Consider the following 72,089-nt stretch of genomic DNA (forward strand, 5'->3'; position numbering starts at 1 on the left):
TTCCCTTGCCAGCCTCTCAGGTAGACCCAAAAGTCTGGGATACCCAAAACCCTTCTATCGCTAAACATCATCAGCCTATTATTGTCCAGTTACAAAGTCCTACCAGATATACCACCCAAGCTCAGTACCCTCTCTCACTCCAGAGCCTGAGAGGACTTAAGCCTATCATTTCTGACCTTCTCGGGGAAAAAGCTGCTCTGCCTAACCTCTTCACCTTTCAACACCCCCATACTTGCAGTTAAAAAGTCTAATAGAACCTACCACCTGGTTCAAGACCTCCGGCTCATTAACTCTGCAGTGGTCCCCCTTCATCCTGTAGTGCCTAACCCTTAGACTCTCCTGTCCACTATCCCTTCCCTCTTATCTTAATAAAACTCTCGTTAGTGGATTCTGTCGTGTTTCGTGACATTTCCTCGCAGGGTAAGAGCGCCGCTAAATAACTAACACTCAACTGTAAGGACTTTTCATTGCAAAGCAGTCTCACAAGCCGAGGCTTCTGCCTTCTTGGAATCTTGGTGTTGATGCATGTGTTCGGCAGATTCCTGCAAGCACCAATACTTCCATCTCTTCCCTTTCTTAGCACAGATGAGACTGTAGAGCTGCTGACTCCGAGGTGGGTAGAAACGCTACATACTCAAGAGTAAAAAATTAAAATGTGGCCTTTGCTTCCCTGGGAGGTGTCCCAAGTGTTAACAGAAGAGATTGACTCAGGGTGGAGACAAAACCCTGAAAGCTGACGTAGGCCAGCTGGAGGGTAAACAGCTCTGCTCTGGTCAGAACCTGCTGTAGAGACATGCTGAAGGACAAGTTAGATCCCCACTGTTGGAAGATGAGCAAAATGCCAAATGTTGATATTGGCAGTGAGGTTCTCTAAAACACTTGCCGGCACACGCCTCCCTGTGCAGTCTGTTACAAAGGAGCCTCCATTTGACTTGCAAATAAAGACCTCCGGCGGCAGGTCTTTATTCGCCCAGGTGCAAGCTCTGCTCCAGTTGAAGGAAGCAGAGAAAACAAGAAGAGAGAAGGGGCAGGAAAGTAGAACTGGAATTGGCTGGGGAAATGAAAAGACGACGAGATGGTAAGAAGAGGGAAGGGAAGAGGATGAAGAGAAAGGATGAAGGAGAAAATGCAGGAAGTAGCAGTTATCCCTCATCTTACCAAAGTAAGACCCCAGAACACTGTGTGCTCACAGGACACAGAGCTCTGACATCCCACTGTGCCCCCCCCCCCCATTCAAGTTCATATATGCTGCCTTTAGAAACAGGAACATGCCAAGCAGCGCTTCCTCTCCCGCCCGGAAGCATGGGTTTCAGTTACTCTTCCTGCTGCTCTATCTTTATCATTGAAAAACATGATTGGCAGGTGATAACTGACCAAGTCACTGAATGAGTAAATACGTGACTAACCATCTTTTAAATAAGAGACTGAAGCATAAGTATAGATCTAGTTTGGACATAGGTTACCTAACAAGTTACTAAGTATTTCCATACACTGAAAAAAAAGAATCAGAGCATCGTTTGCACTCAATTTTGAACCTTGCTCTTGCTTGGCTTAAGCAGACACATACATACACAAACACACACACACACACACACACACACACACACACACACACACACACACAAATGTATGTTAAGATTTATTTTATTTTTTGTTTCTGTGTCTTATACATATGTACCATGTATCTGCAGATGCCTATGCAGTACAGAAGCATACATAAAATCCCCGGATGTGGAGTGATAGGCCACTATGAGGCACCCACTATGGGTTCTGGGAACTGAACTCAGGTCCTCACTAAGAGCAGGAAGCACTCTGAACCACTGCGCCGTCTCTCCAGCCACCGTTGTGTGTGTGTGTGTGTGTGTGTGTGTGTGTGTGTGTGTGTGTGTGTGTGCTTTCTTGTCCCTGTCTCTGAGTCATTATTCTTATGTTGTCTTATCCCCACCTGTCGACAGTGGCCTTAACCTGATGTTATCTGATTGCTATCCATGCTTGTATATAGATTGGAGATAGGAAGTTAATCCAATCAGCAGATAGAAATAATAATTAGTTTAATTGTATCATTAAAAAAATATGAATAGTGTGGAGGAGCCTGCTGTGGGATGTTCTGTAGGTCCTGTGGGAGCCCATTCTCAGGTTCTTTGTGGCGTTACCCAGCAGGTCCGTATAGAGGATGATCAGGACCATGGGCCTGAGTGCAGGTGTTTGAGATGGTCTGCACTTGGCTGTGCTGGGGGATGGTCTGTATGTCAAGTTGCTCTGATTGGTTAATAAATAAAACCTGATCGGCCGTGGCTAGGCAGGATAAAAGGACAGAAAGGCAGAAGGAGATGCTGCAGCCGCCGCAATGACCAGAGAGGCTGCAGCCGCCGCCATGACCAGAGACACTGCAGCCGCTGCCATGACCAGCAGCATGTGAAGACGCCAGTAAGCCACCAGCCACATGGCAAGGTATAGATGTATGGAAACGGATCAATTTAAGATAAAAGCACAGTTAGCAAGATAAGGACAGTTGGCAGGAAGCCTGCCACGGCCATGCAGTTTGCAAGCAATATAAGTGTCTGTGTTTATTTGGTTGGGTCTGAGTGGCTGTGGGACTGGCGGGTGACAGAGATTCGTCCTGACTGTGGGCGAGGCGGAAAAATTCAAGCTACATTTGGCGCCCGAACTTGGGGCTAAAGAAAAAAAGGGTTAAAGAAAAAAAGGGAAGAAGAAAAAAAAAGGGACTAAAGAAAAAGGACAAATGAACAGGGATAAAGGCCGGTGTTATGAAAAAAAAATACTAAAGACAAAGTCCCTTAACCAAGAGGCGCTCCAATAAAGTGTGATCTGAGAAGAATCCTCGCGTGGTGGTAAAGAGGATTCAGAACTCAACACACGGAGCGGTGACGTCCGGTAAGTTCTCCAGGAACGGTGACGTCGGTAAACGCCCCACAGTTCCTAATTCTCTCTCTCAAATGAGCGGCAGCCGCCGGTTTGAGTTACTGGCGGGTTCCTGGGGCTTGGAAGAGAGAGGAAAAGGAACATAGACAGTTATATAAAGAAATAGAAAGTTTAAAAAAATGTCGTTAAAGAGAAAGTAAAATAAAAAATAAGCCATGTAAAGATGGATATCACACAGAGAGTTTGGATTATATTGTCTTTGGGATTTTTAACTGCAGAAAAACATTTGATCGTAAAAGATGTTGAGTTAAACCAATATGTATATATTAAAGATATCTTGACTTTAAAATTTGGATATAAGGATGTGTTACTTTGGAAAGGAGACTCTGCTTTTATCTCTACAGAAAGCCAGAGGCTATGGATTTTTTCCAGATTAAGATACATCAGGTTTGACCAGCCAAGACCACCTGAAAGGTCTCCGATGACACCATGGCCCAGATGATCCAACATCCAGAATCGTTTCAAGGCAACTGGCTCAGATGATACGGTCTCACGGACTACTCCATGATCCTAAAATTTTCTTTGCATCCCCATAAGATACAGCGCCCCCCTCCAGCAGGAAGTAGTTAAGAGAAGCTACGCCCAAATTCCCAAATATACCAAGCTGACTTTGGAGATGTGTAAAAGTTAAAACCTTCCTTTTTTAAAAAAAAAAAAAAGAAAGGGGAAGTGCTGTGGGATGTTCTGTAGGTCCTGTGGGAGCCCATTCTCAGGTTCTTTGTGGCGTTACCCAGCAGGTCCGTATAGAGGATGATCAGGACCATGGGCCTGAGTGCAGGTGTTTGAGATGGTCTGCACTTGGCTGTGCTGGGGGATGGTCTGTATGTCAAGTTGCTCTGATTGGTTAATAAATAAAACCTGATCGGCCGTGGCTAGGCAGGATAAAAGGACAGAAAGGCAGAAGGAGATGCTGCAGCCGCCGCAATGACCAGAGAGGCTGCAGCCGCTGCCATGACCAGCAGCATGTGAAGACGCCAGTAAGCCACCAGCCACATGGCAAGGTATAGATGTATGGAAACGGATCAATTTAAGATAAAAGCACAGTTAGCAAGATAAGGACAGTTGGCAGGAAGCCTGCCACGGCCATGCAGTTTGCAAGCAATATAAGTGTCTGTGTTTATTTGGTTGGGTCTGAGTGGCTGTGGGACTGGCGGGTGACAGAGATTCGTCCTGACTGTGGGCGAGGCGGAAAAATTCAAGCTACAGGAGCCCCAAAACAGCTTGACCACACAGCTGCCATGGCAGGCTCAGGGGCCTAGACACAGCTTCTGTGACAGGCTTTCTGGCAGGCAACACCCAGATCCAGGAAAAGCCTTAAGCTGACTCCACCCAGGCATGGGGAAGTACCTAACATTCCAAACATTAGATAAGGTGGCCAGATGTCCCTGAGTCTAACTTACACCTATTTTTGTTTTATAGCTACCTCTAGATAAAGGTCAGCCAACCAGGGGCCTGAACTCTGGAAATCCCCTCACCCCAACCTCTGCTATGATAAAAAACACCACACCACCACGTGAGTTCAGGGCTCTCTGCTCTCACTGCTGTGTGGGACAGACAGACCAAGCCCCAGAGTTTGAAAATAAAGGCTCTTTGCTTTTCCATTCGGGATTCGGTCTCTGTGGTGATCTTTTGGGGGTCCCCGAGATCTGGGCATAACAGGTAGAAGTTGGTTGCAGATACAACTTTTAAGTATTTATAAAATGAGTGAAAATTTAAAACTGGGTAAAATATTGGATTGATGGTTTCAGAAACAAGAATTCATCCAATTTTGTGGGGAAGTGTACATACACAAACTGTAAGAATGCTAATTTACTATAATGGGATTATGTTTCATATTTCCCATTTGCCTAAATATTTTTTAATATAAAGACAAATTAAGTTATGAGGAAAGTAAACATTTATTTCTATATCATGGTTGTCACTGGGGATATGAATTGAAGCCTAAGTTAGCATAACATATAAAATCTAGATCCTGGAGCTGGAGAAATAATTCAGTGGCAAATAGCATTCACTGCTCTTGCAGAGAACCCTGAGTCCATTCCTGGCATCCACGTGGCAGCTCATAACCATCTGTAACTCCCTCTTCTGGTCTCCATGGGCTCCTGCATGAATGTGGCACACAGACATACACCCAGGTTCACATACAGATAATAAAATAAATATTTTTTAAAATAAATAAAGTGACCTAGATCTTCTGAATGACAAGACCTTTCCGGTTAGATGAGGCCGAATGAACAGGGTTCTCTTTTAAGAGTAACATGACATTTCAAGATCGGAACTTAGGCTTATTCATGACTAACTCTGAAACATGCAGATGTACTGGGCACTTCACTAAGTTAGAATCACAGAGCACAAATGTTACCAAACCAGCTTGATGCAAATAAAAAATTAAATAAATAAATAAATAAATAAATAAATAAATAAAAATGCACCATTGTTTTTCTCTCTGTGCTCTCTTTCTGGGTCTGGTATACTTGGGCCTTTTTTGTCTGGCATTTCCTCAAGGAAACTTATGTTATTATAAGTTTGCTTTAATTTGTCTATGATGAATCATACATTAAAAAAAAAAAACCAACCCAGTGTAACAGGAATAATCTAGAAGATTGCCCTTAACTTCCAGCACATCGAATCCTATCAGAGAAGGCTGTATGGTTCACAAGCATAATTTCAGTTACGACATAGCTCTCTAAGCAGTAATTCAGCTTCACTAGAAAGACTCAGATTACATATATAAAGGAACCTGAATCATTAAGGGTAAAATTGAAGTCTATCTTTTAACAAAATTGATGTGCATATATTTATATCACACAGCACTAAGGCATTTTGAAAAAAAATAGTAAAACATCTACATAATGAATTCCAGAATGTAAGAACAAATGTTCCTCGTGGAATCTTATTGCATCTATGGGTATAGGCTGGAGGAAATAGACTGATAGATGCTTTCTTCTAGGGCTGGAGAGATGGCTCAGTAGGTAAGAGCGCTAGTTACTCTTTTAGAGGACCAGAGTTCAGTTCCCAGTAGCCATCTTGGATGGCTTAAGACCTCCTGCAACTCCAGCTCCAGGGATCTGATGAACTCCTCTGGTCTCTGAAGGCCCCTGTACACACAAGCAAAGTAAATCTTAAACAAAAATACTTTCTCCCCACAATGGTCTCATTTCTCTCAGGAGACAATGATTATAAATGAGGGCATCTGGAGGTTTCTTTGCTGAAGTTCAGCCTTGGTGGTCCCAAAGTAGATGTTGATGATTCTGCTTTTGGAAGCGTGTGCAACTATCTATAACTCTAGTTCCTAGGAATCTGATGTCTTTTTCTGGTCTCCATGGGCTCCTGCATGAATATGGCACATAGACATACACCCAGGTTGCCATAGAGATAAAATAGATATTTTTTTAAATAAATAAAGTAAAACCTAGCATCCTCGCACGGTCAGTGAGCTTATCCTGTCTGGTTCTTGAGAATAGGAGAGGTCTGAGCCATTGCCTGGTGTGTCACATGCTCCCTCACAGATACTTGAAAAGGAGCTGTGGGAAGAGGGAGCCTCTGGTAAAAGCAGAGCACCAGCCTCTCCTGCCAGGAGGACTCAGGAGGAACGCACCTCACCAGAAAACAAAGCAGTAACCACACTGGGAAAAAGCTGGCCTCTCAGATTCCTATTTCCTAGTGGCGTCTGTGTGTGATGGGTAGACAGAATGCCAGTGCATTCCATGATTGTCACAGAAACACTGCCCCCTTTATTCTCCTATTAAAATTTTTATGGCCAGTGCTAAAAGGGGCTGGAGCTAAGGCTCAGCCAATCAGAGCAATTACTGGTCCCCAATGTCAAGTCCCTTACCAGCATGTCAGCACTGTAATCACATCCACATTATGATTTTTTCCCGACAGCCCTCATCTGGAAAGTTGAGCCTCAAAAATGGCATCCTGAACCCAGTACGTCCTGATGATGTTGACAATTTGCCAGTGACCTATTCTCTAAAATATTCCCCACTACACAGCAAAGGTGCTGTGGAGTATTTCGATTTTCTTGTTAGCCCAAAACCCAGGCAGTGGTGGTGCACGCCTTTAATCCCAGCACTCGGGAGGCAGAGGCAAGCGGATCTCTGTGAGTTCAAGGCCAGCCTGGTCTACAAAGCAAGTTTCAAGAAAGGTGCAAAACTACACAGAGAAACCCTGTCTTGAAAAACAAAAACAAAAACCTCAGTGTTTCAAGGTTGCACTGTTACCACCTTCAATGATTTAGTCTCTACACACAGCAAAGAGAGGAAACCAGTTTAGCATTGCTTTATTATATTCCTTATCAAGAAGTATTATTTTACTCATACAATGGGTGTTTATTTTTAATCTGACATGTTTCAAAAGCAATTTAATCATCAAATTAAAGTTGTTTAAAACATTGAAAAATAAACTTCAATTGCTCTTTTGATAGTTAACTGCTTCTTTATAAATGTAAGAAAAAATAGTCTGTACATTTACATAAAACCCGGGGGTAGGGGATAAAAGCATTTAAAAAAAAAAAGCAAGCTGTTTTTCTTACACACTAAAATAGCACAATTTTCACCTTATGCATGTGAGAAAAGAATAATATTCTATGATGCTGTGAACAATAACAACAACAACAAAAAAAAAAAACCCTGACAATTTCAGAAGTATACCAAGAAAATGACTCTCGGGGTAAAATGAAAAGTGTAAAGTTAGATGCACGTGTAATTGAGGACCTCAGCATTGCTGGAGAAGGGCTAAGGCTTTCTTGCCGAGGCTGGGTTTATTTGGCACAGCAGTTCTGGCCCATCCAAAGACTCACCACATGTAGTCCCAGCTGGCTTCCAGCTCCTCACATAGCTATGGAGAACCCTGAACTTCCTTGATCCTCCTGTTCCACCTCTCAAGTGCTGGAACCATGCTTGTTTGTTTTACAAGATGCTTGGAATCAAATCCTGGGCTGGCTTGGAGCAAGCCAGGCAGGCATGCAGGTGACTGAACTACACCTCCCTTCGCAGACCTCTTTCTTGATTTCATATTTCAAATAAGAAGAGGTCTTAAAAAATGGCTTGCCTGATAACTTCACCAAACTAAAGGGCAGCTCTTTTGGTTTGAGCAAGAAGGAAATGCAGGGTGAGGCCCAGGAGAACGCCAAGAGCATCTAAGGCCACCCTCACTGCCGTTCACAGGTCGGCTGGCTTCACTCCTTGGCCTTCCCAACTGGTCTGCTTGTTTGTCGGTCTCTGAACACTACATGCTCCATCGGCTTGTCCTCCCTAAGTGACAGTTTCATCTTTCTCCCATGGATCCTAAATTCCTGTTTCTTCTGTCATGATAAATTCCCCCTAACAAAGCAAACTGATAAAAAGTTAACTCACCCTGAAGGATGATTGAGTTTCTAGAAGGTTTTCCACCTAGGTGGATCTGCTGGAGTTCTTTGGAGCAGCTCTGGCAGGCAGGAAAAGGAAGCCAGGAGGCGGGCTGAGCTTCTGGACTGGCGCCAGACCTCCCAAATAGGGTGTCAGTGGGTGCTGTCAAGAAAGCTGCAGCTCAGCCGGCGGTGGTGGCGCTCGCCTTTAATCCCAGCACTAGGGAGGCAGAGCCAGGCAGATCTCTGTGAGTTCGAGGCCAGCCTGGTCTACAGAGTGAGTTCCAGGACAGGCACCAAAACTACACGGAGAAACCCTGTCTCGAAAAACAAACAACAAAAAAGAAAGAAAGAAACGAGAGAAAGAGAGGAAGGAAGGAAGGAAGGAAGGAAGGAAGGAAGGAAGGAAGGAAGGAAGGAAGGAAGGAAGGAAGGAAGAAAACAGTGGCTGAAGTGTGGGGAAGAGCCCGGGAGTCTGTGGCTCTAAGGACAGCAACACTTGGTCCCCAGTATCTGCTTTCGGGAAGCTTTGCCTCCCAGCACCACAAAGCCTCCAAACTTAAAAGGCAGTGTCAATTAGCTCTGCATCAAAAGCAAGAGTGATGGTATCTGCCTGTAATTCTAGTATTCAAAGGCTGGGGCAGGAGGATTGTGAGTTTGTGGCCACCCTGGGATATGTAGAGATACTGCCCCCCCCCAAAAAATATAAATGAAGAGGAGGAGGAAGAGAGAAGAAAAGTAGAAGACAAAATAAAGGTGGGGGGGTGATAAAGGATGGATGTAACTTCAGCAGAGATCAGCACTAGGTCCCAAGAAAACCATGTCATTTCTGTACATTCCTGAGGGTCCCAGTAGTGTAAGGGGCAAGGGGGTGGATCCTGTAGTGGGCTTCTAATATTTGAATGTACAAATCTTTACATATTCTGGGAAGTGAATCCATTTTTCCATGTACCTTTCTCTTTCTTTCCCACTAAAACTAGAATATACATTTCTAAATTGAAACAAATTACACAAGCAGGCTGAGCTGACACCTTCAGGTGTCACACAATGCACCGTGACCAGGCAGGAGGAAGTCTGCCCCTTTAAAGCCCCAATTTCCTGTTACAAGATGAGCCACACCCAGCCTTATCTTCAATAATTTCCATTTTCCTCTTGGTTTAAGTTGCATTGTAAATATGCCGCTCTGGTGCGCACTTTTGTAGAAATACTCACTGGCTTCAGACTGTGCTGAAATAAAGAAATCGCTGCCCTGCACCACAGGCTAGCTTGCCAAATACTGCTTCCAAAGTCCAATAAAGTATTTGATAGTGAAATCAGAGAGAGGCAAGTCCGAGCTTTACAAAAGTTTTATGTAATTTGTATTAACATTTCTGTCCTGAAACATTCTTCAAATCATGTTACTTAATGCTTGGCTTGATTCCTAAGCCATCCTTAGGAGTGTGTGGTGACATGAATTGCTACAACTGAGCCGTTTGTAGACTAATATTTTACCCGATTCATTTGTCAGAAAAATATCTTCAGGGCAGGGCGGGTCCTTTACAGACCCTTGGCTAACTCTAAGACTACAGCATGAGCTTTGCTGGTTCTCTATTTTAATCCTTGTACTTTTTGAAAAATGGTCAGCAACAAACCACTTTAACGACACAAATTGGTAGGGGGAAGGCTGTAAGATGTAGAAAAGTCCATTATATGTGCATACACTCCTGGACTCACAATGTGGTTGTATCTTAGGAACACTCAGTGGAGACACATGCACCGCACCCATGTCATGACCCGGGGACAGACCAGGAACCGCAGCCCACTGGCCCTGCTGAGCACTGCAAGAATGTCACACACAGCACACAGCCAGCCTGCAAAAGATCAGAATTCCGCAAATGGTTTCTCCTGAATATGTGTCAATTTCACACTAGACTAAAGTCAGAATATCACAAGCCAATATAACTCAAGACCATTTTGTATAAGTAGTGACTCTGTTTTACAGTATCGTCGGTTCAAATCTGGAGTAACCGCTAAGGCCATGTTGAATTGTAACCCTGTGCTGTTATCTCTTTGTGCATGTTTCTGCCAATGTAAGAAATTTGGGTTCCAAGTTGTTTAGAAAGTCGAGTCCCTCTTCTTCCTGCTTTTCACTGCAGCAGCCTACAGACCCTGCTGGAGATCCTCTGCCTTCGTAGTTATAGGTGAGGACGTAGTCTTGGGATGGGATGTGGTCTTCATTCTGATTACAAGCATGCAATTTCTGTAAAGTCCAAAAAAGAGGGATTGTATTATTTCTTTAAACAACTTTAATATATGAACAGAAAATTTATTTTATTTACCTTTTATGTTTAATTTTTAACCAGTGTGTCCTCTAATGGAGTCCTACACACAAAAAATGCACATGATTGGTCTCTATTACAGCCATATCATAAATCAGTATAGTTTGCATTTTTAATAATCCATAAAAATATAAAATAGGTCTACAAATGCAATTTCTAAGTACATTTAAGTCATCATGAAATATTTATACCCAAATGTTATGTCTATAGTTGAGGTCAGTTCACAAAATAGAGACAATATATGCCAAGTGGTTGGAGTTTGTATGTGGATATCGAATGGTCCTAGTTTTAAGTAACTTTCGTTTACTAACTTGTGTTACTTTAAGTTGCATTCTCCTCAAATATCACTTTGTTATTTGGGAAACTAGTGATGGAAATGCAATGCATGAAGCATACTTCTTAAGCCCATCAGTGTACAGTGAATATAAACTAAACCTCTATTGCGTGCAATGACAAAATATATTTAAAAATTACTGCACTCCAAAGTAGCCAAAAAGCAGAGATATATCCCTAGAAAATCACTGAAATTAAATTCATCAGCTTAACTCACACTGCAGAAACTGTGCTTTGGTTGTGAGCAGCCAAGCCTTTGACCACCTCTGCCCTCGGGGCTGTGTCCTGCTGGTCTGTCTTCCAAACTTAAGGCTCCCTTTGCTGACCTGGCTGTGCTGTGCAGTCCTCCGCTAACCCTCAGCTGGTGGCCAGCTGCTACCCATACCTCCCATGACCAGTTATGGCACTGCAGGGCATTCCTAAGGGAGCGTCTGGACCTCTGTCCCTTCCCATGATCTTACGTGATTGCCGTCTTCAAATATAAAACAGGTAAACACCTGACTATGACAAATTAGAAACAAAACAAATGCTATGGACATGCAGTAACCAAGGGCCCTCTTCTAGAATACTGCTCGTGTTCTGACCAGCACAGAACTAACCGTGTCTGGTACAGTGTTTGCCACAAAGGCACCAATGCCCTCTGGTACAGATACGGAATCAGTGCCAGCAAGAATGGTCAAACGGGATGCCTTACCCTGGCCCCACATACAAATCACATGTGAAATTTTGTATACACACACACACACACACACACACACACACACGCACGCACGCACGCACGCACGCACGCTCGCTCGCACGCACGCGCGCACACACACACCAATGGAATTCGAATCCTCCAGAATGAAGCAAAGGAATTAGTATTTCTAAAAGCTTTCCAATGTTGATGTGGACTGAGATTCACTCATTCAATCCTTTCTTTCACAGCATTGCTTCTCTCTAGATGAGACACTTTATATTTGCACAGCATGCCTTATGTATTGGAAATAATTCATATGATAAATTTCAAATGTCTTCACATACTGGGTTCTTTAAACATTCTACATTGCATATCTATGTGACCACTCACCACAACCTATAAATATGTGTAACAATAACTAGCCCATTTAGAATAAAGTAGAAAAATAAAATAAGTAAAAAAAAAATGTATAGCCTAAGTAAAGCATATTAATCTTTAACCTAAAACTGCATTCAGATGTTTATGTTTTCATAGCAAAATACAAGTCTGATGTGGAAAATATGTATTTGTGAGGAACTAGAATTTACCTCACATTCTTGATTTTTTTTTTATCACAGGACGTTATAAGATAGATGTACACCTAAAAATGGATCTTTGGGGACAGATATTAGAGGCCTCTGGTCCTCATAAGATTCTAGAAACTGAGTGTGACAGAGGGATCAAAATATTTAAAAATTAAATATAACAAATTCAAAGCATTATCTAAATGACCAGAACTAACAAGAGAAGGCATATAAAACACCATGGCAAAGCAGTTTCTGGAAATGTACATTATCATCAGTGTTCTATTGTTCTCTACTTGCGATGAAAGCATCTCGGGACACTCACTTCGCCGAGGCGGGGCTGAGTGAAACTGTGCCACTCTGAGTAAGTATATCTGCAATTGTCGCTCTCCATGTGTCCACCTCTGCAGGAATCCAGCGTGTGGTGATGCCCAGCCACACGGCAGGAGTCTAAGGTCTGGTGCCCCTTCATCATCTCAATTGTCTCCTGCCCACCATTTCTCATTCCCGATCCCATTGTCCCACAGAGGCCTTGGCTGGAGTTGTTGGCAGTCTGGGTGGTGAATCCATTGGCAGAGCACTACATTATAATAAAACAAGACAACGGTGGGTGGGTGGGGTTGTCAGAGAATTTCACACATTGCAGAAAGCAGTCAGAGTGATGATGTTGTCATCAATCCATAGCATCAAAGACTAAGCTTGAATTAATACTATCAAAGAGTGGGAAAAATAGAACTGGAAGGTAAACTTGTTTTATTAAGTTCATTAAGTAGCACTCTAGAAGCTCTGGAACACTGGCAGATGGAAAATTTACAATTTACAAGATTCCAACTATTTACAAATATAAACAGACTCCCAAATACCATCACAGGGATGGATTTTAAAACTACAGAAATAATTATTCACCAAAGAAATTACTTACCACCCTGTCATCCCCAGGTGCTTCAGTGTTTGATATAATTAAATTTTGCTGAGCTAAATCTTCAGGAAAATGCTTTCCTTTCCGGGCAGTAACAACTCCACATACTAAAGTCAGCAGCACCGCTGAGTAAAAATAAGGAGAGATGTATTTTTAAAAGAACATACTTAATTTACCAGACATACAAGAGTGACCATCCTTTACGGCTTATGCCTTGGGCCACAGGAGGACAATAAGAACATTGAATTGTGCTTCTGTCGAGTTATCTTGGTCTTGTGAAATTCACTGGCACAATTTAAAGTATGCAATAATCACACATGAAAGTGTTTAGAATCATGAGTTCAACTGTAGACCTTAAAAGTCTCTAACATTTATTTAAGTCAAACATTGAAGATATTTACTTTTTCCCAAATGATCAGTTTGCCAATTGAAAAATAAAAATTAAAATTAAAAAAATAACTTTTCTCAGAACAGATTTGTCTCCAATAAACATAATTAAGCACATTAAGCACATTTTGTATCTTATTTAGACTTTTACCCTACATCATAAAAATAGGAGACTTAAGATAATATGATTGCTAAACCAGCGATTTACAGTAGTCCAGAAGAATGGCTAGCACATTGGCAAACCAGCAGCTACTCTTCAAGCCCACCACATGTTTGTGTATGACCCATGACCTAAGTTTTTTTTTTTTTTTTTTTTTTTTTTTTTTTTTTTTCCGAAACAGGGTTTCTCTGTGTAGCTTTGCGCCTCTCTCCTGGAACTCACTTGGTAGTCCAGGCTGGCCTCGAACTCTCAGAGATCCTCCTGGCTCTGCCTGACCTAAGATTTTTTAAGCCTTTAAGTTGTTGAAAGAAGAAAGTAGCAATAATTCATGATATGAAAATTATAGGAAGCTGTTTTAATCCCAGAACTTGAGAGGCAGAGGCAGGAAAATCTTTATGAGTTCAAGGCCAGCATGGTCTACATACGTGAGTTCAAAGGTAGCCAGAGCTGTACAGTGAGACCCTGTCTCAAAAATGAACAAAACAACAACAAAACCAAACCAAAAAATATGCAAACACAATAATTACAAGAAACTCAAATTTTAGCGTGCAGATTTGAAGTGCTGAGGGAACACAGCGATGCCTTTCGCACACATATTCTCAGGGACCGATGACCTCACACAGTTTTTTACTGAGATTACCGAGTCTACCTAGTACAATTTTCTGAAATTTAGTAGGTGTTCAAGATATATTTATTTTGGGGGCTTGAAAAAATAATAAATGTATGTTAGACATTTAGATGTTCATATCTGATCATTTCTTATCAGTGAACTCATTGGACTGCAAAGAGTAGGTTACCACCATTGCCCCCATAAATGAGAAAAAGGAAGCAGAATTAAGTAAACTAAAGACTGTTTAACAATTTTGTCCAAGGGTGAAACCTGTCTCAGAAAGGCTCTTGTTCCCTCAAATAGTGACTATTGAAGCACAAATCGGCTATCATAGACAACAAAGGCAGCTTGTAAAAGGAACTCGCCCCTGGTAGATGCTTGTCTGTATTGACTTCGCAAGATTCTTTCTGACACTCAGATCTTTCATTTTGCATTTTAACTTCAAGTGAGCGAAAGTACTTACAAAATAGCAGTGCGATGCCCAACAAGATGGCAAGGATGGCCCACTTCCCCAAGGTGACCCCTGAACTCCTTGACCTGGCCATACACTGGCTAGGATGAGTACAGTCACACAGGTTGACTCTCAAGAGTTTGGTCGTGGATTGGCCTGCTCTGTCTTTTACACTCACAGGAATGGTGTATTCTTGAACATCAGCATTTTTCCGATAGGACAAGCGGGCAGCTGTGTCTTTAAGAAAATCAAAAAGATTCATTTGGATTGATTGATTTCAGGTGGAGAGTTGTACACATGCATGTGCTCACACATTCAGATCCCATAAGAACCTCAGCTATCATTCCCCAGGAACTGACCACCTTGATTCTTGAGACAAGAACTCCTGTTGCCCAGTACTTACAGATTAAGCTAGGCTTGCTGGCCACCAAGCATGGGGACCTACCTCCTCCCCACCAACAGTATTACAAACAGGTACTACCCTTCCCTGAGTTTTCATGTGGGCTCTGGGGACTGAACTCAGGTCTCCACGCTTGCATGACAATCACTTTATCAACTGAACTCTCTCTAGCTCAGCGTTATTTTTAACGATTACTTATTCTTTCTTACGAACCTACTCTACCACTCTTATTGTAAAATACCCACCTGCTAAATAATAAAAAAAAAACTGCAAAGGGGGCTGCCTTGATGTTTCCACCTTTTCAGGAATTAATATTACCTTAGACATGTTTCTCCTTGTAATTCTATGAAAGACAGCCTTAAAGAATAAATTTGGATTCAGATCAGGAATGCACACCTGAATTTCTAGCATCTGAAACTAAGGAGGCCAAAAGGGAACAATGAAATCGAGGCTAGCCTGAGCTACATAGTGAGCTCCTATTTCAAAAGGCGAAAATAATAATGATAATAATAATAATAATAACCAATAATAATCTGGTATTGAAATGACCTAGCAACATTCCAGTAATATCTAATTTCCCCTGATCGATACAGAATAAGAATTCTAGGTTGACTATTAATGTAGAGGTCAAAAATTTTCCCTAATTCCAGCTCATATTCTATTTAAGAATCTATACCTGAATAGAGAACATTCTCAGTTTTCATGCTCTAAGCCAGTTACCTTCTACCATCTCTCCATTAACTCTCTGGAAAAAGCAATGTTTCAAAGAGCCAATACTTTCTATATGATTAATGCCTTGTATATGGAAATAATCTCCCTAGCAGAGCTAATTGTACTACTTCCCATTATAAAAACATGGCCATTTACATCATAATACTTCCTTTTTATCAACAATGATAGTCAACTTCCCACAATGGTTTTGATAGCGTATTTGAATAATGTTATTCTCAATTGACCAAAGCTCTATAGATGTTCAGGGGCAATTATAACATCCTTGGGCTTCTCTAACAGACAAAAATGATGTCACAGTGGCACAAAATACAGCCCAGAAAGCATCTGGAATTTGCACAGCTTAAATTTCTGTTAGAGCTTTGGGGGTTTGACTACATCTTATACCCGAAAGCTTGCTAGAGCCCTGTGAATGGTTCCTGGGTTATACTGAACACTTCAGCATCACCAGTGTCTAAAGGGAGATTGTGCAAATCACTGACCTTTTCCAAGATGGCTGGCCAAGCCATAGCTATGTATATTTGTAATAGTGCAACAACCTTGGATTTTCCTCATCAATCAATCCTGCCCTCTTCCAGTGATTTCCTGACACTACTGTCATCTGTATAAGACATACATCTGGATAAAGAATGGTCTCCTTTCCACAGTCTCAATGCATACCCCACTGTCACCTACAATACAAAGGTCAGTCTCCTCAGCTTGGCACATAAGACTCATCACCACATAACTTCACCCTTCCTTACATCCGAACACTCAGAATTCCTGAGAAAATCTCCTAAACCCAGATACTACAAAAGCATTCATTTCCCTATTGTGTTTTTTTCCCATATGCATATTCTTTAATCAAAACATTGACTAAGCAATCACTTTTTAAGTAGTTATTAGCTGCTAATCACTGGACTCAGTGCTGAAAGTGAGAATATGGATTAAGAATGCTGTGAGAAAAGACAGTTGGTAAACAGCAGTCATACAAGGTGTGAAGTGTGATTAACATGTGATGCAAAAGGTCACATGTTCCTCCTTATACTTCTGGGATGAGTTCTCAGAATTCTAGTAGCTGACCTGAAGTAGTGGCTCCCTGACCCATCCCTATACATATACTCAGGATGTGCAGCTTATCTGACCAATAATAGGTAATGCATACATTTTAAGTATGAAACTAAGACACAGTGAGGGTGATTTTTCTAGGACAGAATGGACAGCACATATAAAACTTAGTAGCATGAAAGAACATGGTATTAGGAGCTAAAGAGATAACTCCATCTTTGAGAACACTTACTGCTTTTTCTGAGGGCCAGAGTTCATTTTTCAGCTACATTGGACAGCTCACAACTTTCTATAACTCCAGCTTCAGGAAATCTGACAATATGACACCCTCTTTTAGCCTCTATGGACATGCACACACATGGTGCACACACACACACACACACACACACACAAACAAACACTATAGATAGACGATTACACATGCACATACACTTATACATGCACACACAGGCACATGCATTGGAAAAGGCTAATTTAATATTCTAAACTTTTGCATCACACTTTATGTAAATTAACATGTAAACCCTCCAGTAGTTAATTTGCTACTTCAAATCATATGAATCATTATTTTTCTGGAATACCATTAACTCGGTTGATGGTCCAGATTCTGTTGACTTCTGGAGAAGAGCTTGCCAAGTTGAACTGAAAGGGAGGGCCGTTGACAGGCTCATCAGCATCCACAGCTGAAATGTCCGTATACCCCATCTTTGGCTTGCAGATAACAAGATAATCTTGAAGTATCACTGGTGCATTGTCATTCACATCCTCAATGTTCACTGCAAGTGTTCCTGTGCATGATTTGCCCTCTGAGAAGAGAAAGGGACAAGGTTGAGTGCAGTTCTCTCAGAGTATCCAAAGAGGAAAATAAATTTCAATACACACACACACACACACACACACACACACATACACACACACACAAATATAAATTTTAAGTCTAGGTCCTACACATGAGAGAAAACATGTGTCATTTGTCTTTCTGAGTCTAGCTTGTTTCTCTTAACATAATGATCTTTAGTTGTATCTATTTTCTGCAAATGTCACTATTTCATTTTTCTTTACAGAGACATGAAATGTCATTGTGTATATGTACCATGTTTTCTTTATTTTTCCTTGCATTTAAACTGGTTCTATTTCTCAGCTCTTATGCAGCAATGAATATGATACATGGGTTGCTTTGAGGTATGTTGACTTAGAGTCCTGCAGGTATATACCCATCAGTGATACAGTTAGAATCTATATTTCCTGAAAACATAATCTTTGCTTATTTGATGAATAGTAAATAAGAATATGAATGAATATGAAGAAAGCTACAGATTATCTAATATGGTTCCTGCAGCTTATCAGATACAAGTTTCAACAAACCTTTTGCCTGAGTTACTATAAATAATAGAAACAAATGCTGAGTTGCAAACTTTCCTTTCTTGGGCTCCCATAAGGAGGTTTCAATATATTAAATCCAGGCTCCACAGCCAGAGGTTCTAATTCAGTGAGTATAAGATAATGTTTACACATTGAAATTATTATTATTTAAATTAAACCACAGGTAGAGGAAATTTACTTTAAAACCAGAATTCAAGTTTAGAAGCATTTAATAGTCACCTGAATGAGTAAAAACCCCTAGGTAAAGTGACACAAAGATATCTGGAGGAGTCTGAGGAGACCATTGCATAGTCTTATGGTTAGGTTTGGTCATTGACCTTTACCACGAAGTGGTGCAAGAACTAAGTTCCTACAGATGGACCATAAAGATACATAAGAGATGTGTTATCTAGCTAAGCATAATGGCTCACACCTATAAACCCAGCACAGGGGAAGCTAAGGCAGGAGAATTGCCACAGCTTCAAGACCAGCCTTAGTTACATGGTGGGTTTGAGGTCAGCTTGGACTACAGAGTAAGACCATGTCAACAACAACAAAAGCATCTTTCTGAGTGTGGAGGTGTAAGCCTATAACCAAAGCACTCAGTATGCTGAGGCAGGAAGAGCAGGATTAATAAAGGTCATCCTTGGCTACACAGTGAATTCAAAAGCAGCTTTGGCTAAATAATACCACCTTATCAGAAACTAAACTGACAAAACCAGAAATAAAGAGTATCTTCTCACCAAAGTCATCTTGTAGGACAACAAGAGAGATACTGGTCTACCAGATAATTTTCAAGAATTATGTATAGTTACCATAGATTATTTCTGCACAAGAATAATTGCAATTTATTCTTCCATTCTATTATAAAATACTTAATTAAAACTTTGTTACCTTGGTCTATTGCCATGACTGTAATATTATATAAGTCATTTCTTGGAGTCATGGCTTCTCTGTCTAGGACTTTTGATATGGTGAGCAACCCCGAAACTTCTTCAATGCTGACCCATTCTTTAGGATCCTGCAACTTTTTATACCTGTTAATAAAATAAAATTGTCTAAGTCTTTGGCATCAGAACACATCTCAAAATAAGTTACCTGTTTCAATTATGACAACTGCATTAGCACATGGTTGCTGGATTTATGTACCTTAAGCCATTGCTTTTCTTGGTTTCAGGATCGTAGGCCTTATAGCCATTGATCTTGGACCCCACTGCTGAGTTTTCTTTGATCCGCACATATTGCTCAGGGGGGTTGCATTCTGGCCCCTCGTCCTGATCCCTCACATGAACTGTAACCAAGGCCCGGTTCATGGTGGGTACTCGGCTTGCAACTTCTCTGATGAATGGAGCTTCATTGTTCACTCCAATCTCTAGGGTCACTTGACGGTTTTCTTCATAATCTAGTGGCTTTAAAATAAAGGATATGCATGTCAGCTCAGTGTGGAGTATATTTGGTGTGGCAGACCACAAGAATATATTATAGACATTCAGCTGTGTATTAAAGCTATACTTTGACCGGCCAAAAGTCTGTCAAAAGACAAATCATTTATTATGAATATTTGGTGCTATCCAGCCTTTAATATTCCAGCTGTCTTCTGCTATGAAATTCTTTCATGCCCAAATATTCCCAAATGAATTGGCAAACAATTCAGCTGCTCAGACCTGCTGAACTTCTAGGTAACTAATTTCCCTGCCAGTACTTGGATAAGGTCATGTAGGCAAAGACAAGCTGGTGGGAGACACATAGCTTTGTTTCTTGTGCTAATGAAGCTCAGACCACCCTCTTGCCTTCAAGCCTAGTGGCTCTCTAGAGTAATAGACTAAGAACAAAAGAGATTAATATCTTTCTGTAGAGGAGAAAGAACAGCATGACCAGGGAGAAGAGAAGAACACAGAGGTAATGTAGATGGTAAGGCAGAACTCTTGAGCCATGAGTAGAGATCAGGTAGAGATAGAGGGAGAAGAAACAGAGGATCAAGATGAGGCGAAAAGCATAGGAGCTTAGTTGTTAGCAGGACTTTGAGGGAACAGTAAAAGAGAGGCAAAGAGGAACTGAGTGTCAGGACAGAACTGAAGCTATGTAGACAGGATTTCATCCCAGAGAAATAAAGTAGAGGGATAAAGAGCTTGGTGTACCTAGATTTATTCTTGTCCTGAATGCCTGAGAGAGCTGTAGCTGAAAAGATGGAATTTGTCTTAGAGGAATAAAGTTAACAGACATAAGAGCATAGTGAACGTAGATTTTTTTTCCCCTCAGATATCCCACGCCGGACGTAGCGAAATCCTCAGACCCTCAGTAAGCCATAACTTGGTATTTCAAGTAGCTGGACATTTTTATCATTCAGGCCAAAACTGCATAATAAAATCATGCTCATGTTTTGTTAACAGGGACTTCTCTTCCTTGCTAGAGCTATGATCATGTGCTAACCAGGCTTTACAAAGGGTCACCTTCAAAACCTCCACAGATGAATTTACAAAGCCATGGCAAAGAAATCCCTCAACAATTTTTTTCATTCTTTTAAGAAAAATTATTCTCAACCTAGAAGTATTGCAGAGTTATGTCAGTGTCTTAAGAGGTTGAGATTGGGGCCAACTGATCTTGGCATTTGACAAATTTTGTAAAATTGGATGGTAACTTCAACAAAATTCAAAAGGTGAAAGTATTTTATTTACTTTCTGACTGTTTTCTTTTCGTGGGGTTCTGGGAACCTGGTTGGTTGTTTCTGTCATTGTTTATTTTCATCTTTGTATGATTAAAACTGAATCTTACTCTACAGCCCAGGCCAACCTTGAAACTCATTGTGTTGTCCAAGCCAGCGAGCTTAAACCTGTGGTGATGATGATGACCCTCTTTTCTCACCCTTGAAAGTGCTGGGACTACTGGTGTGTATGCCCTCACTCAGCTCCCAAATGTCTACTTTAAGTACCCTTATACAGGACATCTAATTGAGCCATCTCTAGGCTGACTTTTTTGAAGCAAAATCAACCGAGGATCTCATTTCTTCTTAGAAATCCACTTCAGTTTTTGAAGATTCCTTCCTGAATGATGTAACACTATCTTCTGTTATAAAAATTATATTCGTGATAATTTAAGACTAGTACTTTGGCCCTGTCTGTCATTTACCACATGTACTTCTCACAACAGAAATTCAGAAGAGTCTCAACATGGTGAACTCCATGGTGATCACTGCTCATATACAACACAGCTTTAAGCAGTGAGTGTAAATTCCCTGAGTCCTCACATCTGTGTGCAGAAGGAATTCCCATTATCCCCAGTTTACACGCCAGCAGTCTGGAGAATAGGAAGAGAAACTGGCTTTCCTAAAGTCAAAAGATATTGTTTGGGCAAGAGTTTGAAACCAGGTGGCTTGGACTCAGACCATTTCCTTAATGGGCACATTTTAATCTCTCCACATCACTAAATCAATTAATTCTGTTCATCAACCTCCTCCATATTTTTACACAGAAAACTCCAGCAAAATCCATAAAAAACTATTTTCCACTCTACTGTGAAGGAAATCACAAGATGTTTTCTCTGATTGTCTTTCTACTGACCAAAATAGTCACTTGCTGAATGGTAAACAAAATCAAAACATATACATGAGGGACCAGAGAGATGGCTTGGTGGTTAAGAATGCTTGCAGCTGTCCGAGAGAATTGGAATTTTGTTCCTAGCATCCTTGACAGGCAGCTCACAGCTCATAGCTAACCACCTATAATTCTAGTTCCAGGGGATCTGACAGTCCCTTCTAGCCTTCATGGGACCACTACATACATGAGGGGATAGATAGATAGATAGATAGATAGATAGATAGATAGATAGATAGATAGATAAAATTGTTTTCATACTGTCCTCAAACCTAGATATCAATAGATTGAGAAACAAATACCCATACATCCTCTAAAAAACCAAAAACATTGATGAATCTTAGAACTTATAGCATGCAAATGAAGATTTTTTTTTATGACTATCACAGGAAACAACAAGAAAGAACTATGAAGACCCATTTGTTTGCTGCTACCAAGGACCATGTCACAAATGATATGCTGGGGCAGCCATACAGAGACAAGGACAACTGTGGGCAATGAGAAAGTGAAGGACATGTAGGTAACCTTTGCAGTTCTGGCTGAATACAGCTGTAAGATCCAGGGCAGCTTCCTAGAGCCTCACAGTATCTTCCTGCCAGCTCTCTGGGCTCCAAGTTAAAGAGGTAAGGAATGCAAGTTCTCTTCAGACTAAGGCATGCTTTTGCTTCATTACATTAAAAATGTACTCAAAAACATCCCACATGTGCTTAGAAGTGCTAACAAACTCTCTAGAAAGTCATGGAGGTGAAATTCAAGACCGTCCATGTAATAATGGCTAAGATCTATAATTTTTCCACTTAAAGTTACCTGGATCAAGACAAGTTGGCAAGCTCTAGACAACTTAGAGAAATATACCCAAGTAATTCTTGATTCAGTCTACTAACTATTCAGCCCTTCCAGGTATAAAAGAAGGATTAAAGTATATTTCTAGTATATGATTCTAACTAACAAAGAAGAACAAGGTTATTAGAAATGAAATATATATATACATATATATATTCCATACAATAAACTACGGTCACTGTTTCCCATCTCTCAACTCCTCCCACATCCTCCCTACCTCCCCAATTGACCAACTCCATGTCTTTCTTTCTCTTTAGAAAACAAACAGGCAAACAAACCGGAATAAAACAAACAAAAATCCAACTTCATCAACTTGCAAGGAAGACTACTCTTTGAAATACGGTCTACCTAGCAGAGGTGAATTCCAAATTCTGTGTTCAGTGTGTTGGATTTATAAAAGGTAGACCTTTCATTGAGGTTAAAAGGTACCTAAGGCCATAGCTGCACAAGTCTTCTTCTAAGGGGGAAAAAAAACAAGCCTCCTTTCAAGATAAGTGTTTCTACTATGAAATACTGTGATAAATTCAGTTTTCTAAGATCTTGCAAAAAGAAAGTAGAAGGGAGAATTTGACAAGACAGATACAAATTGCACTGATAAAAATTTAGAACAAAAAGAGGTAATATCAACATAGGAGTTAAGACAAAAGAGATATTTTTAAAAGTGAACTCAGAGATGTAGAACCTAATTAAAATTCCAATACGAGAAGATCCTTTAATGTCAATGAAAACATACTTTATCAAGCCAGATAACTCAAAGATAAAGAGAACATGGCCAAACGACATGAAGCTGGAAGAGCAAGAGCAGCCTGGGAGAGTAAAGGTGTTGCATGAGGTGGATGTGCATTAGCACTGTGGCTCCGTGGGCAGGGTTTCCTGTCCTGGGAGGGATAGACAATCAGCTGTTGGTGCATGTAGGGCACAAGCTACCTAGCCTACTTATGTGAGCCACAGTGTTACTTCTCTTTGACTTAGTCTCCTTATTAAAAAATTAGAAATAATATTAGAAATAACCATCCCGGGTTATAAAAATCAAATAAATATCTAAGTTCAATGGTGCTGTTTTTCTACTCTCTTTATAGCACAGGAAAAGGAAAATATAAATTATTTGTGTGTGTGTGTGTGTGTGTGTGTGTGTGTGTGTGTGTGTGTGTGTGTGTTATATTTACCTAAGTATACAGGTGCATGTACACACATACAGGTTTGGAAACCAGAGAAGGATGGATTTCTGGAGGTTTCCTCTATCACTATCCACCTTGTTGATTTGAGATAGTATCTCTTACTGACCAGAGGGTCATCATTTCGTCAAGGCTGGCTAGCCAGCTAGCTCTCAGGATCCACCCATCTCCACCGCCGTGTACTGCGTTATAGGCATACTCAGCCATGCTAAGCTTTCTACACAGGGGTTGGGGATTCAGACTCAGGTCCTCTTGCTTGAAAATCAAGCAAGTTTACTCACTCAGCCATCTCACCTACACCTATAAACTACTACAAATCAAGGATAAAATTGATAATGAAGCTTAGCAACAACTATGTAAAAGGCAAGAACTGTAGACAAATTTCAGTTGCAAATAGGAATGCAAATCCTAGACATATTAAATTGGAAAAACATATTAAACACAATTGCCACACAGGAAGAGTCACACTCTTTTGATTAAGCATCACCTCTTCTAGGAACTATCCTGCATTGTAAAATTACACATGTGTGTCTGCACACATATGTGTAACAAAATACACACACACACACACACACACACACACACACACACACACACACACCAAGGTTTGCTTTAGTATACTTTCAAATCACAAAAAGATTTCCTCTAGTGTGGTGCAGCTTATACTCATGCCATGGATACACTAAAATATCGATACCATAGAGTTCTCAAAATGAAGAACTGTTTATGTCCAATATGGTAATGGCTTCAGAGATAATTTTTGTATAATGCATGGCTTATACCTCCATAGAAGTGGAACAGGTTTTAAAACTACATAAAAATTTACAGATGGCAGTGTTTTAATCTCAGCAATATGCTAAGAGAAGGGTGACTTTGTTCAAAATACCACATATTAGTAAGACTGCTTAAGTACATGTGCATGTGTGTATGCATGTGTGCATGCTTGTGTGTGTGTGTGTGTGTGTGTGTGTGTGTGTGTGTGTGTGTGTGTGTGATACCTTTGAAACATTAAATGAGAAGCTGGCAATGCTTACTGATTCTTCTAGGAGAACCAAATTTCTGAGAAAGAAGCAGGAAATTTCATTACATATTTTTAGTTTTAAAATAAATTTATGAATAATCTACTTATTAAAATCAAAGTAAGTAGTACATTTATTGATTGTTAAGTTAAATAACAAATAGTCTATTCTCACTTAAGTCAATTAAATGAGATAGCTCACAGTATGCCTGTCATTTAGTAAATAACAATCTACTGCCAGCATTGCTTTATCAGATATGGACATGAAAATATAACTGTGCTCTGTAAGAAGAGGCTGCAAACAGTCACTAGGATGTGAACACTCTGCTGAGTGAGCTTACTGGAGCATGGTGTCATGGAAAGGTCACCGATGTGGGAATGTTATAAACTAGATTTTCACTCCAGGATGGATAATTACTATTTGCCTTTCAGGAACTGATTTACCTCCATACCATCAAGTTACTTATTATTATTATTATCTATTACTATTACTATAAGTTGGGGATATTAATACCTTATCCTAAAGAAGCAACATCTAAGATTAACTAATACATATGTCTCATCCATTACCTGTCACAATAATATGCATAGTTCATAACTACTGTTTATTTTTTAACTCCTACATGTTTTTGCTAGATGTAGGAATATAAATTTGCTCAATTTAAAACTCTATGAATTTGCATATTAATGATAAATATAATTGAAATTTTCATGTTGTAAATAATGGAAATAAATACATTTCAAGGTTTGCTGGGAAGGAAAATTTCTACTCTACACATCTGAAATTCAGAAAACGTGAGCCAGAGACAGAGCAGAGACATGCTGAAACAGACATTTGATATGGAGATTGTATGTCTGGCTATTCCTATTTGGACAGAACTTTCCAGGCCTTGACATACAATCCCTTAGACCTCTCACATAGGAAAACAACTAAAACCAGCAAGGTTATACTATATTCTCATCAATAGGTAAGTGGCCCTTACTCAGTGAATAGACATAATACCTGCCCACAGGACACTATTATCTTTTTATTCAAGGCTAGAAATAGAAAAACAAATGTTCACGTCAAACAAAGACCTTCCTGCCCTTATGACTTGAGACCAAAAATATAGCATACAATCAAATTACAATATATACAATAAAAGTATGTCCATTCAGTGCTGTCTTATGTAATACTTTGTTCACCATGGGTATTGTCTACTAGGGATAAAATACCAGGAATATATCCTAGAGAGAATGAGAAGAATATGGGGTTTTTAAGTTACATTGGGAATACCCACTAAAGCACATAAGTCACAAATGGACACAGAAGCATTTTCTAAAACAGAAATGTGTATCTCTTATAGACATAGACCCAGGCCCAAGGATGTGGGTTGTAAAGAAAATGACTTGTGCAAAGTTGTGTTAAGAGCTTAAGAAATAGGGTTCTCTATATGTGGGCGGGATGCCACTGGAGACATAGAGATCTCTATAACAGTATTCTGACATACACAAGAGAAAAGAAAGAGGAGTCACATGGGAACCATCAGACTAACCAGTTCTCTTTCAGCTTGACTAGAATAGGATCAGAAACTGTCTAGCTGATGAAAATACTAACTGGCATAAAGTTCTTATTCGTTAACTAGTTACCTTCACAACACATAGAACACCCTCATTAGTCGCTGGGTCTGTTGTGATTTTGAAGCGCCCATTTTCATTTCCTTTTAAGATGGTAAAATTTGCCTTCCAGTTGGCACTCTTAATCAAGTCCTTATCATCTACAGGTATGCGCAAGATTTCAACATTGTATGTGTTTTCCTCCACAGAGGTTTCATACTGGAAGAAAAGAAAGTCATTAAAAAATTTACTTACTATTGAACTTTCACAAAGTAAAATGTTTCCTAATTTCCAAAAGAAATTACCTTTATGGTGTTTACATAGACTACCTAAAGACACGATCACAGATAGTATTGTTTCATGAAACTTTAAGACAACAAATATTTCCTACAAATGTAGACTGATGTTATTGCCCTTCAACAAGAGGCAGCTCTCAGAAACACTAAATCAGGAAACAGGCCAAGTGTAGATGTGTACACTATATATTTGAACTGCAGTTATATTCATAAGTGAACACGTGCCTCAAAGCATGTCAAAAACTTTATAAGCCCGGATTAGTAAAGAGAAATAGAACAAATATAGATTTGTATGTTCTAAACTTACAGCATTTTGTCTGAATGTGGGTGCGTTGTCATTGGAATCTTGCACTGTTATGATACAAGTTGAGGTACTGATTAGTCCAAAAAATTGGCCATTCATGTCTTGGACTTTCATTATCAATGTGTATTTGTCTACAACCTGAAAGTAAAACAATTATTTAATTAACTCAGATTATTTAGATTCATAAATAAAACCTGTGTTGCACATTCTTTTCCTTGTTTTTATTTTATTTCTACATTTGGATATATTCTTAAACTTTGGTAGAGAAAGGTAATTCCGAAGAAGTAGTACTTTACAAAAAGACATACTAAGAATTTAAACATTTTCTAACAGAAAACAGGAAAGTCAGAGATGGAGTGCAGAGTAATAACATTTGAGTTTTATAATACTCTCGAGGAAATGCAAGCATTGTCTAGAGCAGTAATTCTCAACCCGTGGGTCGCGACCCTTTTGGGTCAAATGACCCTTTCTCTGGGACCACTTAAGACTATCAGAAAACAAGGATATTTACATTACAATTTGTAATAGTAGCAAGATTATAGTTATGAAGTAGCAGTGAAAATAATTTTATGGTTGGGGGTCATCACAACATGAACTGTATTTATGGCTGCAGCATCAGGAAGGTTGAGAACCACTGGTCTAGAGTAACTTAATCTAGTGTCATACTGTGAACAGGTAGGGAACCCCTACACTAGACAGGTGGTCCAAACCTGAGGCAGTATAAACAAAAGCAAAGAGAAAAGGAGTTGAAATGTATTTGGGAGTTAGAGTAGAGTGAGATTTGATAATCAATTATTCACTTAAGAGATAAAGAGGTGCTTGAGCATGATATGGTAGACCAGGTTATACAGGTAGATAGACAAGGTCACCACCAGCCACCATGGGAAGTCCAGAATAAGACGGCTCTCTAAGGGAGGCAACATTGCAGAGGAGGATAAGGAGAGCTGTGGACATGATGGGATTTGTTTGTTTGTTTGTTTGTATATTTATTTATTTATTTTGTACGTGCAGGATTTTATCTGCCTAATGAGATCTAATAAACAAGAACCCAGAACACCTAACTGTGTGATCCACCCCTCATGGCAGGAGGTGGTGGTGGGAAGGCATCCTTCAGGTTTTGATGAGAGGAGCTGAGCCATGATGAGTGACAGCCTCCTCAAGCACAGGGAAAAGAAGACAACTAAGCAAAGAGTATGTATGAAGAAGGAACTGACAAAAAAGCAAGAGGAGAACCACAAATTCAAGGTAAAGGCTTTAATATGTGGCAAGCACAGAGACTAGAAGGCCATGGGAAGGTCACAGATGACCTCTGGGCATGGAGTAGGGACCAGGACATGAAGAGATTTTTGGAGATGCACAGTCATTATTGCTGCATTTTCTTCGGTTTTACTTGTCTCCAACCACCCCTTCTCCTGGCTTTTTATTTCTAGAGTCTTCTTCTCATCCTCCAGCCTTCTGTTTATGTGCTCTCCCTTTCTCACTAGAAGTCAGCCTTCTCACCGCGAGGCACTCCTCCAGTAGTCTTCAAGACACTGGTAACCTGTGCTTTTCATCTAACTTTCACGATTTGTAATCTCTTTTGTTCATCCTTGTCTTCACCCCTTGTGTCGCTCTGCACAAAATGTCTGTTCACACAAAGTCCCATTATATTTTTGTTTGCAGCCTGAGAACAGATCAGGTTGGGAACCTTAAAAAGTGTAATAACCAAGTCTTATAATCTTTAATTATTTTATACTGCTTAGCCTCATCAATTTTAATCTGTAAGATGGGGGAAAGCCATTTTCAATTAATTAACATACCCATTTTTACATACTAGAACTGCGTGGAAGTATCCATAGTGTATCTTACAACTTTCTCATTTGTTACTGTGATGACTAATCTCCATCATCAGCCTGATGGAATTTAGAATCACCATGGAAACAAACATGCAGGTATGTCTGCTCACAAGGGAGCTACTCACTTAGGTGAACTGAGATGGGAAGACACGTGAATGTGGGCAGCACAGCTCCACAGACTGGGCTCTGGACTGCACAGGAGAAACCAGCGGAGCAGCAAGAATTCCTCTCTCTACTCCTGCTGCAAGTGCGACTGTGACCAGCTGCCTCCAGGTCCTACCACCGTGACTCCCAGCCCTGACAGACTACACCCTTGGACTAAACCCCCCTTCCTTAAGTTGCTTTTATCAAGTATTTTGCAACTTAAACAGTTAGTGTTGTTCCAAGCTTTACCACATAAATGTTCCAAAGTTACAAAAAAAATTAAACGGTGGTAACAAAAACCTCTGTACTAGTGTGTATCCCTTTCTGTAGATTCCCACATTCCTTCCTCTTTCCTTTGGAGTCACACTTCATTGATAGTTTTCATAACACTTGTCTTTGTCATAGAGATCATTCTAGGTACATTATTCTAGCTATAGTGGAGATCGTGGACATGTCCCAATAAAGTCATTTTGTACATGTGGTTCATCTTCGGTTGATAATCCTTGACTGAGTTAAACAGCTAACCAAACAGAGAAATGATAACAAGAGATTCAAGGACTTCTTGAAATAATTTGACTTGAGCAAACTAATCAATTTTTCTATCATATATCTCCTACATAGGTTGGATATTTATTATACCTTCCTAATCAATCAAGTAAAAAAATTTAAACACCAAGTAACATTCACATAAAAAAGTTGAATACAATTACCACACATGTGACCGTATGCTATTACTAGCAAATTTAATTTTATCCCAAGTAATACTTCCCTTTTTAAAAACTGCACACAGCTAAGTCTGGTACATTCAGCTGAGGCTGTACCCCCATGGGAGAACTTACCCTGTTGGAGGAGCAGGGAGAGGGGGAGAAGAGGGAGGAGGGATGGGGGGAGGTCTGTGGTTGGTATATAAAATGTATAAAAGAATTTAAAAAAAAAAACTGCACATAGCTAAACTAACTGAATAGGGATCCGGATAAGAACCATACTCACCAAAAGAGTTGATTAAACCTTATTGCCCTGTATGACTGCAGAAGCCTCTACTGCTCTGCAGCCACCTAGCTTCACACATTAAAGGAAATAAAATAATATGCAACAGTTTTCCTAAGAAACACACTGTAACCTCCCTTTTAAACAATCAAACTCTATCTCTATTTCCTAAGGTTTCTCTTACATATGGAAATAGAAATAATCTTTAAAAAATAATGTTTAGGAAACATTCCAGGAATTTGTATTTTCTTGTACTTCAAATAAAATACAAAACAGAACAGCTAGTCTAGTAAGTGGGAAAAGAGTTAAACCCACACTACCTCTCTGTCCATGTAATGAGAGACGGTGGTGATGACGCCCGTGTCAGGGTGCACAGAAAAAAGCCCAGGTGACCGTGGGTTCTGCTCCAAGATGCTGTACTTGAGGCGCGTGTGCATCGTGTCCGGTTCATCTTTATCTGTGGCACAAACCACTCCCACCACCGTACCTATGTGTTTAAAAAGAAAATTTGAACTTCCAGAACAGCACAATGTGTTTGGTGTCTACACTTTTCAACTTGTCTGAGTGACCGTGGAAACCTAATTTAAAATGTGAATCTGCCCAAGTGAATCACATCTTTAAACAGGATATAGGAAGAGGGCTTCTAATGGAGAATCTAAGCATTCTGGCATTGAGAGTCACAGATGAAAATATTTGATAGTAAATTATTAAAAACTAAATGTCAGTCAATAGGAAATTCAGAGCAGGGCATGAATTTATATTCATGTAGGTTATAAGCAGGTTATACTTATATTACCAACACTAAGGAGGCTGAAGCAGGAGGGATCAGGAATTTGAGATCAACCTGGGCTATATAGCAAGGCCCATCTCAAAAACAAACCAACAAGGCTAAAATAATATCAATATGAATTCCAACATATTGCAATAAAAAGCCAACTAGAGGTATAAACCATGTCTTCTAAAGTAATTTAGTCTTCTTTTTATCAGACTTAATTAATAGCTAAACTAAGACTGAGGTTAGTATAGTTATGTAAGTGATCAAATTGATTTTTAATTTAATTTATTAATTTATTGGGGGATATGCCGAAGCACATATGTAAAGGCTAGAGAAGAATTTGCAGGAATCAGTTCTCTTCTATCATGTGGGTCCCAGGAATCAACTCAGGCCGTCAGGCTTGGTGGCGGGCTCCTTTACCTGCTAAGCCATATCCTAAGCTCTCAAGGCGATCTGTTTTAGTCCACCCTTTGATCTCCTCTCATGGGAAGACATTTCTCTCTGTCTCTTTCTTGCTGTCTGCTCTGATTTGACTTCTTATTTGATTTATCTTCAAGAGCTTCACAACATTGACAGGTCAAGTCTGAATGTAATGGCTTCAACTAACCCAGGTTAATGGAAGCCGAAGTGTTTGTCCTTGATCTCCAGGGAAAACTGAAACCTAGAACCACTCTTAGAACCAGAAACATGCAATGGGGCCATAGAATCATGAAGCTGAGAAATATTTTTATATATACATCTCATGTTCCTCTGACATGTGTGTGTGTGTGTGTGTGTGTGTGTGTGTGTGTGTGTTTACAGATGAAAGAACTCAAAGACTGCCATGCCTCCTCCCAGTGATTTAAAAATACAACATGTTTGAGAAACTGTGTTGCCTAAACTCTAAACTGTCCATCTTAATTTAATTTCACATGTGTGCAAAGAGGATGTTAACACTGGACAATCAAATTGTCACAGTAAAATAAGGATAAGAAATGCAGATATAATACAGTAAGGACATAAGCAATGACCAGAAATCTTAGAAGAAAAAATACTACCATCTTTAATTCCGGGCCTCGAGTCTCACTGTATGCTGGTGTACACATTTCATAATGCAAGCCTCAGAAATAAAACATGACAAATGCCACAGAAATAAGACAACTTGTTTCCCACATAGAAAGAGAATGCTTAGGATATAACCTGTGTGATCGAAGTGTCCCTCAAATTATTTAGTTATTTGTTTTGAATGTTCATTCTACCCTGTGTCTCCTCTTGGAAAGGGGGATATGATAAAACCACATAGCAAGAAGACAAAGTAAGATGCATATTACAAACATCATACAAAGCCTGACTAATGGCTGCATCCCATGATTGATAATTACTGCCACACTGACCATGGCAGAAATTCCTGTAGTACATAGTAAGACCCATGTTGATTGGAATTGATGGGATTTGACTAATGTTTTCTGATAAGTAGATCCCAGATCAGTGTTATCTGATGATCAACTGGCCATGAATATAAAAACCCCAATGGGGAGAAAGGTCCACTGAAAAAGTGTTTGTCTTGTGAGCACAAGGACCTGAGTTTGATCCCCAGAATCTACACTTAAAAAGAAGCTGGTAATGATGGTGTACTCAGAATCCCAGGGCAGGAGAGTCAGAGACAGGTGGATCTCCAGAGCTCAATGGCCGGCCAGCCTAGCCTACTTGACAAACTCCAGGCCACTGAGAAAAACACTGTCTCAAAAAAGAAGGCAATTGTTACTTGAATATGACAGGGAAGATTGTACTCTAGTTTCCGTGCATAAGCAAGTGCACGCACGCACACACACACACACACACACACACACACACACACACACACACACAAATCTGTGCCCACATGCGCGCACGTGCATACACACACACATGAATGCACACATGCCTGCATGCACACACACAATGCAAAAACAAAAACAAAAAATAAATACCCCACTGTCTCAAGGATATACACAAACATGTTTGACATAGAAACAGCCTTACCAAGTCTACTGCTTTCTGGAACTTCAAAATTATAAATTGCTTCCGTAAAAAGAGGGTAATTGTCATTTTCATCCTCTACTTTGATGGGCAGGGGGAGAGGTAAATCGGCTGAATAGCCGTCTGCAGTGGATGCATAGGCGATCAACTGTGGAAGAGAGTAAGGCCATGTCAGCAGCCAGTCAACCTCACAGCACAGGGAGAGGAGACGCCCCGTACCCTTCCCTGTGAGTCCTTCCAGCAGTGAGCTACCTCATCGATGTTCCACACTGAGTTAATCAAAGCAATGGGTTTTCAGTATAGGGAGGAAACAACTCCACTTGAGATAAAGAACAGGTCAGAATGTAAAGAAGTTGGAGATGAAGTCCCATGTGCATTATTCTGAGGGGTTGGGTGTACTTGTAACTCAGGTTACAGTCTTTAATCTCTCTGTCATCAGTAAGTTGCATTGGGAGAATGGTCAACTAATGGCCACTGGAAAAGTTTCTTCTACATAATCTATAAAGCAAATCCCCCCCCACCCATCTAGTCATTTCTGGACTCTTATTGCATACCTTTAAATAGTTCCTAATACAAAACACATTTACTAATTCCCTCATTGCCCATTAATCAAAAGAAATGTAACATCAGACAGAATGTAGTTCTGAATGTAGTTCTGCTCAGTGTGTAATTATATCAAGAACGTTTTATAGCCCAAGGCAAAGAATGCCACATGAGGACATCAGTCAGATTGGTTCCTCAGAACCTCTTTTGTCTTCTAGAAACAGACTCCTTCTTCCCAGTGGAGCTGCCTTCTTGTTGAACTTGGTTCATGACAGCAGAGCACATTCTGCTCTATAATGGAAACTGTCTAAGTCAGTCCCCCACTGAAAGTACATCTATCCATATCAGAAAGCTGAGCTACTAGCCTTTAGTTAGACTTTGTTTCCCACTTTTCTTCCTTTATCTAGTTATCAGACACAATCAGAGAGTAACACATGTGGAAGAAAGGCAAGAAAAGAAAGGCAGAACAGTGGAAAAAGACCAGCTGTGGATCTGTCTAGAGAACTGAAAATGTTCTAGCAACCAGAGATGATGTCTGACAAGCTAAACCAAACTCGTACAACTGTACTGAGTTTTATGTTCAAATACAAGTAAACCTCTTTGCTTCATTTCAGGATTGCCTAACCAAAGCTGAGATAAAGGGTTGAGCAAGCATTCCAACATACAGTGAATGCTATTGTCCTTTGACTTTCCAACAGTCTCTAAGAATGCAAGAAGAAAAGAGCAGGTGAGCATCAGAAGACAGACAGTTCATTAATATAGAGCCTTATTTATCAATAAAGCACCTACATCAAAAACATCATATTCCTCACGGTCCACAGGCCGAGTACAATACAGATTCCCAGTGTCTCTCTCTATGAAAAACAAATTCAGTGGTTCTTGGTCGACTCCACGCCCACTTATTGAGTATAAGATGGTATAGTTCTGAGCTGCATCAGACTGAACCTGAAAGGAAAATACACAGAGGTAAGCACTTAGAATTAAATTTAAATGCTAATTTGTGAGAAATATATAGACAACAATTCAGTAGAAAAGAACAATATAACTTATAGTTGGTAAGGGTAAGGCCATGGTACATGTAGGAAATCAGAGGATAACATGCGGGAATGAGGTCTCTCCTTTCACCATGTGGGTCCCAGCGATAACACTCAGGTGTCAGGCTTGGTGGCAAATACCTTTAACATTGAGCCGTTTTGCAGACCCTTGCCCTACTATTTTCTTTACAGCTGAGCCCAAAGATGCTGGGAAGAAACTCCATCTAAATTGCAGTTAGGTATGGCTACATGAGGGCAAGTCAACGGGTACACAAAACTAATATGAACAAAAAAATATAATATAATAATAAAATGTACTAATATAAATAATTATGACAGATTGTGTAAACAAAATAATAAATATCTGTGAAGATTTGGGGTCTAGAAGGTGAAGAATTCCGTCTCACTTTCGAACACAAGGATAAGCCATTTTGACCACGCAAAGGTGACCAAGCTAAGTCTGTGTCCCAACATATGTGGGACTGAGGCAGGAGGATTATAAGATTGAGGCCGCCCTGAACTACACATTGAGACCTCATCTCGCTTTTACCCCTTCCAAGAAGAAAAGGAAACAGGAGCCTTTTGCTCTTGGTGCTGTCTTCATACTCTAAAACTGCTTCACTGGAGAACACTTTCGCAGGAGAGGAACAAGCATCTCTACCTAAGCTGGTACTTTCTGAAATTTCAGTAAAATTAGCTATACTGTGGACCAGTACTCAATTTCTTTCTGTCTCCAATGCATATAGCAGTGTCTACAATACCATATAATATATATTGATACCCAACCATCTCCTAAAGAAATGAATAAATGATTAAAGGCACACAAAGGCTGTATAGGTTGTCTTACACCATTAGTTCACCAGTCATTTTCTTATTTTATTCATTTGTATTGTATTTCATGGACAACTTTGGTCATATCTGCATATTTTTCATGTTTAGCTATTTGCTAAGTCAGAATCAAACAGACTTTCCACTCAGCAGAACCACAATCAGAAAGAAAGACTACCTACCTGTTGAAGAAACAGTGGGAAAGGACCCAGGGAATTCTCTTGCATAGAACAAGGAATGGGTGCCCATCGTCTCTTGGCTCTCCTGAGGACAGTATCCTTCGTGTGTCTTTTCTTCAGGACCTGCATTTACAGGAGAAAATAAGTATCCGAAGCATCACAGCCAGACAAACCACGGAAAGGAAATGCATGTCCCTCACTGCTCCATCTACATGTGTTGTTCAAGATGATAGCCACTGGCCACCACTAGGCATGGGATGGTTGGTGTTAATTAATTTAAATGGGGAACTCTACCCTTTTGTGGCACTAGTTGAATGTTAAGCACCCAGCAGCCATTAATATCGGGTTACTGTACCAGACACTAGAGATTAGAGAACATTCTACAACATTTCTATAACTGCAAAATGTTCCACCAGATGCTTTAGAAATAATAATTTTATTTCATGTAGCAAAAGGAGACACTTAGTTTCATGGTCATTATTAACAACTAATAATTTTATTAAATATTCAGTAAAGTGCTAAGCAGTCATTTAATTAGTCTTACCACTCACTCATTAGCATAGATTAGGTACAGGTCAATTGAAATCTTACATCATTTTGTGACTACATTCACAAGGCTGTTTCTCATGAGTAAGTGTGGGCACTAATAAGGAATCCTAAAGGCTGTGATGAAGGAGGTCCCAAACTGATCCCAGAACACAACTGACAGTAGGTAGAAATCAGAGCTAGACAAAAGCTTCACAGAAGAGGGATATTATAACAGTTAACACCAGAAAACCCAAAGCCAGCATTTAACTGGTGTTGAGAAAGAGTTAGAAACAAAAGACAAAGGAAGAGAATAGAGGAAGAAGGGAAGAAAAATAATAGGAACAAAACAGGAGAGGAGAGGGGGAAGGGAAAAGAAATGAGGAGGGAGGGATGGCGGGGGTGGGGGGGAACAGCAGGGGAGAGCAAAGACGCTATTGCTCCATTGGTCCTCTTTGCCATTTTTAAGGAATTTTACTGAAAAAAGTCCCATGCTTGAGAATGTCCAGTGCACTTGCATACCTTCTTCTGGTGCTCCAGTATTACTTGGATCTCTTTCTGTGTCTGTGTCTTTGAGTCAGAAAGCTGAATGGTAAACGATCTTTTCTCACCAGACAACACAAGAGTTCTGGCTGGATAAACTGACCCATCATCTAGAACTCTGAAATCAGGATCACTTGGCCTGATGCCATCAGCAGAGCTGAGACACTCTTTCACATTAACTGCCCGCAAAAATTTTCCAGTTGTAAGGTGGAGATACATGCATAAAGGAAACGCATATGTTAAAATAATGTATGTGATCATGAAAACCAAGCACTTTGCATTTGTAGAATGCCTTAATAGCCCTCTTTCATTCTTAAAAATAATAATTTCATTTTAATTAAAGATGACGATTCTTGGGTGTATGTTTCTATTGAATAAGATGTTTTAAACATTATCATGCTTCTAGTAGGCTTATGAAAATGATCTTCCACTAAAGGGGTGTGCACATGACTCTCACGACAGAGGTGAGCCACACACCCTCAGGTGCACCTGAATAAACACAGTTGAAATTTCCCTCAACAACACACTAAGGGTGTCTTCAGATGCACCTGCCTGTAGTCAGAAGATACACACAGAAGCACAAAGAACAGGAACATACAAGCTGTCAAGTAAGACAAACTGGTCCCTGAGTTCTTCCCATAGCACTTTTTTGTACAATCCAACCCCAAAGACACAGCTTTCCACGGCCCTCTATGGGAACACCACATGGCACCTTCCCTATCTGGGAAATTTGCCTCCTAATAAAAGATAATAATATTTAAGAATCAAAACACAACTGTTTCCCATCCATTCTTCATCTGCTTTTACAGAAACCAAACTGACAATGCCCAATTACCTCACCTAAGAGTCCTTTACTTCATGTGTATCTTTGCTTTAACCTAAATCTGTCATGGGTGGTTTTAACAAAAATAATAGATGTTTCACCAAAAGTCAGTGAATGCTCTATGATCTAACAGTATATATACATCTCTCATCTTTATATATATATTAGCTGAATGATTCCTTCTGGTTTATTTTCCCAGAGGAACAACCTATCTATCTTTACATCTTTCTTTTCTTCTTTCCCACAGTAGAAAAAGTGATATTAATTTGATTAAATTAGCTGAGATAGGTTAGTCAGAAATTGAACACTTTGTTGAAAAGGCCATTTTCATATTTCTTGAACAAGTATTTCTATTTAAAAAATCAAAAATAATAGCAGTTTCCTCTAATTTATCTAAACCCACATTAAAAACAAAAAACAAAACAAACAAAAAACACCTGGGCAAAACTTTCTAGCTTCTGGGAGAAATTGAAGTTCATTCAGCTTCTCAGGTCTCCATTTTAAAATGGCTAACTTTGTGCAGTTCAGAGGAGAATGGTACACTTTGTTATGCTTCTTAATAAAGGGGTAAAACTGATCACAACACTGTTCCATGGGTGTCAAGATGGCCTAGTGAGTGAATAAAGGTGTTTGCTGCCAAGCCTGACACCCTGAGCTTGATCCCTATGCTCACAGAATAGAAGAAAAGAACAAAAACCCCAAAAAGTTGTTCTCTGATCTACACACACACACACACACACACACACACACACACCATAGCACATGTGCACAAACACAAAATAAATAAATAATACCTAAGTTTAAAATAAAGGAATGCTACAGTGTTTTTCTTCAATATTCATCTATACTTACACAATTCTTGGACCCCAGAGTATTAAGAGTGTGATATTTTAACCTGTTAAAAGATTAATGACTACAAAATCATGTATTGGAAAACTTGCAATAGTATTAACCACCAAATCCAACAGAAATAAGGGCAAAAATGTATATTTGAAATGATAATGAATTGTCTCCATTTCTAAGTCAATCCAGAGGGCAACGATGACACACCACGCTCCTGGCAAACTAAGGACACTACATGTCTGTTTCAAATCAACTGTTCAGAAAGTCCTCACCTCTTCCAATTATCTGGTCTGCTTTTAGTGTCGAAGGGACATTTAATGTCACCTTTTTACAGGCTTCACCAGCAAAACTGAAGACCTAGAAAATTTAAAATATCACATTAATTCATCAGAGAATAAGAAACAAACTACATGGTCATCTCAGTAAATGAAGAACAAATGTTTGACAAGCTCTTCCTGACATTTATGACAATGGCCTCACCATTCTAGTGACATACAAGAACTTATTTAACAGTGTCTATGTTAAACTGATGACTAAGCTCATACTTAAGTGAAAATGACTAAATACTTTCCTCTGTTATTGGAAATAAGACAACCATGCCTACTCCATTACTTCTATGTGATATTATATTAGTGTTTCTAACCAGGGCACTTACACACACAATTTTTTTTTTATTTCAATATATAAATGGACTGGTAAGGAAGAAATAAAACTTTCTAGTCGTAGATGTTATATTCATATGCATATATACACATATTCATACATATACACACACACGTACACAAGGATTTTTACCATATTGGGGTTAGCGACAAAACAAATAAATGAATTTAAAAAGACTAAGAAATAAGATGAACATACAAAGTGAATTGCTTGTGCCATCAAGACAGCTCAGTGAGTAAAAGTGTCTGCCACCAAGCCTGGTAATCTGAGTTCAATACCCAGAACCCACATGGTCGGAGGAGAGAAATGACACCCGCCAGCATTTCCTTTTATCTTTGCAATACCGTGGTGCATGTATGCATGTGCACACACACACACACACACACACACACACACACACACACACACATCAAATAAATAAATACTGTAAATAGGATTTTTTGCCTTGTAAACTAGCCAAAAAAAAATCCTAAAATAATTCCATTTAGGGTAAAATATTTTGGAATACATTTGTCAAAGAAGTACAAGGTCCTGCCCTGAAAATAATAAAACATGGTAAGAGAAGTTGTAAAAGACCCAAATAAATGGAAAGTTTACCTATTGTTATGAATCAGAGGATGTATTCTACAAATACAATTCCTTTGAACCTCAAAATTGTTTTTTGAAGAAATTGGCCAATTATCCAGATGTGGTGGTACACACCTTTAATCCCAGCACTCGGGAGGCAGAGTCAGGTGGATCTCTCAGTTGAAGGCCAGCCTGATCTACAGAGCAAGTTTCAGTATAGCCAAAGCTACACAAAGAAACATTTTCACAAAACAAACAAACAAAAACAGACCAAAAAGAAAGAAGAAAGAAATAAAGAAAATCCTTAAGAAAATGTAAAAGACCCCTCCACACACACAAGAAAAAGAATGACGCTGGAGGACTGGGATTATTCAGCTTTGAAACAGCTCAATGCTACACTAACCAAGGCCAAATGCTGTTAACATAGATAAATGTGTGGGTAAATGGAATAGAACTGACATACTAGAAACAAACCTCACTTCTGGTTGTACAGTAGCCTCTGGAAAGTTCCTGGGTCAGAGATCTCCTTACCAAATGCAGCTGGGATGAAAAAAGTGGAAATGAGCCCCTAAGTCATGCTAGGCACAGAAATTAACAGAGAAGATGAGATCAAGGATAAGGATGAAAACTATTTAGAACAGTGGTTCTCAACCTTGCTAATGCTGAGACTCTTTAATACAGTTCCTCGTGTTGTGATGACTCCTAGCCATAAAATTATTTTGTTGCTACTTCATAACTGTAATTTTGCTTCTGTTATGAAGCATTTTGTAAATATATGACATGTATGATATCTTATATACAGCCCCCAGAAGGTTGAGAACATCTGATTTAGAAGAAATTTTCACAATCAATGTTGGGCAATGATTTCTTGGCTGCAATATCAAAGCATGAACACCAGATGAATAGGACTTGTTTGATATTTAAAACCTGTGTGCTTCAAACAATATGATAAAGAAGTTAAAATGAAACCCACGGAATGGGAGACAATATTTTCAAATGAAAGGACACATACAGACCACACGAGAAAAGAAAGAAACAAAGTGCTAGAGAGGCCCACAGAAATCCACAAAGATACCCCCACAAAAGACTGCTGGCAATGGTCGAGAGACAGCCGGGACTGACCTACTCTGGTGATGGGATGGCCAAACACCCTAATAGTTGTGCCAGAAACCCCATCCAAGGACTGAGGAATCTGGATGCAGACATCCATGGCTCGGCCCCGAGTGGAGCGCCGGGAGTCTAATTAGCGAGAAAGAGGAGGGTTTATATGAGCGAGAATTGTTGAAAACAAGGTTGGATAAAGCACAGGGACAAATAGCCAAACGAATGGGAACATATGAACTATGAACCAAAGGTTGAGGGGCCCCCAGCTGGATCAGGCCCTCTGAATAGGTGAGACAGTTGATTGGCTTGATCTGTTTGGGAGGCATCTAGGCAGTGGTACCAGATCCTGGGCTCATTGCATGAGTTAGCTGTTTGAAAACTGGGACTTATGCAGGGACGCTTGGCTCAATCTGGGAGGAGGGAACTGGACCTGCCTGGACTAGAGTCTACCAGGTCGATCTCGATCTCAGTCCTCGGGGGAGGCTTTGCCCTGGAGGAGGTGGATATGCGGGGTGGGCTGGGGGGAAGGGGAGGGGGCAGGAAGGGGGAGAACAAGGGAATCTGTGGCTGTTATGTAGAACTGAATGGTATTGTAAAATAAAATTAAATTAAATTAAAAAAAAGAAAGAAAATATTTGTAGTATATGAAGATACTTTGTAACTCCAAAAATGGATGGTAAATGATGAAAAAATAGGCAAAAAATTTGAATAGAGGGTGTTCAAAGATGTTCAATGATGGTTAAGAAAATGAATAATGCCCAACAGCATGGGGTACTAGGGAAATGCAAATCTAAACCATGAGATGCCTGCTAAGTGAACTAACGTAAACAAGACAGACAATGCCAAGTTGCTGCTAAAAATACAGAAAACTAAAACCCTCTTGTATTATCCATGGAAATGGAAGGTCACGTAGACAGATGGACATAGTTGCAGCTTCTAAGAGAATTAAACAGCAAATAAAGATAGAATCCAGCAATTATATGCTGTTTAAAATCTGTGTCCATACCAACTTCCATATGTATAGTCATAACAGCCCTGTTGATAAGGACTAAGAAGTGCAAACACATCTACCAGCTAGTGAATAGATCAACAGAATGTGATCTAGCATGCAATAGGATACTATCCTGCTATGTAAAAACATCAGACTATTGATCCATGCTAAAACATGGCTAAACCTGTCAACATTACACCCATTAGACACAGACACAATGTTAATACACATATATTCATTCTAAGCAGTGTCCCAGCAGGCACTATGTGGACATTGAGGACAGTGTTGGTTGACTGGGGGGGGGGGAGGGCGGGGCGCGGTGGGGAGAAGCAACTAGAAATGGGCTCAAGGCTCCTTGGGAAAGCTGTGGAAATGCTCCAAAGTTAGACCATGGAGATCATTGTGCACTCTAAATTTGCTGAAAGTCACTGAATTGTGTGCTTCAAAGAATGTAATTTTGCTTCAGACATCCATTAGCAAGTCTGTTTGAAACAAAACAAGGTACATCATTGACAAAAACATGACTATATATCCATCTCTACCTCTTTCAGATCTACAAGTTAATATGTGAATTCTCAGTAAAATATTTTAAGAACCATGAGGAAGGATATCAGCTCTGATACAATCAAGTACACTAGAATTTAAGCAGTTAACTCACGCTAAGTTAACAGCATGTATAGACATAAAATATCAAGAGTCCTACTCTAATATTGACATATCCTAACATTAATTGAAACTTTTAATATAATCTTATCATTCCTCTATATTTATGGTTATTTATATTGTTTTTATTTTTTTCATTCTAAGATAATAAACTGAGCATCCCTTGCAGGTGCAAGGCATTAAAATATATAATATATATTGCCATACAAATCTCTGTGCTGCACTCTGGAGAGGTGGTGAGGACAAGGGAGAGCTGGCTGACTGACCAACCCTGCAACTAACTACCCAGGCCCAGAACCAAGGTTATGTATTGACCCACCCCAACTTCTACCCCAACTGTCATCTGCTAGAGCACATGAAGGGACGGGTCCTGCAGACCCAAAGCTGCAGGATCTCTGTGACACAGGGCAACAGCAGACTGACCAAGAGGAGTCCCAAATGCGGGCCCAGCATCAATAGTGTGGCAGAAACCAGAAGCCTTGAACCAGACCAATGACTCTTTGCAATGAACGCTTGCAAGTAAAGATACATAGATAAAAAGTTTTACTGCATGATTTACTATGGCACACTATAGCTTCCATGACAAGATTGATTTTTCCTTCTTTTTTTCTCTTTTTCTTCTTTTTTTCTTTCTGTTCTTCTCTTAAATTTTACTTTATTTTGGTGGGGAGGTTGCAAGGACCGAGGGTGGAAATGAAGGGGCAGAGAAATGAATGGGATGGAGATACATGATGGGAAAGACACAAAGAATAAATAAAAAGAAAGTTAAAAAAACAACAAATCACTGTGTTGTTATGAATGCTCTGTTTCACTGGTTATTGATAAATTGTCTTCCAAGTCTTACTATTCATGGAGCCGGAACACAGATGTGCATTTCTCATACTACCTTGAAATTAATTTGATTCCTTTTTAACATATTAATCTGATAACTGTCTCATTTGCATTTTTCAATTTCTTTTGAGATAGCACTTTTTTTCACTTTATGTGACATTTACCTTCTACTGTAGCACTGAATTCTCCCCCTTTTCATCTTCATCTGGGTTCTCTGCATAGCCCTGGCTGTCCTGGAATTCACTATATTGACCAGGCTGTCTTCAAATTCACAGAAATCCACCTGCTTCCTCATCTGCAATGCTGGAACTAAAGCCATGTACTACTACACTCAGCTTAGTTTATTTTTTTTTTAATTGAAGGGTTTCTTATTTGCAAGATTCCAATTTTCACAATTTGTGGCATTTTTGATATACATGGTTACAATTTTAAAGTAAACAATTTTGTTATTTCTTTCTCAATTTAATCAGTTGTATTAATAATTCCTTCTGGGTTGGGTTTAATATGACTTAACTCCTAACGTATGCATATATCCAATATTTTCTTCTAAAATTGTAAAACCATTTCTAACTTTAAGTCCTTTGCCCATGAGATATCTATCTTTATCTCCTTCTGTAGAGATCACCACTGACAGCCCCTCACAATGACTCTCCCTGTCTCAGCTCATGGTGTTACATCCCCGATATGCCTCATATGTTCTTTCCCCATATGCACTCTTCCGGGCTTTCTCCATGGTTCTATCTATGCACATCTATCTCTCAACCAATGCTCTATTGTTTTACTCAATTCAGCTTTATATCAAATCTTGCTGTCTATGATGGTAACCCCAGGACCTATATCACTTCATTTTAAAGAAAGCTCTTTTGGCCTCCAAGTCCCTCAAGAAACTTTATCATCACGTGACATAAACTTTCAGTGAATCTTCACTTACATTTTAAAAAGAACTTGGCATGGCAGGGCCCTTAAGCATGGTAAACAAATGCTCTCATTTATTTGTAAATTATACTATGCCATTTGGAGAGGCATTCTGAGTCTGCTATGAAGTTCTTTCAGAATCTATTAGGCTGTTCTTACTTACTTGTTTTTGCTCTGAGATCATGTTTCTTGTAGCTCTAGTTAGCCTTGAATCCACTTTGTAGCTGAGGATGGTTCTCCCTCTACCTCCTGAGTCCTGGGATGGCAGGTTTGTACCACCACACCCAGCTTGCTAGGCTGTTTTTAAATACATAATGACAATGCTACTATGAATAGGATTCTTCTTTTATCTATATTATTATTGTTGTTGTTGTTGTTGCTATCTTTCTGTTGACAGTCTATAGGAATAATTTTTAAATTATTTTAAATTGACCTTATGTGGAAGGAATTTGCTGACTTTTGTTAGTTACAGTAGTTTGGTTGCCTGATCTTCTTTCCACAAAGCTGGTCCTGATCTCGAACAATGTCTACTGGAATTATAGGCTTTCACTCCTCCCTACACCTCTTCCAGATTCCTTTTATATATACTTATGTGTTTATTTGGGCTTCCAATAAAACAGAAACAGCTGTGATGATCAAAATGTCTTTGTTTCTTAACTTAAAGAGAATGTTTACCATTTCACCATTATTTATGTGTCTCTATTTTTTCACTACATTCAATCATTCATTCTTTTTTAATTTTTTAAAATTAATTATATAATTTTTTTTTTTTTGTGTGTGTGTGTGTGTGTGTGTGTGTGTGTGTGTGTGAGAGAGAGAGAGAGAGAGAGAGAGAGAGAGAGAGAGAGAGAGAGAGAGAGAGTTGTATGTGTGTATGTGTATGCATGTGCATCAGTGTACCTAAGTGGAAATTCCCAGGGAAGCCAGAAGAGGTCCTCAGATCATTTGGAGCTGCAGTTAAAGGTAGTTGTGAGGGGCCTTAAGTGGGTGCTGTAAACCAAATTTGGATCCTCTGCAAGATCTGTATGTGCTCTTAATCATTGAGCTATCTCTCCAGACCCAATTAACTTTTGTTAAGTATATTTCATTGAGTTAAGAAAGCCCATTCCCATATAACTAATTTGCTAGGAATATCTTTGAGTAATAAATTTAAATGGTCTGTATATTTTGAAATGACCACAATTTTGCTTTATTAACATATTATTAGCATGTTAAAACACAAGTAATAGATTTTCCCCTCTCCTAGGGCAATCCTTCTTAGGACATAACTTTTACATAGCCATGGGTTTCACTGGCTGCTATGTATTTCATCATTTCCCATACATGATGTCCATGGTGACATGAGAGTACTTATTAACTTCACACAGTCCTCAGAAAGTGAGCTAAGAAGAGTCCACTCACTTCTGTTCTCAGAACTCTGTTCTGTGTCCATTCCATATAACTGAGTTATTTACTTCTTACTTATCTGCTGAATGTGAAGGAGAAGAGGACATTTGTGCCTGAGTTCAGTCTCCAGGACATACATGGTGGAAGGGAAGTACTAAAGTCTCCATTTTGTTCTCTGCCCTCCACTTGCAAGCCTAGGCTCTACCCCTGGAACTCATATGGTAGAAGAAGAGAACCAATCCCCACAAGTTGTCCTCTGACCTCCACATATGTCCTCTGACCTCCACACATATATTGTATGGCCTCTCCCCCGCCAAAAAAAATAAATGTAATACATTTAAAAATACAATATATGAGAAACTTTATTTCTAAAAAAATTGATGAATTAGTTGACAACTTGGATTTAAAGAAACCCTTTAAAAGGAGAACTCTCAAGAGGAACTTCAAATATCTGATTTGGAAAAAAATGTTAAAATAGCCTTAAAATGTATCAAATTTTGTTTTATTTTATAGTACTCTATAATTTTTTCTAGTGATGTGATTGCAAAAGAGAAATACCATTAAATTCTGATGCAAAGATCTAACACCAAATGGAGGGTGAAAGGCTGAAGCAGCTATCTGCAACTGTTTCATTTTGAGTAGTTCAGTTTTATGACGTCAACACAGAAAAGAGACTTGCTTAGTACACCTTTCTCCACCAAAGACAAAAGCAGCTACAGAACGGGTTGGGTGTGGCTCAGAAGCAGAGCATGTGCCCAGAGAGAGCATAGCCCTGGGTTCAGTAGTTAGAGATACAGAAGAATGGCAACTGATTCCATGGATGTCCTGCCTGAGGTACACAGGGTACCCTGACCGAGCAGAGTGATTGACACCAGAACTTAAACCTTTCCTTTCTCCTGTGGACACTTAGGTCTACTACATGGAAACACTAGCATTCATTCCTTACCACCTCCGGCATAAGTGCTAAGATCTACCACTCCGTAGTCACAGTGGTTTGATGATTCTAATAAATTCCCTCCTAACCAACCTCGATGTAAGATGGGAATTCTGATTCAATGGGCAGTGTGACTAACCACGGGTCTCCAGAGATGCTTTATATGGAAGGCACTGGGCATGGGGACTACACCAGGGTCAAAAATGTACACAGCTTTACATTTATTCCAGAGTCAGAAGTTGCTACAAGAGCTAGTCATCTCGATAAGACAATCAACAACCTCTTTTAAAAAGTAGCTGCTGTTTAACCAGTTACCGAGTGTGAGGCCTGGGGTTTACTGGGAGTGGGAGAGAGACTGCATCAGTCTAAACAAACATTAAAACCCTGATTTTCTTTTATTGGGGTATAAGGTCTTACTATGAAGCCTCACAGGCTTAAAGCTTGCTATTTAGACCAGGCTATGTAGACCAGTGATCTTCCTGATTCTGTCTATGAGATCCTGTGATTAAAGGCACAGGTCACAGTGTTTGACTTACATTCTGACTTTCATACAATGAGGTTTTAAAAAAAAGCTTCTCCCCCCCTTAATTATTTTTTTTTGCCCCAATCCTCTTTCACTAATAAGAGTCAATGTGAATTTCTATATTCCATTTTATTTTAAGTATGTCAAATGTTCTCAAGAGCAAAAGTCTTTCTGGTAAGGAGGTCCCTTGTTAATTAACAATATACAACCTGAAAAGATGGAAGGCATGTTTGTCAACACCAATTGCACTTGTGTTTATACACTCTAGAGAGGGAAAGTAGAGAGTGGGCAGGGGAGTCTTGAAAGAGGAGCCCTTTAGGAAAATGGCAGACTCTTTCCAAATACATAGCACTTACAAATTATAAAAGCTAATGGGGCTTTGATGACAGATTTGGTGCCGAGAACAGCATTAAACATGAAGGTTAATGATCCCATTATCTGTGACCTGCAGAAAATGGCTGATCTGGTGTGAGTTTCATCACGCCCCATAATGTTGTCACATTAAAAGGGGAAAACACTAAAAATAATGCTTAAGAGCTTTCATTAATAGTAAGGAGGTTGCTTTTCTCTTATTTTATTTTTCTCATTTGTCTCCTCTCCTCAGTTGTAAGTCTATGGCTGTTCAGAGTGACAGTGGGAACAAGATGCAGAAACATGCAATCACAAAGATTCCTCCACCTGCCCATAGCTGGGGAGGTGAGGTGTTGACCATGTTAGGAGTCTTTGACATGTACTAAAGACTTGCTTTGAAAAGCCCTCCTCAAAAAGGTCACTGTTTTTACAGTTCCATGATTAATCTCCACATAATTAATGGTGTTTCTAAAATGGCTCCATTAATGTTATGCTCAAAGGCTCTTGGGGGGAAAAAGCATGCAGTCATGAAATTTAACACATTTATTTATAAACTAGGGACTACTGATGAGAGAAACTCCCAATCTGTATACATGCTCCAATCTCTGAGTCTGCTGTTTAACCTAAATGCTGTGCAACTCCTTTTTAAACAACCCTGAAGGAACATGCCATAGCGAAGAGGTGATTCACCTGTTTAGAACTGCATGCATCTCTGGCCTCGCCCCACCAGGACCCTGATCAACAGTTCCTGTCTTATAGAGCTTTATCTTCTGCGCCCTCCCCTCCAGCTAGTACCCTTAATCCTCAGAACGAAACACTTGAAGTCTCTTTTCCTTATTTCCTAATTCCTCTCTTGGTGAAAATGTCAAACACCTTGAGAACTTGTTTGAAGATTCTAGCAAAAACCAAAAAAAAAAAAAAAAAGAAAGAAAGAAAAGAAAATTCGCCAAAGTCATGTTTTTAAACAAAAATGTTGGAAATTCGTCTGAACACATCTATTCTGGGAGAGCACAGCATTCAAGGGGACCTCATTTACAGTCACTTCCAACCCCAACTCTTACTGTTGCAGGGCCAACTGGCCGGCTTAATTGCAATTTTTTGGCTTCCTCGTGTATTTCAGATCACGAATACCAGTTGGATGTCTGTAACTCCCTGATTTAAAGAGGGGATGAAACTTGGGCCTACCTGCCAACAACTTGGAACCAGGGCTAGTCAAGAACCAGATAAGGTGATATACATCTGTAAAACCGGCACAGAGAAGGTGGAGGCAAAAGGATCAGGAGGTAAAGGCTATCCTTCACTACATAGATAGCTCAAGGTCAGCCTGAGCTACAATAAAAAAGCAAACAAATAAACAAAGTCCACATAACACAGTGGACCAGCTCCCTAGTCAGATGGGCTCCTCTGGCCCCCTGAACCTCTTTCCTGTCTTTGGAACATCGAAGTGGTCACATCTTGGACTAGCCTTGGGCAGGTCTGAAGTTTTACAGGCTACCATGTGGTCAGAATTCTTAATTTTTCCTTTCAAGTCTGCCTGGTTCTCAGAAAACAGCCATTAACCTCTTTTCCGGGCAGAACATGAGCTCAACCCTGGGATTTGGGAACACAGGAGATCCCAAGATAAGCTCCACACAGAAACAGTGCCTCTCCAGACACCAATCGCATCCTGCCCTCAGCCTATCTCCTATCTGTCCTGCGACCCCAGTCTGATTGTGACCCCATGGAAGTTCAATGCAACCCTTCAGCAGCCTTCCCACACCTGGATACCTCTGGCACACAGAGCACGGGTGCACAAGCAGCCATGGGGCTGGCAGCTCAGGCGAGCCTTTTGAGCAATCTTTTCGGAAACAGATAGCTGAGAACCGCAGCTTCTCAGAGGCAACCCCAAGATAACATCCAGGGACACAACTTTGGCCCTACACTAAGGTGAGACTCAATAAATATCTGGAGCAAGAAGTTCCTGGAGTCCTACCACATCTGCCATTTGCTAGGTCAAGGATCCTAAATAACACAACCCCCACCCCCAACTGTCCTCCCTTTCCACTCAAGGCTCCCTAGTTTCAATCACCACCCCAATTTAGGAACTGCCAGCAGGGAGCAAATAGCACCCACTGCCCACCCAGGACGAAGACACCAGCACAGAGAAGCCAGCCAGAGGACGAGTCCTAAGTCAGACATCGCCTATGGCGGCCCAGGACAAAAAACTGAGTCTTGAGAGGTCCTGTGATAACTTTTCTCCTGTCACCTCTCCAGACCAAACTTGAACCAGACAAGAAATGATCTCCGGCGACACCCAGCCCATCACTTGTTGCCTATTGCGCCCCTGCGGCGACCACAGCGGATCCATCCTTTTCCCTTCCGCATCTGGGACCCCATCCGATTGTACGCGGGGTAACTTACCCAGAGGGTCAGCAGCAGCTGTGTGCAGAAAGCTCCGCACCGGGGGCTCCGAAGCCCAGCGACTGCCATTGCTAGGTGCACCTCGGGAGGACGCAGGCGGGCGCCTAGCAGGGACTCTAAGAGCCAGGGCGCGGGAGGGTTTTCGCACCAGCTTGTCTAGAAGTCTTTCTGGCCTCGCTCAGGCTTCTTTGCCCAGGAGCGTGTTCTCGTCTGAAACTGGATTGGACCATGGAGACGCTGGGTGGCCCCTCCTAGTTATTTCTCAAGTTTTATCACCTCCGGGGCCGCCTTGGAGCTGCCCGAGCCTGCCCTGCGCTCCCAGCGGCCGCCAGGGAGCTCACTCCCCGAGAAAGCGGTCCCGGGTCCACCCTCTGCCCGCTCTCCCACGCCCCTCACCTGCCCCGAGGGGTTGCCGCCCATCCCTCCCCGCCTTCCCTTCGCTGACACTGCGCTGAGCATCCCCACTACCAACCCCGGAGCCGCCTGCTCTGACTGTCTTCTGGGTGCCAGGAACACACACCTGATTTGGATCATGGGATCCTCCCATCCAGGCCACTGTGTGCAAAATCTAGGCAACCTCTTCACACGTTGAAACAGAACCCAGGCAGTCTCTCCAAATCTCATTAACATGATAAAAAATAAATCACTGAAGGAAAATTGTCCCGAATGCCATGCCACGGATTATCTGTGCCAGATATTAAAACTAGAGAAAAGAAGTGCTTACCTGACCATTTCTCCACACCCAACATGAGAATGACTGCCTTTGTGCTTTAATTACTGGCAATATCTGTGGCCTTCTAAGGGCCCTCCAAGAAAAGAAAGGAAGGAAGGAAAGAAAGAAGGGGGAAGAAGAAAAAACATGTTCTTGGATGTCCATTTATTGGTCAAATGGGGTTTCGGTTTTTGTTCTTTGTTTTTCTTTTTCTTTCTTTCTTCTTTTTTAAATGTGATTGTACTAAGATAAAAATTTTCAAATCTGGTCACAGGAAAATCTCTGAAGCAAAATGTGCTCTAAAATGGGGTTTGCAGTTTCACCACCATTCAATAAACATTTATAGGGATCCAAATCCATACCATCACCCTAAGGGCTAGAGAAAGGATTCACACAGACCCACTTTCTAGGGGCCATACCCTTGGAACTCTGCTGGCAGACTCAGGAAGAAATCTGTGTCAGATGTGTTGCTGATCCCCAAAACCCATTCAAAATCCTTGGTCAGAACCCTGAGTCTGTCTGTCCACAGTAATGTGGAAAGCATGTAACTGCCTTCATTCACCCTACCCTGGTTACTTCTGAGAGTGTCCTTATCTAAGCCATGTGTTCCCCAAAAGTGTGGGACTTCCCTGAGCTCTGGAGACTCAGACATCCCTAGGTTTAGCTCCCCAGTCTCATTCTGGACATATGTAAACCACCATCAGCTGGTGTGTGTGCAAGGCCCTTCCAGTCTCAGAGACGGTGCTCCAATTTCTCCCCTCCAGAGATGTCCAGCTCCTGTTCTCCTGTCTTCCTTTGCCCATGACCTCAGGGAAAGCTGTGTCTTCTTCTCCAGTCTCCAGTCTCAGTCAATGTTTGGGATCCAGAGTGGAGCTGGCTTTTCTGCAGTACAGGGAAGAAAGGACAGGCTGCCACAGAGATGTCTCTCTGTCCTTGTCAGGATTCTTCCTCCCTCCTCCCGGTGAAGGACTGAAGGACTAAAACAATTCAGAGCAGGCTCTTAGTTCTGTAAAGAGCAAAGATGCTTGAGATAAGAAGAGGAAGGCAGAGGGTTAGGAATACTCCAATAAAGGCATCAGCAGCAAGGCCAGAGTGTGAGAAGCAGTGGAGAGACTTGGGGCAGCTTCTTCCATGACGGAGACAGGAAGGGCTGTTGATTCAGAAGAGCCTGACAGAGAACACCTGTGCCAGGGAGTAAGGCTAGCATGCCTGGCTCATGACAAGTCATACTAAGGAGCGAGAACTTGTCCGGGAAGAAATGGCAATTCACTCAACTTCAAGGTATAAAAGGGATTACTAGGGGTTTGTAGGGAGCTTTCATGTCCATTATCCATGAAACTATTTCTTTACATGATTTCCCCTGAATCATTATGAAATATGTATGTCCCTATACATAGACGTAGACATTTCTGATGCATTCAACTCTATTCTAAATGCTCCTAAGTTTTTAATGACCTCAACTAGCTCTTTCGATTAACTAGAGTCTAACTGGCTCTGGGTGTCTACCAAGTGGCTGAAACTTCAGCAAGACTGTCCCTTTGGTTGTTTGGACTGTGTTGTCTGATAAGGAGTACTGATGTGCCTACTGGTGGGACAGTTGCTTTGAGTTTCCTCCTACAAATTAACAGTGATTCAAATCTAGTTCATAAATACTAAGAAAGCACATGAGCAATATTTTCAACTCACATTATTAAATTTTAGGTGCAGTATGTTAAGTATATTAAGATAGCTGAATGTAGTATTAGTAGATGGTTAGACATTCCCCATTCTGTGCACATATTCATCTAATTCCTGCCATAAGGCAATGTGCACTTGTAATTTAGGGAAACACCCTTCCATCACTTATAATGGCACATAGAACACCCTGGAGATAGGTTCAGTTGCATATATTTTTGCATGAATTATATTTCAAACCAGATTTAGAAAGTTTATTTAAAACATGAGTTTTGGCTTGAATGTAGTTGTAATTGGGTATTATCCGTAGTAAAATCAACTTTAAAACATGGTGAGATATGAGGAAGCACAAAGTCCTTTTCAGACATGTCTCTTTTAATATTCTGACCTTCAAAATCACTTGAAAATCACTGCTAAAACAACAATGGGCCACATAGAAAAACAAGGTATTACCCTCTGTTCTGGTATTAGTTTTAAAGATAAGAAAACTAGCAAAGAAGAGTTAATAACGGTAAGAGGTTTGAGATGAACACTCAGAGCTATAGTAATCCAGGTGAGTTACAATATAATCAACAGAAAGCAAAGCTGAAGCAATGGGAGTTTCTGGACTGGATATGATGGCTCACACCTGTATTCTCTGCACTCGGTGGTGACAGGGGTACTGTGACTTTGAGGCTACCGTGGGCTGTGCCGTGAGTTCCTGCCCCAAACAGGCTATTTGGGAAAAGCCTAGCATCTCAAGCCAAAAGCACAAATGAAGAGGAGGAGGGAGAAGAAGCAGAGGGACAGACAGGGTAATGTGTCTGAACCTAGGAGGAGTCTCTGGCAATGGCAAGGGGTAACTGGTCTTAGGAGGTAAAGGCTGACCCCTGATCCACTGGCCCAGCCTACCTTGTGCAACTTCGCACCAACCGGTCTAGCACACCCACTCACCTCTGTGTCTGTGGTCTGGGGTGAAGCAAGTGTGGGTCAGTTCAAATACTTCTGTAATGTTGAGCCAGGGCAACAGAGATGCCTGAAGAAAAAAAAAACCTGTCAACCAGAAATTGAAGCACAGCTTTGGTGAAGAGCAAGCAGAAGATGGGTTTGAGTAACCCTACTTGACTTTGGGGGTCATCTCAAAAAGGCTGCTAGAAGCTGGTACCAAATGGGATCCTCGTTCAAGACCTTTTGTCCTGTGTAGGAACTGACTGACTGACTGCCTCCCTAAATCCCAAGACACACTTCTCCAAGATTTTGATCTGTCCCCACAGAAATGTTACAGGCAGCCAGGGGAACCTCAATTCTAGACCCAAAAATGACCACAGCTCCCAAGAAAATAGGTGCTCCTCCTTCATTCTGCTCTGCCTCACTTCTAATCACTTCTAATCCAGGGATTCATTTTTCTCCAGAATGATTGACAGTAGAATTGTCCGTTGTTTTCTACAGAAAATTCTTCTATTCATAGTATTGACCTTCCACTATAGCATTAGCAAGCATCACACAAAAGTCCGACCTTATTCATCGCCCAGATTCACCATCACACAGTCTTAAGGATGATGACAGTAAGTCCAATTCATAGAGGGTGTGCCAAGCTTGGAAGTCTGTCAGCCTCCCTTTATTAATACATGAGTCAAGAACTGTTACAAGGGCTTTTCCTGCTTCCACTGGAGTCTGGAGACTCCTCACAAGTAGCCTCTTCAGCAAACAGTCCTTTTAAGGAGGCAGGGCAGTGGCTACAGTGACTTCCCACTGTCTGGTAGGAATGATAGTTTCCACCCAGAAAACAAAAGCCCATTGTGTTAATGATGATGTCTTACAGTCATGAACAAAAGCTCATATTCAGAGCAACTGATTATGGCTTGTGTGTGTGTATGTGTGCGTGTGTGCGTGTGTGCGTGTGTGTGTGTGTGTGTCTGTGTGTGTGTGTGTGTGTCTGTGTGGTGTGTAAATGTGTATACTGCTGGGTATGGTGAAGACCAGAAGTAGACAGATGTTTGATGTCCTACTCTATCATACCTCTTCTTTATTCCCTAGAAACAGGATCTCTCACTGAACCTGGTAGCTAGTAAGCCAAAGCAATCATCCTGTCACAGGCCCCTACCCCCATCCCCGCCCCTACACACACACACACACACTCACATACACAACAGGGGTTAGAGGTGCATGTGACCACAACATATGAGTTCTGGAAATTTGAACTTAAATCCTCGTGTTTACACAACAAACATTTTTACTGGCTGAGCTGTCTTTCCAGTTTTTATAATGAATTTAAAACCCCATTTGAAATGTCTTATAAGTCTCCAACTGTATTTCCTTCCCAGGGAAGAATCTCTTTCTATTGGCTGAGACTCCAGTTTTTCCTGGACCTTCCCATGTTTCTAGAGCTCACTGTGAGCTTCTGTCTGCACACAGGGCATTGCCCTAGCATGAAAGTTAAGGTGTGAGTGGGCTGACTTCCAGAACTCGTGTGTCATTATCCTGGCGTCATGCTTGAATCACTGCCCCATCAGCCTCCCCTTTTCCCAGAAGCTGAGGACCATCCCCCAAGATCTGCCAAGGGAAGCGGCACAGTCCCCAGCTCACAGGTTTGTCCCTTAGGTCAGGAGTACAAAAGGAGCTTCCTGCCAGTTCCCTGTGGGAGGTACACCATTTTATTTAACAGCCATTTCTTTATTCTTTGCTTCAGTAATAATTGTGCCTAAGTTTTATTTATCCCTCCCTGATTTTCAAAGCCTTTTTATTTGTTTATATTCTTTTTTGTTGTATTGTTTGTTCTGGGATTTTTTTTCCTAAGGCAGTGTCTTACCAGGCAGCCCAGGCTGATATGTGAATATGATATAACTATGTATATCTGGACTATGTAGCCCAGGATTGGACTCAAACTGATTCTCTTGCCTCGGCCTCCCAAATACTGGGATTACTGATGTGGACCACCAAGCCTGGCTGGCTGAGATTTTCAGGCCTTTTTAATATAGTCTGACAAATTCATAGACGACTACAACATGTTTAGGTCACATCTGCATCCCACTCTTCCCCTCCAGTTCTCCAGGAACCCTGCCTACATCCTGTTCCCAACTTCATCTGTGTAAGAATACATCAGCGCCTCACTCCCTCATAAATCCCAGCTCTGTGGTCCTATCTGAACATTTTAAAGGGGTTATGTATTAGAGAGATGGCTCAGTGTTTAAAAGCATTTGCTCTTCTTGGAGAGCACAGAGGTTCAGTTCTCAGCTTCCACAACTGTCTATGATTCCAGATGCTCTGGATTCTACTCCATCTTCTGGCTTCTGTGAGCATCAGGTCAACACTTGGTGAACAAGGCAACCACCCATACACATAAAACAAAAGTATTTTTCAGAATAGGGTAGGAGAGCTAGCAGTCTTCCTCGCAGATGTGTTGGAATGTCCCAGAAAAGCTATTCATTCACTTTCCAGTAAGAGTTCAGTGTCCTTGATATATTCAGTAACATTGGCTGTTTCTCCCTATTTTCAATTTCTCTATGGCTGACGGTCAGAAAAGGCTTTGTAATTAACTATACTTCAGTTTTAAATAGTCCCTTTAATCGGGGAAATAACATATAGTTTATTAATATACATCCTCCAGGGTTTCAAATAATTTTGTTTGAAATAATTCTCGGGATAAATGATTCCAAATTCAAAGAAATTGTCACCAGCCAGAGCTGCCTTCTCTTCAGCTCTGGGCAGACTCGCGCCTTGATTGGGTGGTACCCCGACAGTTTCTCAGTTCTCTGACGATGGGCGCCTGACTTCGATGCTGTGCTCTGTCTACCTGCCTCTGGCCCACTCCTTGGTGCTAGAGTGGTGGGCGGTGCTGGGGCTCAGCTCCGTGGCAGAGTGCTTGCTTCTCGTTCGTGTGGGTTCTACCACCAGTCCTAGCTGTCCTCAAGGAGACCCGGTGGGCAAGTGCTCTGGCTATGGTCATGTCCTCCTTTATCCTTTATGGTGATCTGCCTTTCTGCAGCATTCTGGTGATGACTTGCTGTGGGATGTTCTGTATGTCCTGTGGGAGCCCGTTCTCGGGTTCCTCCTGGCTTTACCCAGCAGATCCGCATAGAGGATGATTAGGACCACAGGCCTGAGTGCAGGTGTCTGAGATGGTCTGCACTTGGCTGTGCTGGGGGATGGTCTGTATGGCAAATGTGTTGCTCTGATTGGTCAATAAATAAAAACCTGATTGGCAGTGGCTAGGCAGGAAGTATAGGCGGGACTAACAGAGAGGAGAAACAAAAGAACAGGAAGGCAGAAGGAGTCACTGCCTGCCAGGCGCTGCCAGGACAAGCAGAATGTAAAAATGCTGGTAAGCCACGAGCCACGTGGCAGGGTATAGATTTGTAGAAATGGATTAATTTAAGCTATAAGAACAGTTAGCAAGAAGCCTGCCATGGCCATACAGTTTGTAAGCAATATAAGTCTCTGTGTTTACTTGTTTGGGTCTGAGTGGCTGTGGGACTGGCGGGTGACAAAAGATTTGTCCTGACTGTGGGCAAGGCAGGAAAACTCTAGCTACAATGACTCACATCAGTGCCATCCAGTGTCCATTCCTCCTCTCTTATCCTTTCTTACTTTGGCTTTCTTTCTCTCCCGAAGGATCTTTGGAAAGGAAAAGAGCATTATGATCCTAGTACACAGGCAAATTGAATGTATCTTTTTTTGTTCTGCACATTCCCTTCCTATAATGTAATAATTTCCTATAATGTCATCCCATGGAGCTGCCTCTGACTTATCCACTAACAACTTCCCAAATACTTCTATTCACAGGAGGAAGTATTGTGTTCAGGCAGTTGACTAGATGGGTACCATGTTTCTTCCCCAGGATTAACCAGGGGCCCTGGCCTAGGCCTCCTCTAGGTGCCTTTTCATTTTGAGCAAATGGAGACAACATTCTTTGTATATTTGGTTATTGTTGGGGCAAAATTTAAGGTACTGTTTGGCAATTACATGGTGCTAGGAAATGAAGAAGCCTCTCCAGTGCTAAGGATCTTGGGCTTCTGGGTTGTGAGGCTTTTCGGGCCTCCTCTGCTCAGATACTTTAATGAAGTTTTAAATCATCTGTTGACTCATTTGGCACAGGCGCCTTAAGCTACGGCATGCTGGTATTTTTTCAACACTCTAGCTGCTTCATCTTACAAGAACAAAGCACTCTGGCAAAGACTTTTATCTTTGTCATTTGATGCAATTATTGTCGTCAATCCACCTAAATAGATTGAAAGTTACCTCAGTCAGGTGATCAATGACTGACACTCCCGGTCATTCATTTTTCTTCACAAGTTGCAGTGAATATAGTGCAATTCAGACCATAAATGTAGGGTTCCACCCATTTGACAAACGTATACACTTGGGTCACCATCCACAACACTATAGAACACTTTCTTCACTCTCATCAATCCGGACCCCAGCCTGGAATAACAACCATTGTTCTGATTCCTGTGCCTAGAGTAGTTTTAAGTTCCCTAGAGTTTCTCATACAGGGAACCCTAGACTGTAGTGGTGATCTATTGATGCATCTCTTTTCATCTGTTGGAAATCACTTCTACATTACTGCAAAGCTTAGAGCCTTAAACAGGGGCTTCTCATCCTGCAGATACTAGGAAACCAGTGCATGGCTTTCTGATCTGTCACTGCATGAGGACCTCCACCAAGGATGCAGTCACGGTGTTTAGCTGAAGGTGCTTGTAATTCAAGTTTCAATGTAGTTCTGAACTGAAACTCAATAGTGTGTTAGCTGACGGGCCTCGGGTTCCTGGTGATCATCAGTTGGAGACACTATGGACTTCATGTTTGTTTCTGTGTTTGGGACAGTGTCTCCCTAAGTAGCCCAAGCTGGTCTCAAACTGAGTGCTGGGATTGGGAGCATCATCACCATGCATGGCTTATGAGGAGCCTTTCTGAGACAGCAAACAGTGTATCTACCTGGCTTCCCTCAGAAAAAAGCAAAGAGGAAAAGTTACCAAAACGGAAGTCAGAGACTTGTAATTCAATATCAGGAGTAATCATCACTTCCATGGCTTCTATTACTAGGAGCAAGTCATTAGGCAATCCTTCATCCAGGAAAGCATGGCTGCACCACAGTCACACAAGGCTGTGAATACCATGAGGCAGAAACTTCTGAATACCATTATAGAGGCTCACTGCCTGCCACATGGCCTAGTGGTCATATGTCTGCTCTTATTCAGTCCACACGCTTTAGACCCATTGTCTATGGTCAAGCATGTCAGCGGCTCGCTCCTCTTCTTGTCCCACAGAATTGCATTTTATGAATTTGTTAAAAGATGTTAAACATTTCCCATTTGTGTTGCATCAAGCCATGAACATTATGTACATTTCCATCTGTGTGCATAAGTTTTATTTCTGCTTTTTATTTTTATGTCTCTACTGTTATCAGAATTACCCAGGCACAGGGCAGGTGCTATGCTTGACTTCATTAGAGAAATACAAGTCAGTTCTTCATTAGCATTAGTGAGTCCAGTTCCTTTCTGTCCTTCCCAACATTGCTCTACTGAACTTAGAGTTCCAGCCATGGACATCATTGTGACTGCGATTGCACTCCTCTCATGAGGTCTGGTTCCCCATGCTTGTGTTTGCATTGCCCTAAGGACTAACTAACGGAGGAGTGAAGCAGTTTTTCATGTGCTTGTTTATCAGTTGTACGTTCCAAGGGCTTGCTTTTCAGGGTGTTAATGTTTTGTAATGTTAATATTTGGCAGATATTACTGAACACATAACTATGTATGCCGTATAATAATGGTATCAAATAATTATTTAGTTAAAAAAATTAAAATTTTGTACACTGACTAGAGTTCTCTTTTTTTTGCTGTAAACCTAACCCAATTCCTTCTTTCTCTTCCTTTCCATAGGGACTACTTATTTTTCTGTCCCATGGTATATTTATGGTAGGAAGATGGAGGCAAAAGCATCTTATTCAGTGACTAAACTTGGGGCCAATAAACCATTTTAAAGTTTCTTTTTGGATGGAGGCTGGGGCTATAGCTCATTTGACTTGCTATGAAACCATAAAGACCTCAGTTTAGCTGGGTAGTGGTGGTGCACGCCTTTAATCCCAGCACTCGGGAGGCAGATCTCTGTGAGTTCAAGGGCAGCCTGGTCTACAAAGCGAGTTCCAGGACAGGCTCCAAAGCTCACAGAGATACCTGTCTCAAAAAACCAAAAAAAAAAAAAAAAAAAAAGGGAACTCAGTTTAATCCCCCAAACCCACCTAATAAATTTGTGTGCGCATGGCAGCACATATTTATCATCCCATGCTAAGGAGGTGGAGACAGATGGGTCCTCAGGACTCATGAGTCAGCCAACATAGATACATTAGTAAGTTTGAGATGAAAATGAGAGGCCATAGCTCAAAACACAAGCTAGATGATGTTGTCGGTTGTTTTTGCTCTTTTGGGGCCCGCCACCCAGCTCCCAAATAAATCACACACGGAGGCTTAGGAGGCTTATTCTTAATTATAAATACCCAGGCTTTACTTAGCTTATTTCTAACTAGCTTTTCTTAACTTAAGTTTATCTTTTGCCTCTGGGCTTTTACATTTTCTTACTTCTGTATATCTTTCTTTCTTACTCCATTGCTGGTTGTATAGCTGGGTGGCTGATCCCTTGAGTCCTCCTCCTCCTCTCTTCCTTCTTCTGTCTTCTTTCTCCTCCCAGATTTCTCCTTCTATTTATCCTCTCTGCCTGTCAGCCCTGCCTATCCTTTCTCCTGCCTCACTATTGGCCATTCAGCTCTTTATTAGACCATCAAGTGTTTTAGACATGCAAAGTAACACAGCTTCATGGAGTTAAACAAATGCAACATAAAATAATACAACACATCTTTGTATCATTAAGCAAATGTTCCACAGAATAAAGAAATGTAACACATTGTAAAATAATATTCTACAGCAGGGTGATGTCCTGAGGAGCAACATGCATTGTTGACCTTTGGCTTCCACATACAAGCACACTCATGAACAAATACACACACCACACACACACACACACACACACACACACACACACACACACACACCCTCTCTCTCTCTCTCTCTCTCTCTCTCTCTCTCTCTCTCTCTCTCATACACACACACACACACACAAACACATCACACACATATACACATATACAGACACACGCAGACATAGACACACATTCATACATGCACACACACACACACACACACACACACACACACACATTGCTTTTTTGTTCATTACTCTCTCTGTGTTTATAGAAAAGTCTAAATACCTTTCCTAAAGAGCCAGGCCCCTTCATGATGGATCAGACTGAACATGCTATAATTTCTGCCTTTCTTTTGTCTATCTCTCTTACTCTTACATTTAAATCCTCTCCCTTGATTTAGGGAAACTCAAGCACGAAGCTGTAACAAGGAAGAATTTCTCCACCATGGCATTCAAATCCAGATGTTTCCTATCCTTGGAGAAATACCCATTACTGCAGAGCCCCCCAGTGATTCTATCTCCTATACCTAAGAAAAAATATCTAACTCTTAGGGCTGGCTGTTTTATATGATTCCCTTTAAAATTCTCTCTGCTGACAACAGACAAGATTTTACAAATCACTTTGGTGTCTGAAGCCATTGAAAAAAAAAAAAACCTCCACATTATCTTGGTATTGTACTCTTTCTTGACTAGCTAAAGCCTCACCTAATGCTTTCAGCCTTTGGGAAATACAGAAAAGTAAATAGAGTACAAAGATATATGGTTCCCCTGTCTTCATACTAACTACTAAAGTACAATACCATACTAATCAGGGACTCAGGACAGTCCTGAAAACAAACTCTGCTTCTCTTTGAAATAGCTCTTTCATCTCCACCGAGAGAGAGAGAGCAAGAGTCCTTTATCTCTTGTTCTTCCTACCTTTCATCTGAGCCTACCCCCCTGAACTGGAATGGTAAGAGCGCTCAGGTAACAGATGTCTGACAGCAACTGCAGCATGATTCCAGAAACCACAACTTTCCTGCCACAACTTTGAGGAAGACTCAACCTCTCTGACACCCAGACTAGTTTGGGGGGGGCAGTTACTTTAGAGAGGTCTTCCATGAACTGCCAATTTTAACTCAACACTCAGATTTTAGAAGTGACCAGTGGTTGGGAAGAAAAGTATTTCAGCTTGAGAGAACACTGAATGTTAAAAAGGACAAGTTCTGTTTCCTCAGAGAATAGAGAGAAGTGAGTAGGCTGTGGTGAGGAAGGACATGGAGGGCTTAAAAGAAGTAGGGATGACATACCAGTGGTCTCACAGATGCATTAAAGGGTATATATAGGCTTTAGCTCCACTAACAAACAGCTACTGAAGAGACTTACTGTAATATATGGGAAATGGTTGGATTTGCATTTTAAAATCATTCATTAAAGATTGCTGTAAGAAAAAAGATGATGAAGATGATAATTTGGATTTGTGATGACCTGAAGCTAGACCTCACAGGACTCACTTACAGATTAGAGATGGGGTACTCGAGAAAGAGAAGACACAAGGATGCTGCTAACTGGGGACTTGGACTAAGCAAGAGTTTGAGTAGAGTGAAGAAACTTTGAAGTCGGGGAGAGAAAGTGGTTTGGATTAAAGTATCAAGGACACTTATAGGACTGTGAAATTTGGGATATCTATCATATGGACAAATAGTGTTGTATTATTTAAAACTTTGAGACCAACAGAAAATGTCTAAGCAATGAGCAAAGATAAAACCCAGCTCCGGGAGTCAGGAGAGAAGTAGGCAATGGCTTCTTCTAGACTAAGGCCTGTGGATGCGTGTCCCATAAGCAGGGAGGACAGTTTGTCAGCCAGAAGGAAGGGATTAACTATGAGAGTGGGCATTTGGTAAGTCAAGTAAGATTAGAGCTAGAAATTCAGATTCATTGGTCTGGTGATGGTAAGAGCACAATAGTAGTGAATCAAAGACAGACTGAATGAGGAAATAAGGAAAGAGGAACATAGCTGATCTTTTTCAGGTCACTGCTCCCTTCTGTCCCACTGGGTCTCCTGAAAGATGAACCAGCAATGTGGATGTGAGAGAAACTAGTCCGTCTAGAGGTAAGCCCAGAGAGAGAAAATATATTGTTAACAAAGGGTGTGTTCCTTGGCTGATCAGTGCAATGTGGGCTTAATCTTCCCTGCTATGGTTACTCCTCAATGGTTAATTTTGATTGTCAACTTGATTAGAATAAAAAACACCTAATGAGGTGTAATTGAGGAGACATGCCATTGGGTGTGTCCACAAGGGTGTTTCTAGAGAGGGTTAGTTTGAGGAAGAAGGCACTCTGAAGGCTTTGGCCATCTCAAGAGCTGGGGTCTTGGACTGAATATAAAGGAGAAAAGGAGAAAACCAGATGAGCCCTAGAATTCTCCTTTGCCTGTCTCATCTGCCCAGATGTGACCATCAACTTCTGTTGCTCTGTAACCCTTCTGTTACTGTGATGAACTAGACCCCTAAATCATGAGCCAAAGTAAATCTTGACTCCCTCAAATTGCATTTTCTGAAGTATTGGGTCACAGCAATGAGCAAACTAATAAGTCTGCATCGAAATTCACTAAGTCATCTGCACTAGCATTCATTGGTTTGCTATTGAGGTTTTCAATAAGGCAGAGGTTCTTCTAGACAGTCAAAGAGGAAAGAATACACTTCCACCTTCATTAAGAGTTTTGGCAGGAAAAAAAATGGGAATAGCAATTTCTTATCCAGGTGAGAACAAAGATAATTAAGAGGTATGCCATTTCTACAACAGAAAATGTTGCATGTTAGCTGCTCTCGAGATGTACTTTTTTACTAATCACTTTCTTTATTGTTAGAAACCATACAGGCAAGAGTGAATAAGTGACAGTTTAAGAGGCAGAACATTGAGAGACAGAGTTCTTGAGGAGGCAAAGGTTATAGGAAACCAGTGTGGTAACAGAGGCATTGCATCAAAGGATGCAGAGAGAGGTCATTGTAAGGGTGTTAGTCAGAGCACATGGAGAGATGCTGGCAGGTGTGGTGTAGATGGCGATGGGAACATGGAGTTCTCTTCTGCTTCTGGTTCATAATTGAAGTTAAATGTGAGTTTTAAAAGTGGGATACAGATTTGAAGACTGACTAGATGTGAAGTAAATCACTGACAAGTTTAGTGTTTTGAATTGTTGACTTTAATCTACTTTAAAACATTGTTTCCTGGGATGGGCATATGACTCAGAAGCAGAATGTTTGTCTACAATACACAAGGCACTGAATTTGGTCCTTAATATTACAAATAATAGATAAATAAGCAAATAAATACTCTACTGTTGTGTAATTAGTATGTATAATCTGGAACAAAAGCTTCATGAACAATGGATACTATACCATTCTAATACATTATTCCTCATCATTGTCTTCTAATACATTGATAATTAATATCACCTCCTCTCAAGCTAAGTTTTCTCTCTCGGCATTTGTAACCTTGAAATTAGGTAACAGTTCAAAGTTACAACTCCAGTATTGGAGCACACCTTTAATCCCAGCACTTGGGAGGCAGAAACAAGCAGAACTCTTAGTTCAAAGCCAGCCTGGTCTACAGAATGAGTTCCAGGACAGCCAGGGCTACACAGCAAAACCCTCTCTCTAAAAAATAAAACCAAACATACAGTTACAGCTCTCCCAGGTCTCTGTTCCAGACCTCAAGTAAAAGTCATAATGTGTGTAGCAAATGGAGGTTCTGCTTAGTGATTGTGAGGGAAGAGAGATGAAAACAGGAGGTAAGGGGTGTGAGACAACAGATTGAGCAATGAACAAATACATTTAAAATATAAATAAAGGAAATACTGAGATGAATAAGTATACAATGAAGTAGCATTGTTTTCTAGTCTTTTGATTGTGCTGGGAATACTAGAATAAGAGAATTAAACAACTAAGAGAATGTGTTCACAATTATACTTGAAATTTGAATTTTTGATGAGGTTATCAGAAGTATAGTAACAGAACGGATGAAGAAATATGGCAAAAAAAAGGTCTTTGGAATTGAAGGAATCTGAACACCTATTGAAGCAGATAGATTGCGTATGTAATGAAGCAGCTGTCTCCTCTTATAACAGGACTGAACTTAACAAGGCCAGTTGTTTTTTTTTGTTTTATTTTTTCCAGGGGCCAGTTTGCTAAGACCTCTGCCCATGTTACCCTACTATCCTATGTTGATTCATATTTGGCTTCAATCAGACCCTCAGGAAGTATGTCCAGTTTGGTAGCCTATCAGGATGCTACCTGGCCACAAGCAGGAACTGTTTTTGCTACTTTCAGTAAAACAGACCTCTGACACAGCAAACAGACCGCTGACCCTGCAACCACCATTGCTGATCAGATGTCATGAGCCAATCATAAAATGATTCCGTACCAGTAAGAGTTTATACCTAATCATTTCAAAGTATATTTAACCACAGCTGGAATTCCCCTAATCCTGCTTAAAAGGAGCCTATGAGCTATTCTCAGGGTCACCATTTTGTCACTTTGTCAGATGGTTTGACCCCAGCATGCTGGAATTTTTTTTTAATTAAACACTCTCTCTAACTGCATATGTGACTGGTGGTCTTTTATGGGGCTTCTCACAGAACCTAAGATGTAAAAACACAGCTGTTGATGAATTTAATCAATGGGGGATGCCCCAATATAGATAGCTAGGCCAGAAGAGTTTGGGCGGGCTTTGGGGGAACAGAAAAGACTCTGGGAAGAAGAGAGGCAGAGAGATGCCAGTGGGACTCTAAAGAAATCAGATGTATGGTACAGATGATAGATAGATAACCCAGCCACGAGGCATAAATGTCTGATCTCTGTTCCATCTCAAGTACTATGGGTTTTAATATGGACCTGCTCCCTCTCTATGGAAGGTGGGCTTATTTTGCCTTTATTTCTCTTAACATCCTTAAGGAAAATGAATAAATAGCATATTTAACATCCTTAAGGAAAATGAATAAATAGCATATTACACTTTATAGCAATTTAAAATTTCCTATGAAAACACTAGGAGTCAAGGAGAGAATTTTGGGCAAACTACAAGAGACTTAAAAAAATGATTTTTTAATAAAGCATTTGGTAACTCACTGTGAAAGTAAAAGAGGACTTCCCAAGTAACTGAGCTTGGGAGAATACCCAGGCAGATGGTACAGCAGGAGTCCAAAGAGTCCTAAACACAAGCCTGAGGCTCATGCCTGGTCATTTACCTTGTCAGCTCTTTTAGGTGTGAAACTAACACACTAAAGCTACCCAGCAACCCTGACCTGCACTAAGTACACAACCACACACGTACCATGGATGCTTGAAGTATGGTGTCTTTGAGAAGGAGGATGATAGAAAATCAATATTTTATTAAAACAGTATTTAAATGCTATCTTCCATATTTAATTAGCATAGCCTTATAGAAAACAGCACTTAAAAGTAACCTTATATTTAGGCTGATCTAAATCCTTATTTATATTTTTATTTATTTATTTTGTGTAAATATGTGTGTGTATATACAGACCTGCTTATGCCACACTGCAGATGTGAAAGTCGAAACACAGCTCAAGCCTCTCTCCTTCCACAATATGATTCCAGGGGTCATCAGGCTTAGTGGCAAACATCTTTAACCTCTAAGCCACCTTGCTAACCTTGAATCTTTATCACACTGAAGAAATATATGCTCCAAGAAGGGGTTATGTGCCGGGCAGTGGTGGTGCATGCCTTTAATCCCAGCACTCGGGAGGCAGAGCCAGGCAGATCTCTGTGAGTTCGAGGCCAGCCTGGGCTACCAAGTGAGTCCCAGGAAAGGCACAAAGCTACACAGAGAAACCCTGTCTCAGGAAAAAAAAAAAAGAAGGGGTTATGTGATTTACCTAAAATACACTGCAGATTTAAAAATGGTAAAATTGAATTGGGACAATGTAGGTCATTTAGTAGAGCTCTTACCTAGCATTCAGGAGCTCCTGGGTTCAGTTCTTAACCTGGGTCTATACAACTGCAATGGCACAGTGTTCAAGAGGTGGAGGCAGAGAAACAGAAATTCAATGTCATTCTCCACTACAAAGAGAGTTCAAGGTCAGCCTGGGATACATGAGTCCTTCCTTGTTAAAAAGGAAAAGAAAGAAAGGAAGGGAGAGCAAAAGATGCTGAGATAAAATGTAGAATTTTATTACTATTCCAATCTCTTAAAGAAGTCTTTAAATATAAATTAATCTGCCAACCAAAGCCAAAATGATAATATTGTTTTCTTCATTTGTATTTTAAACTAAAAAGGTCTTGGCAAGGTTTAAATTGCTAATGCCTTTCTTGGGAAAAACAGAATACCTAATTATAATAGTAGAAAATGAAGCAATACTTGCAAGTTAAATCCTGCTCTTGTCTCTAGGAAATTATCCAGAATTTTTTATTGTCCTATAATTTGTTGTTTTGGAGGCTTATGAGAGATCACTAAGCCATACAGAGAGCTTTAGCAATATTTGTATTACACAGATGTATTAGTATTATGATCTTTATTCTCACAAAGTTTGTGTGAGGTGTGTTATGCAACAAGGAGTTTGAACTGACTGATGACTATACAAAAGCTTTATGTGAGATAAGAGATAGATCAACATAGTTAGAAATGATTGCTTAGCCAAGCATGGTAGTGCACACTTGTCATCCCAGCACTCAAGCACATAGAGTATGAAGATCACTTCAAGGCCAGCCTGGGACACATAATGAGACTTCTATAAGACTATGCTGATAATGAGAAATAATGACCTTTAGTTCATATTCTTTTACTTGGAAAAAATGAGAAGTGGCTATCGAAAGAGATAGCCAACACTGTCTTCCTCATTAGACAACCTGTACTATTTCCAATATATGGTTTCAGTAGATACCAACCCTTTGGACTCTGGGTGTGGCTCCACCCCTACTCCCACCCAACCCATGGGAGGAGCCAGGATTTCTTTGTTGATAGGATGCAGAATTGTTAGCTGGATGCTTTGCAATGAAATATCTATATTTCTACCTTTCCTCACTAGAGAAGACAGAAATCTGCTGACCCCATCATGTTCATAAAACTTTTGGATTTTGTCCTAGATTAATTTCTGCTCTTGTGATAAAAATACCCTGACAAACAGCAGCTGGGGAAAGGAAGGGGTTTGCTTCCACTTTCAATACCAGGTTACAGTCCATCAGTGTGGGGAAGTCAAGACAGACCGTCAGTCACATCCCAAGAGAAAGGAGCAGAGAGAAATGCACACACTATTGAGAGCTGCTGGTAGCAAAAGGCCATGGGAGTATACAGCAGGTGACAACTAGTGTTCAAAAGGTCATCCTAACAGAGCCAAGGGTTCTAGTAGAGGACCAAACCATCATACAAGGCATGTTAGAGTTATTGCCTTTTGAATGAACTGGCTGTTTCTTGTTGTAGACTTCTTGTACAATAACAGCTATGATAACTACCCATTACCATGCATTTTCATAAAATGTATACATGTAATCTCATGATTACATCTCAATCTTGTGGACACATATATGTGAATGGTCAGAAAGACAACTTTTTATTTGGCTGTATAATTTTGATATATAGAAAATATACTAGGATATGCTTCGTAGCCAGATCCATTGTCCCATGAGACTATAGACACTTAAAGCCTGCTTTGTTCCTTTTGCTCAGACTAATACAGAAAATAGTAATCTCTCCTCAGACTAACACAAACTGCACACATTTATCTCATTTTTACCTCAGAGCAAGTTCAAAATAGACTTAAGGTCTTTGTAAATAGATCATACGTTTAAAACTTTAAAGTTATGCACAAGGTCAAAGTCACAGGTGTCCTACCAAGGTACTAACACAAAACACCCCAAGAAAAGCCTGTCAATTCTTCCCTTGTCAAGTCTGCTGACCAAAAGCTATGTCTCAGAGTTTGTCACACTGGGCATTGCATCGCCTGCCTCTGGTCCTAAGACCTTGGAACCTTGTGTTACCATGGTAATGGCTCTGCTCTTTATCATCTATTCTAGGAATAAGCTATGACCTTGAGGGTTTTGAAACTTTTCTCAGGATTGCAACAAGACTCCTGTTAGAAATATAAGGATAGTCAGGCAAGAGAGGAGCTAAGAATTAGAGCTGAAAAGAAGCAGTAGATTTAGAGTAGTTTACTTAGATCAATAAAGAGATGGACTAAAAGAGAACAGTGTGAATAGATGTATTCTTATGCCTTCAGATAAGTAGATTTCCTTGATGATTGTAGCATCTTCCTTGGACTCTGGGAGAAGGCTCTTTGATGCAGAGCCCCAAATAGCTTTAGTTAATGCACATGCTCACTTGCTTGCCTGTGCTAAGCTTAGTTCTTCCATTCTTACATAGTTCAGGAACCCCTGCCTAGGGACTGATGCTATGCATATGGTCTTCCCATATCAATTAAATTCAGACCTCCTTGACAAGCCAACCCAATGTAGACAATGACTTACTAAGACCTTCCCAGGTGGTTCTGGATCGTCAGTTAAAGTAAAGCATTATAGCTTTAGCTTTATGATTTTTTACAGATCACATTTAATTGAGGTTGGCCCCTGGGTTCCACTAAAGGCCTCAATGTTCCATTAAAGTTAAATCAGCAGCCCCAAAGTCACTAACTATACTAAGGAAACACCTTTGACAGAAAGGGAGAGTGATAGTGTGGAAACCCACCAGCTAACTCCAAGTCCTTCAGGATTACTGCTGTAGTCCAGAGAATACTGATATCCTGTCTATGTTGCCCCAATGGGAAATGCTACCTCTGTTTCCTGGTCTCCTCAGGAAGTCCCACGTACAGAAGGGATGTTTGGCGAGTATATCCACTGCTTCAGATCCTTTCAGTTTTGGCTTGCTTAGTTTCTCATTCTCTAAAAGTTTTTTTCAAGTCCTTGGTTCTTGGAAATTTCTAATTTCCTTCTTCCCGTGGGGATTTTACACTGCAAAGCTGTGGCTCTACCTATAACCCCATTCATGTTTCTTAGGCCCATTCATGTTTTTTGGCACAAGTCTGGGCCAACATGATCATCCACTAAAGATTACCTGCTACCTTCCAAGCACAACCTCCTCCGCAAGGCCACCAAATAGTTGCCACCTTCTCGGCAGCCATCTGTTCCACCAGGTGTAACCCATGTCTGAAGACCTGGCACCCCCTCTTTGTCTTTGGTGCACACTCAGCCTAGTGTGTGTACATCGTATTGCCTAGCAGCAGACCCAGGGCTAACCACTTCCTTTTGTTGAGTGCTAGCTATGTAGTCTTGTCCATGTTCTTTCCAATCACACTACTGTGCCACCAGTTTACATCTGTGTAATGTGTGGGAGCCATGGAAAATGACCTTATCCTCTAAGATGCTTCATTTACTGAAACTGGAACATTTTTCTAACAAATGTGCTTTGATTTCGGTATTACTAGCATTTTCTTTAAGGCACTTACATGAATAAGTCTCTTGAAAATTTTCATTGGCTTATTTATTCATTTATTTACTAGGACAATTCTTCTGTCTCAACCAAGTGTTGGGCTTACAGTGTTTGTTTCTTACATTTTGTAAGTTACTTGTTTCATAACCCCCCAAATAATACATAAACCCAGTGGCTAAGTCACTACTACTGATACTTGAACTTTAAAGCATCCCCATGACCCAAGGGAAGGCTAGAGAGATGACTCAGCAGTTAAAAGTGTTTATATGACCTCTGGAATCCTAATCCCAGGATCCATGCAACAAACTAAGTATCATATGCACACCTGTAACTCCAGCTCTGAAATGGGTAGAGACAGGAGGACCACTGGGGCTTATTGGCTGTGACCCCAGCTAAGAATATACGAGCCCAAGATTCAGAAAGAGTGATACTGCTTCAAAGGAATAGGTGGAGAGTGCAGAGAGGTGCCCTATATCAGTTTCTATATCTACACTCAGTCCCTCTCTCTCTGTCTCTTCCTCTTCCTCTTCCTCTTCCTCTTCCTCTTCCCTCTCTCTCTCTCTCTCTCTCTCTCTCTCTCTCTCTCTCTCTCTCTCTCTCACACACACACACACACACACACACACACACTTGCATGCACATGTCTACCTCTATTTGTGCATATGTATGCAACACATAGAAATTATTGTAGCTAGTGGAGTCTAGCTCCAAGGCTACAAACAGGGTTCAAAGAAAAAGTACATAGCAGCCGGGCGGTGGTGGCGCACGCCTTTAATCCCAGCACTCGGGAGGCAGAGCCAGGTGGATCTCTGTGAGTTCGAGGCCAGCCTGGGCTACCAAGTGAGTTCCAGGAAAGGCGCAAAGCTACACAGAGAAACCCTGTCTCGAAAAACCAAAAAAAAAAAAAAAAATACATAGCATAGCAAAATTTAATTTAGGACTTTTTTTAATCTGAGGGATATTTTCTAGGAATGGAATAAATTCATACACGAACTACTCAGGACATGCTCTTTATTGTTTCTCTCTCTCTTCTCTCAGCTAACTTTTCATGACATATGATCCTTCACACACACACAGACACACACACACACACACACACACACACACACACACACACACGTAAACTTTGGCAATTCAAAGGGTTTACAAGGCGGTTCTTCAGTGTCACAAGGCATTCTTTGTAGATGTGATTAGAGTCACACATAGCAATTGCTTGTCAGCTTTTTGATTCTTGGCCAGCAGTAGATGCAGCTGTGAACGTAACCTTATCCCTTAAAGGGGCAGCTACAGGGGTCACAAAGGGGGAGAGCCAAACCACTGGGAATTCTAAGAAGGTAAAGAAATCATGCACTATTCTACATTTTCTTAAGTATAACTAACATTTATAAGCTATTATTTTATGACCAGTAAAATGCAAAAAGCAAACCACGAAAAAGTGCTGCTTTCCCCAGCTGGGAGAGTGCAGCTGCCCCTGAAAGTGTGTCAGTAACCCTGGCAATCTGCAGAAAGAAAAGGGGAAGCGAACAGCATTGATTCTCATCAGTACTTTTGTCAAAAGGCTGACTGGCAGGAAAAGTTTTTCATATCTAAACACACATCTCCTACCCTATGTGTGGTTTCAGAACAAAGAGGGGACCTTGTCACTTTTATTCAAGGCTGAGGCTGGGCATCTCCTGCAGCTCTGACCATCTATGGAGTCCACTCCCACGGTAACTGGGCAGGAAAGCTATTTCTCTCCAGGTCTGGTTAGTCAACAGCCTTTTCCTGTTAGTCACTCAAATCTCAGGACTTAAACATAAAGTTAGTTTACTGAGCCTAAAATCTTGTATTATATAACTGGGGTAGAAGTATATGTAAAGTATTAATAGCTCTTGGGGTCAAAGCAGGGAAGCACTGTGGGTTCCATTATTGGCTGGCAGGGTGAGCTCCGGGTAATTTAGTTCTCTTTAATCTCTAAAGGGCTTTGATTGAACAAAGTCAGACACTGTGTAATTCCATCCTTGAGTATAATCTGTGAAAGTCCAGCTTGTGATCTATCCACAGGGATACTTCATCTGGCCAAACTGTCCTGTCAGTAAGCCAAAGATAGAGAACAGACTTCTAAGTTTCTTGCCATATTGAACAAAAAGCTGAACTATGAGGGTTTGTTTTATTCACCAGAATTACACAGTGCAGGGAGAAGTTATCTTTCTATCAATACACAAGGAAAATTGCCCCCAAAATGAGAAAAACACTGCTAAGGTTGTGGGACAAGTCCCATAGCTGTTTTAGAGAGGAACCATGGGATCACACAAGAGAATCTCAGACAGAGGCAGACAGCTTATTCAAAGGCAATTTGTCCCATGAGCCTTGCTCATGAGTTTCCTTATCATAGATGTTTTTCTTGTGGGTTGGCCTTATGAATATCAGCTGTCATCTACTACATACCCCTGTGGACTCTTTCAGTTCTCTTCTTTCTGTTTAATAAATGCAGTGTATGAATTTCTCTCTGGGCAATGGGTATGGCAGATTCTGAGTGTCTGAGGATGACTTGAAGGAAACATAAGAGTAAAATGATTAATGCTCCCCTAATTCCTAAATTAATGAGAAGATTCCACAAAGAGTTGTCATGAACAAAATTTTTGACTGAATTTGCAAAGTAATCAGCTATCTCTTTTGCAGAGGAAAACTGGTACTTGGAATGGCTAATAGCACTTATTTAAGAGTGCAATGTACCTATATTTATACCTAGTTGGGAACTATTCCACATGCCTTTCAGATGAGCTTGTACTTGCTCCCAGGACATCTCTGATCCATTAAAAGGCAAGGGAGTAATACAAATCCATTTGTGGTTGGGATGACACAATGTAGTTAAGCATGTCTTAATATTTTGAATCTG

General features: G+C 40.7%; 1 protein-coding gene across 2 annotated transcripts; it reads right to left on the minus strand.

Annotated features, from left to right (window-relative positions):
- Positions 1-7,200: 7,200 nt before the first annotated feature.
- Positions 7,201-49,656, minus strand: LOC102911850 (desmocollin-3). 2 transcript variants are annotated; one of them, XM_076554775.1, is made up of 17 exons: positions 49,456-49,656; positions 38,400-38,484; positions 36,441-36,640; positions 35,397-35,516; positions 34,142-34,297; positions 32,813-32,957; positions 30,357-30,523; positions 27,074-27,208; positions 26,504-26,689; positions 19,398-19,657; positions 19,143-19,285; positions 17,468-17,692; positions 14,723-14,947; positions 13,106-13,227; positions 12,509-12,763; positions 10,609-10,651; positions 7,201-10,529 (listed from the first exon to the last, which is right to left on the minus strand). In XM_076554775.1, exons 1-16 carry the CDS (start codon positions 49,522-49,524, stop codon positions 10,625-10,627), a joined length of 2,520 nt encoding a protein of 839 aa, XP_076410890.1. In that variant the 5' UTR covers positions 49,525-49,656; the 3' UTR covers positions 7,201-10,529; positions 10,609-10,624. The 2 variants fall into 2 exon arrangements, with proteins under 2 accessions (XP_076410890.1, XP_042119822.2); XM_042263888.2 differs by lacking the exon at positions 10,609-10,651.
- Between the last annotated feature and the right edge of the window lie 22,433 nt (positions 49,657-72,089).

Source organism: Peromyscus maniculatus, chromosome 19, assembly GCF_049852395.1.
Source record: "Peromyscus maniculatus bairdii isolate BWxNUB_F1_BW_parent chromosome 19, HU_Pman_BW_mat_3.1, whole genome shotgun sequence".
In the NCBI taxonomy this organism is placed as follows: Eukaryota; Metazoa; Chordata; class Mammalia; order Rodentia; family Cricetidae; genus Peromyscus; species Peromyscus maniculatus.

Bases quoted from the DNA above. Each gene is read 5' to 3' on its own strand.
- LOC102911850 (XM_042263888.2), bottom strand. From the start codon at position 49,524: ATGGCAGTCGCTGGGCTTCGGAGCCCCCGGTGCGGAGCTTTCTGCACA. The intron at 38,485-49,455 runs GTAAGTTACCCC...TAAATTTTCTAG, and splicing joins AGCTGCTGCTGACCCTCTGG to GTCTTCAGTTTTGCTGGTGA. The intron at 19,658-26,503 runs GTAACTAGTTAA...TTTATTTTAAAG, and splicing joins GTGTTCTATGTGTTGTGAAG to CCACTAGATTATGAAGAAAA.